The following is a 72,089-nucleotide window of genomic DNA, read 5'->3' on the forward strand; positions in this document are numbered from 1 at the left end:
TGACCACAGCAGCAGAATGAGACCCATAACACAGCCTCACTGTGGTTACATACACTTAAATGTCTGGTGAAACAGCTCATCTCAAAGCACAGCAGTGGAAATGTTCCTTGTAAAGAAGGTGGGACACGATCAGCTCCAATACCAAGCTTAAAGAAGGAGCCTGTAGAGACTGTAATGAAAACTTTCTCAGAGCTTGTCAGTGTTGTGAGTCCTGCTCCTTGCTGCATGGGGAAAATTTTTCTGAACCCCTAATAATGTGATCTCAGCATTATTCGGCAAAACTGGTGTCCTGGTTTTAGCTGGGATAGAATTAATTTTTCTTCTTAGTAGGTAGACTAGTGCTGTGTTTTGTATTCAGTAGGGGATTTGGTATGAGAAGAGTGCTGGTAATACACTGATGGTTTCAGTTGCTCAGAGATCAACATCTCTCCAACTCCCCGTGTCCTGCCCGTGTGCGGGTGCACAAGAAGCTGGGAGGGAGCAAGGCCAGAGCACCGGACCCAAATTAACCAATGGAATATTCCATATCACGTAACGTCATGCTCAGGATATAGAGGAGGGGAAGGAGGGGGTTCTCTCTCACTTCTGTGGGATTGTGGGATCTTGGTATTTTGGGATCAATGGCCGGGAACGGGTTGGGTATTGGTTGGTGGGTGGTGAGCAATTGCATTGTGCATTATCTGTTTGTACTTTCTCTTATTGTTATTGTTTTATTCTATTTCAATTATTAAACTGTTTTAATCTCAACCTACGAGCCTCCTTTCACCCTACCAACTCTCTCCCTCATCCCCTGGGTGCGGGGAGGGCTGTGTGGTGTTTGGGTTTAAACCACGACACCTGGCAAGCTTACAGCTGCTTAGACATAAAGCAGAGTTAGTCCTGCTAGTTGCCATATAACATGTTATGCAAAAAATTTTTTTGCTGTGGAGGTTAAAGTACACTTGGTGTGGGGGAGGAAATGGTAACCTGGAGGAAGAGTTTAGTGATGTGGAATAAAGAGAATGGAGAGGCTGCTGAGACCACATTTAGCAGTCTAGAAATGGTTGGGTATTTTTGGGGAGCCTTGCCCTTTTCTGAAGAATGAAGCATATAAATTCCACTTAACTCAGCCTTGTATTCGGGCAGCGTGGGCAGCAAGGCCGTGTCTGCTCTAACGGGTTTCTTAAAATCTGTCTGCTGTGCCAGACTAGAGGGTTTAGGAGAGTACCAGCTCAGGTGAGACGGTGTTTGTATCAGCAGCACTTAATAATGCATGGGACAATCTCCTTCAGCTTGCTTGCTGCAAAGGTCCTGCTCAGCTTATATAAATAAAAAAAGAAATCCATTTTTGCATAGCAATTACAACTTCAGCCTCCCATTTTTGTGTGAATATTGATTATGCTAAACATCCTTTCAGCAATACTAGAATTAAAATACTAGGGGTCTAAACTCATCCTTGATGGAGTTCAAGCCAACCAATACATAACTCTTGTTTCAGCTAATCAAACAGCTCTGCTTGTTATAAATTTTGACTGCCCATTTTTCATATTATGGCACCAAATTCTTATCAGCAATGAAATCTCATGCCAAAGAGTTCCACAGGTAAGTTATGAATTTCCTTTAAAAGACACACGCTTTTAAAACTTTTACATTCAGAAGTGTTAAATGCGTCTCAAACTGGTTGCTTTCCAAATGCAGCTAATCTGTTACTATTTCTACACTCACAACATGATTAGTGCTTTTCAGTTGTAACTTTGCTTTTTTAAGAACTGGTTTTCATTCGTATATCCTCCATGTGCCAGGAACACGATTAATGGTGTGAACAGAGCGCCTTCAGAATTTGCTATTTTCTTGACAGCGCTCTTCTCTATGCTACATTTGCCACAAACATCAGCAAATTAGCATTTATAAACTGGGAGGCCCAGGACTTGTTGACTAAAATGAAATAGTTTGAATAGGTCAAAACTGTCTAGTCTTTGTCCTTGATACTATAATCTCTGGTATCTGAGAGGATTTCCTTTGAGGTCTGTTTGCTCTATTATCATTGCGATGTCGAGGGGGTTTTGTTGGGTTTTTCTTTTAGCTGTTACATATTTCAAAGGTACAATTAAAAATGTCAGAATGTCAGAGTTTATAAGTCTCCATTACAGTTGTTATGCTGTTACTATATTATTTTTTCCTAGGTAATTGTGTGTGGAGTGAGATTTAGATTCACTGTGAATCCCCCTCTTGGGATTCTCTGAGAGGCAGGCTAAGTTTGTCAAAATACCAACAAGATGTAGGTATTTCCCACATAAATACGGTTTATCCAGTCGAGTCGAACACTTGCGCTTCAGTTTCCAGTTCACGCATGACGGACCGCGGCAGTAAATTTAAAGCAGCAGGATTTACAAGAAATCTGTTTTCTTATTTCGGCTAAGAGATAGGACGACTTGCCATCGCTCTTTGGAGACAGGCGGGGCTATGACGGCGCGTCCTCTTACCACAGGAACTACGCGGTAAGCAGACCAGAAATCAAAGGGCGAATACTGTTTTGCCTTGAAGAGCCGCGGGCAGGCAGACACACGGGACATTTTCCTCCGGTCGAAGGGCTCCGCGCTGATTTCCCGCCTCCGCAACACCTCAGCGGGCCCGTGAGGCGGCAGTTGGGCCCCACTCCCCTCAGAGCCGATGGCGGGTCCCTCCAGGCGGGGAGGGCTTTTCGGAAGGCCTCGCTACGCCCTCGCGCCCCTCAGGGATCACCGTTCAACGGCCCCTCTCTCCCAGGGCAGCGCCGCCATCGCCGGGGAGGGCGGTAGCGGACCCCTTTCCCCCCTCCCCCCACAGTACTTCCGGCTTCATTCTCCAGCTCTGCGCATGCGCCACGGCGCCGCTGGACCGGAGGGGGCGCGGCCACTATGGCGCATGCGCAGATGTGCCGCCGTGCCGTTACCTCCCCCCCCCCGTTACCGTACCGCACTGCCTCGCCGCTGAATTCCGCCCCCCCACCCCCCGTTTCTCTCCTGGTGCACACCGACTCCGCCGCCCCGCTGGGTCGAGAAGCCAGCGTTCAAGGCGACATCCCGCGTCACGTGTCCGAGGTCGCGCCGGTGCCCTGCCCAGGACCGGCTGCCCACGCGGCGCCTGACGGGGCTCCCTTTAAGGGACCGGCGGGCGGTGTAGCCCCGGCGGGCGCTTCCCCTCGCCGCTTTTCCTTCCGCCCTCCAAGGTGGAGCGGTAGGCGCGGGCGTGTCCGTCGAGGCGCTGCCTCGGCGCGCCGCGGGCCCGTCTGCGCAGGCAATTGGTTAGACAGCTCAGGCGGGCCTCGGCCGGAGGGGTCCTGGCGTGACCTCCGCGGCGAGGCGTGCGCCGGGGGGAGCCGGTGCGGCGGGGCCTGGCGGGGCGGCGGGAGCGGCGCGGCGGATTTATGTGCTGGGAGCGGGGCTGGGCCGGGCGGCTGGAGCGGCGGCGGCGGCGGGTGGGGCCGGCTGGAGCAACATGGTGAGCGGGGCAGCGCGGGGGGGGGGGGGGGGCGGTGGTCGGGCGGCGTGGGGCTGTGGGGTGAGGCCGACCGTGCGGAGGCTGGGAGCGGGGGGCTCGCAGCGCGCCGCTGGTGCCTGGTGGCGGGGGGCTGAGGTGCGGCAGCCCCCGGCCTGGCTTGGCTGCAGGGACAGCTGCTGGGTGTGAGGCCGTCTGGAGCAGGGGGGTAGCGGGGGGGAGACCCTTGATGTTTCTTATTAGTGCTCATTAAGAAAATACCGCCCCGTTTGCTTCCTCACTGCGGCTTCACACCGGCGCGTTTTTACTTCCTGGTGGTCACGTCCCTCTTTACTGCTTTTCCACCGAGAAGCAGAGTGAGCCACCAGACTTCATATTAGGTTTAAGATACGTTTTTATAAATATATCGAACTGTCCATTCACATTTCCTGTAAATAGGTCATTTAATTAGCTGTGGTCTTGAATGTATCTAGAAACCTTTTGCCAAACACTGTGGTTTTCATTACTGCTAGCTCATTTTCAATGCACTGGGTTACACCACAGCTGTAGTATATGCTGTGGTAGCACGTGAATGCACTGGGTTCATGAAAAACTCCTGCCCCAGATTACTTTTCTCGACAGGCGATTTAGCACAGACACAACTTACCGCACTCGGCTTAATGCACAGCAAATGAACTTATAATATAGATAGTAGCAGAAGAGCAAAGTTTGGTGCAATTGCTGCTAAAGCTTGTTGGCTAATGTGTAGCTTAAATAGTAGAGGCAGAATATTTCATGAATGTCCTTCTTCACTATGAAGTTATGCTGAATTTTGTATTTAGGTCTTAGTTACCATTTAAAACATCAGAGTTGATTGGTTCTACTTTTAACATACTTATTTTACAGATATGAGATAATGAGCACCACAGAGATACATGAGTGCAAGTATAAAAGCTTATTTTGTATGTGCCATTTATATATTTCTTTTCCATATGGATGTAAATGTCAATGTGTCATTTGAACTATGGTGACATAGTGTTTGTTCAAAGGATGGAAGTCTTACTTAGGGAATATGCTTTAGAGTTACACTTTGAGTAAAATCCAACTTTTAACTGTTCTAATACTTAAATATTCAATCACCGGATTCTACTAACGTATTTTTTGATTACGTATGTTTTGAAATCTGAAAGGAACTGGGTAGTTTTTTTCCTCATTATGTCTTCTCCTATATTCTTTTTTTTAAAAATTTTCTTCTCTGTAGACCTTAATCAAAAGATCTCGAGAGGTTTCTGTCATTTGTTGGAGTGCACACGTGCTGTTGTCTAGCTCTGTATGTGAAGCTACTTCTGGAAGGTTGCAAGCAAATACAGCTTTTCCTCTCAGTGTAGGTCCTTATTTAAATAAACTAAGTGCTTGTTTCTGTTGCCTGATGGCATTGAAAAATCAGGTCCAGTTTTCTTTGCTAGTTGCTGGCAGTGTGGACAAATAATCTTTGTGCGAGATTCCATGACGTAAGCAAAGTGAAAGGATGATAGTCTTACTTTTATGCTGTTTGGGTGCTGTGTTCTCCAGTTCCAAAGCAACAGGAGAATGAAATGTTCATTAGTTTCTTTTGCATCAAGAGGCTTATAAATCAAGTCATCAAAACAATTTACTGGGACTGTCAAGACTCATCAGTGTAGTTGCAGTGCCAGTTATGTTCACAACTTTAAACTCCGCACAAATGTCTTAATACTACGTACAGTCATGGTGTTTTAGACTGTTCAGCAGAGACATTAAAGACTTTTCACTTTTTATACTTGGAATGATTCCTGTAATGGCAAAGCCTGCTATTTAAAAAGCAAATGTTCTTGGAGAGTGAGAGCTTCCATAGTTTCTATTTGTGTTAATTGGGGAAGTATGGGTAAACTAGATTTTAAAAATCTTTGAATAGTAACAGTAAACTCTAACCTTGTTTCTTCCCTTGTAGTAGATCAGTTCTCTGAACTAGTTGTAACTTAATAATACGTTGGGTATGCATTGGTGTTCTGCACAGCAGACATTCTGTATTGACTTATTCAGTAATAATGATAATTCTGCAATTTGATAAATGCCCTTCTTCTGGTCATGAGATTTTTCTGGCAATAACTTGATTTGCCTAGAGATCACTAGTTCTGTATTCTTTGTACTTAGAGAGCGTCAGTGGAAAAAGAAACAAGGCTGTCAGGTAAAATGGAGTTGGCTGTCTGGAATGGTTTTAAACAAAACCATTTGTTTCAAAGGGAGTCGTGCTGCTGGTGAGTGCCTCCATCCAGCACTTTATGGCTGTCCTTTGAATGTGTGGAAAGACACTGGTCAAATGAGAAGTGACCTCTGGGTGGGAAAGACCTGTGAAGGTGAGCAGTTTGGTGGTAGTCCTGAATTCCTTGTGTGTTCTTCATGCATCTTTTGTTCATCTCTGCTGTGTTGTGAACGTTGGTAGGCGTAGGAAAATACAAATTCAAGGAAAACCTGGCCATGAAAAGCAAAACAAAAAAATCTGAATTTTGGAGAGGTTTCTTGGCATAGATTTCTTTCACAAAATTAGCTGTATGAGTGTCTGATTTTTACAAATCGTAAGATTTGAACTGCCTCAGATTGTTGACTATATGGTATCATTCTGTCTATAGGTATTTTGTGAAAGTAGTCTTTTTCACAGGAAGCATTTATTTTAAGGCTTTGCACAGTGAGCTCACTTTTCTTTGACCATCCCATATAATGTTTTCCACTGTATAGCAAACAATTTTGAATTGCATTTATGTTTCAGGAGAGCACCGTCTTGGTTTTTTTTGCAAGCTGCAGCTTGAGCATGGACATACACATATTGAGAAAATTTTGCATATGGACAATTCTCATCTAATAGTAAGAGCAATAATGTGTCACCAATTAAATGGCATTTCAAATAGGTTGTATTGATTTAGCTTCTAGGCTTTGCAAGTACCATTACACTTTTGGAATTGCAGAAGATAAGAGTATTTGTTACGTTCTCCTACAGATCTTGCTGGTTGCTACTAATATGAAAGCTTTTCCATTTCTTCCTTAAAAATTCACAACCTTGTTAGTATGTTTGTATGCTAGCATTGAAAGAGATTGATGTGTCCTGAATTGACACCTATAGAATACTCCAGTGCACTTGTGTAGAAATCTTGTTTTTAGAAGAGTTGCAAGTTCAGAAAGTAAGTAGCTGGGATTGCATTTCTGAAGGTGAAGTTGTAAATTGGATTCTACTAGCTGCTTTTTCAGGCATGCAGCTGTATTGCTACTGCAATCCTGGCTCGTGGAGCAGTTGGCTTCAGCTCAAGGCCCTCGTTTTGCAGTGGAGGAGAAGATTATTGTTAGAGAACGAGTAGTTTCAAAGTCCTGTGTAAAGCTAGGTGTTTGAATTATTTCTAATATCTAGGTATGTGGTGAGGGAAAAACCTGACCTGTTACTACAAGGTGTGAGAGAATAACCTTGGGCAAGGTCAAAATGAGGAGACTGAAGCGGTGTCTTGGCATAAAACTATTACCCTTGTTTATCTTTGCTCTGTGTGTTCTGTAAATCAATTCATGATGAAAAGCAAAACGTCCTTTAGGCACAAGTACTTTTAAAAATTTGTTTGTTTTTTTCAGGTTACTGTTCTGATAGATGTCGGTGTATTATAAGTAACACTTAACTTGTAGATAAGGGTATTGTAACTTTATCTTAATTACTTATTCTTACTTTTTGTTCTCTGAATTATCAGCAACAGTGTCTCCAGGTATGCAAGTATAAAAGGTATAGACTGTGGAACCAAAGTCTAGGTTATACTTTATTCAGCATTATACTGTTGCCTTTTGGACCTGCCATCTCTTTTTCACGATTTTAAGAAAGCTGGCAATCTTCCCTTCAATGTAGCTGCTAACACTTCTCTTGTAGACCACTTACGCATTCTCTGCTGTGTTTTATTAAAAGCTTTCTTGTAAAAGATGTGCTGTGTTATACAAGGAAAAGGAAGAACGCCATACTTACAGAAGGATCTGGAACTGAGCACAGTGCTCAAGACTTTTAAGTCATCTCTCACTGAAGACCTTGATGACAGTGTAGTCCCTATGTGGTTGTACTATTTCAGTCTCATCTTTGACCACGAGGTTGCTTGCCAACCTCTGTTTTGCAGAGAAACTGACTTAACTGTCTTGCGTAGTCATCTTTTCTTTGGGCTGAGTGCTTCTTGGCATTATACGGTTTGACAGAAATGTCTCTGACCAGCGAGACAGTGACTTCTCTCTCCAGTGTCTTGATTTTGGATTTCAACTTCCAGGCTGCGAAGCTGAAGTGTGATAGGGTCATGGATATATGTGGAATCGGAGAGTGCTTGAAGGTCTTATGAGATGGATTCAAATAATGTCATTTTCTAACAACTGTTCTGTAACTGCAGATACTGTATTTGATCTGTGCAGCAGTTCCTCATCTCTAAGAGGCGATTAATGCTTCTGTTACTTTTGAGTTGAGCCTGTCTATGATTGTGTGCTCAATTACTTTTAGCACGGATCACATGGGTTGTTGGATTCCAGGTTTTGTTCACTAGAGGCCCCCAAAACCCCCATGTAATTGTGGATTGCCCTTGAGCATCTTGTTCCTCAAACACATATACACTATTAAGCTGGGATAGATTTTTTTAAGTTGTGGATTTCTGGCTAAATTCTAAAGTCTGTGTCCTCTAATTCTGAATATGGCAAGTAGAGAATACAAGATACTGGTGGGAACCAACACCCGATCTTCATTCATATTCATGAAATGAGTGATTTTTGAATTTAAACTGGTATTAGTGGTAATGGGAAGACTTAAAAGTACGTGGGAGACTTGATCTAGACAGAGCCTGAATTGGAATGAACCCTGTATTTTGTGGTTTTAAGTGTGTGTGTTGGGGGAGGGAGGGGGAGGTTGTGTTCAGTGTTGTAATATGAGATAGTTTAGGATGTAGATTTTTCCAGAGCGCATTAGACAACGTGTAAGTAGTCTATAACCATGTACAGGCAAAAGAGTAGGGCTCACAAAATGTTGAGCTTTTCACACAGCATGTTATTTTGAGTGGGCATATCACTGTATTCCTCTGCCATGTGTTCTTGGCTGATTGCAAGAAGATTAATGCAGTGGAATTTTTTTAATTTCATGTGACAGCTTTACTTTGTTAACATATTGCTCATGGTTGATTACTAACCTTCAGGAGTCAAGAGAAAAATGCCCTGATCAAGTGAGTGGGTATATCCATTTTTTAGTTGCTTGAAGTGTAGAAAAATACCAGAAGGATTTTTTCACCACAAAATCAGATTTAAAATTAAGATTAGAGACACCATTGTTGCTTTTTAAAATATTTTTAATGGCTTAAAATTTGCTAGGTTGCTTTCAGTTGTAAGCCGAAATATTTTTGTAGGCATTTCTGTTTTTAAGAAATACAGCAGTAACCTTTATGGGAGTGAGTATAGTGAATTTCTGCTGAAAGGGGACAGGGAGGATGCAGAGAGACATTCAGTGGCTGAAGATAAAATGACCCTAATGGCTTCAGTTTCAACTTGCAGCCTTCACTTGAGTAAGGAGAGGGGTTTCTGTAGGTGCACTTTTAAATAGTGTGTTGAATTTTAAGTATTTTAGCTCAGCTAGTGGACCTGCTACCCTGTATAAAAAAAACTGTCTTGATTTGCATAATTTTCCTTCCTGTTATCTTGAGTTGAAAAGGCATTTTCTTTCCCTTACAAAGAGAAAGTTCTAGGAGTAATTGAAGAGACACTGACACCTGATTAGGCAGTCCTCCTAATAAAAACGTTATTCTAGAGAAGGATTAATGTAACTTTACTCTTCGATAGTTAATTCTGAGGATTGTGGCTTAGTAGGCAGGCCAGATGGAGGGACAGTGGTTTCTCTCTCACACTGAGTGGAAGTGGTTAGGCTTATTGCAAGGTGGTCAGAATAAACATTTGATTTTAAAATGCATGGTTTGTTTTGTAAACAAATTAAAGATTATATGCTTCCTGAGCAATTTAGTAATTTAAATATATCAAATATATTATGCAGGCAGCTTGTTTTAATAACACTTCATTTTAAGTACACTTTCCCTTAGATAGGAAATTGCTTTGAGTAATCTTATATACAGGACTCCAAGATGTGAAGAATCCCTAATAAAGGTAGAGTGTTTAAAATAATACATATAGCCTTCAATCCTGATCTTGGTCCCTGGTCTTGGTGACATGGAGCATAAGCGACGTGTTACTCTTTGAGGTACCTCAAACAGTTGATGGCACCAATGTAAAGGAGCAGTAGAAATTTCAAGGAGAGTGGATGCAAAGAGAGGCTTGAGTACTAGAGAAACATAATGCTATCTGAAAAAAAAACTCAAAGGTGTTATTTCAAATAATGAAGTAACAAGTACTTCTAAGTGATATTCAACACTTTATTATGAGATGTTTAGTAACATATTGAAAGTGTTTACAAATACTGGAAGATAACTTATGCTATCTTAATCTCCCTCAAGCATGTTTTATCGAGGATGACACTGGACATAGAATCATAGAATGGTTTGGGTTGGAAGGGACCTTAAAGGTCATCTAGCTCCAACCCTGCTGCCATGGGCAGGAACACCTTCCACATCACCTATAACATTTCATCTGCTGTATTGACAGAATTTTTGATTTAAATGAAAAAAAAACCAAAGTGTTGAAGGAAGAAGAGAGAAGAACTTTCCTTAGTACAATATTTAAGACCAAAGGAGATGATGTTGGTGAGGAGGGGGAAGGTTGACGAAGAGTGGTGGATGCTGTAGGTTAACAGCTGGTTGCATTGCAGGTGTTGACAGCAGGGACTTGCTTTGTATGACCATAGGACCCCCTCTGAGGTTCAAGGACTGCTAGGAAGGGACAGCATCCACCTGACCAAGTGGGGCAAAAGCATCTTTGCCAACAGGTTGGCCAAGCTGGTATGGAGAGCTTTAGACTAGGACTGAGAGAGGAGGGAGGTGATGACTCACGAATCGAGAGGAAAAAGTGGTGGACTGGGTTGTTAAGCAAAGGATGCAGGGTGATGTGGAGAGGAGTCCTTGAAAACGGCTAAACAGGGCAGAACGAGGCCCACACAAGTATGTGAATACAAGAAAATACCCGTACAAAGATAATGAGGCCAGCATTGGTGGGGAGGAGGTCTTACACCTCTTGTGGGAAAGTGGCACACTTGGGTGCATCTCTGACCTGCCTGTACACTAATGCATGCAGCATGGGGAGAAAATGGGAAAGTAGGGGCCTGTATGAAGTTGCAGAGCTATGATTTCATTGGGATAACAAAAGATGTGATGAAATAGCTCATACAAATTGTGTTGCATTAAAGGGTAATTTGGCAGAAAATAAACCCCCTTGCATTCCAGCTTATCCTCAGATGTCAGAGGGGCTGGGGGCAGCTAGGTTTACATTGAGTGATATCCAATTTGTCACTATTAGTCCGGTCACGTTCAATTTATTGAGCTATCATGATTATGGATGCACTCACAGCGCACTGCACTTTCAGCTTAGTCATGCTCCATGGACTCATGCTCCATGGACTCACACGGCCAGACTTAGAGAGTCTGGCAGCGCCCAATGAGAAACTTTTATGGCTAGCTTACCGAATACTGCAGTTTATTGAAGCAGCAGAAGTACAGGTTCTTATGGATTGCCGGTAATAAATATACTGTCTGCAAAAGCATGTGCAAATACCAGTATTATAAATAATCAGTGCAAGAAATTAAAAAGCGACTCTATATGTAGAGATTTCTAAGTTTTCCTAGCAAGCACTTGGAATAGTCCAGATCTTATCCAAAGACATCCTTATGAGTGGGGAAAGAGAGGTTCAGCCCATTGACTGATCGCAGGAATCAGAGGCAGTATCTCCCCTGACTTGTTCACGATGATATCTTCCCCCAACATTCCCCCTTTCTCAGGCCGTTTTTATATAATTCTTTCTCTTCAAGGTGGAGTTTGAGTGACTCTAGTCATGCATACCTTTTTTATGGTATTCTCTCGCTTCCCTTTTAAAGGTATAGGTTAACAAAAATTCAGAGTGCAAGCTCAGTGAGGGGGTGGTCACACTTTGGAGGCAGGTAGCCTTTGGGATGGAGGTGTGTTTTGCTATTATAATGAGAGTATAATGAGCAAACTTGGCACGAAGGACAGCATTTTGTCAGAATGTGACAGACTGTTGGCCCAGGGTGGCAAATATGCAGCTTATCAGTACTGTAGTACCATGAAGTTCCCATCTCTCCAGCAATTCACAGAGCCTGACCACGGAGCTTTCACTCTGCTCCTCCCTCGGTGCTATTTTGCAGGCAGCTTTGTCCAGGGAACCACTGTGGAATAGATTCCTTGCATACCAGTTGTGCTTCACCCTGGAAGCTTCTTTGATGTTGTACTTTTCCTTAATGTGTGAACAATGCTGTGGCTTTAACATAGGTTTGATTTCTAAGTCACCTCCAGTAATTATTCCACAGACTGGAGTGGTGCCATGGGTGGATGGGTTGATGCAGGCCCTCTGGAAGGACTGGCTGGGGTAGTGAGGAGGGGGACTTGCTCTTAAGTGAGAGAGCAGTGGGAGTGCTTGGAGGTCTGCCATGGGATCAATAATGAACCATCTGAGAGCTTATGGGTAAGGACTAGAGGACAGAGCAACACGGGTGATGTTGTTGTAGATGTCTGTTGTAGATCACCTTAATCATGAAGAGGTAAAAGAGAAGGCCTTCTTCAGCCAATGGGAAGAATTATTCAGTTTCTAGGTGCTGGTCCTATGGGGTATTTTAGCTACCTTAGTATCTTTGGTACAGTAGGGCACAAGCAATCCAGGAGATTTTTTGTGTGCTTTGATGGCAGTTTCCTAACACAGATGATTGAGCAGCTGATGAGGAGAGGTGTTCTGCTGGACCTCAGACTTGCAAACAAGGAAGAACTGGTTGGTCATGTGAAAGACGTGCAGCTTTTGCTGCAGTGGCAGTTGGATAGTAGAGTTCAGGATTCTGAGAGAAGGAAAGAAGGCAAGTAGCAAGTTTACAATCCTAGACTTCAAGAGAGCAGACTGATCAGTCTCAACTTGAAGAGTGTTATAGAGTCTGGGAAAGCTGCTGGACTTTCAAGGACTCCAAGCTCAAGAACAATCCATCCTGATGTATGTGGATGAACACAGAGCTCATGACAAAGCTCAGACATAGAAAAGAAGTATGCAAGAGGTGGAAGCAGGGTCAGGTCACCCAGGAGAAATGTGGAAAACTGTCTGAGCATGCAGGTGTGGGGTTAGGAAAGCCAAAGCCCACCTGGAATTGAGTTTGATGTGGAACCTGAATAGCAACAAGAACACCTTCTACAAGTATATCAACAGCAAATGCATTATGATGGAAAACACAGGCCTGCTGCTGACTGGGGCGGGAGACCTGATGGCAAAGGACGTGGGAAAGACCAAGATACTAATGTTGCCTTTGCCTTGGTCTTCACTGGTACAGTTTGTCTTCAGAAATCCCAGGCTCCTGGGACTGGTAGGAGAATCTGGAGCAATGAAGGCTTATCCTCCACGTAAGACTATTGTGTTAGGGAACATTTAAATAGATCGTAGATAGACAAGTCTGTGGGTCCTGATGAGATGCACCCACCAGTGCTGAGGGAGTGGCCAGTGTTGTTGCAAGGTCACTCTTGTTGGCCACCATCACTCTATCTTTGAAAGATCATGACAATTAGGGGAGGTTGCTGAGGACTTCAGAAGTCAAATGTTACTTTTGTCTTCAGGAAGTGAGAATATGAGAACTAAAGGCTGGTCAGCCTCCCCTTGATCCCTAAGGAGGTAATAAAGCAAATAACCCTGGAAACTAAATTCAAACGTATTAAAGACAAGATGGATTTGGGAGTAGTCAGCTTGGATTTATGAAGGGGAAATCATGCTTGGTCCAACTTGGTAGCATTCTACGATGAAATGACTAGCTTGGGCAAGGGGAAGAGTGAATAATGTTTATTTTCACTTTAGCAAGGCTTTCAGCACTGTTTGCAAGTAACATCTTTGTAGACAAACTGATGAAGTATGGGCAAGATAAGTGGTCAACGAGGTGGACTAAAAACTGGCTGAGGTGCTGAGCTCCAAGTGTTGTGATTAGTGGCACAAAGTCCGACTGGAGGCCAGTCACTAGTGATGTGCCCCAGCAGTTGATACTGCTGCCAGTGTTACTTAACATCTTCATTAATGACCTGGAAGATGTAAGAGAGTGCACCCTCAGCAAGTTTGAAGATGGTATAAAACTTGGAGTGGCTGCTACGTCAGGTAGTTGTGTTGCCATTCAGAGGGACTTCTACAGGCTGGAGAAACAGGTCAACAGAAATCTCATGCAGCTCAGCAAAGGGAAACACTAAGAAGGAATAAGTCCAGGCAGCAGTACATGCTGGGGGCTGTCCACCTGGAAAATGGTTTGGCAGAAAAGTACATTGGGGTCCTGGAGATCATTAAGTTGGCCATAAGCCCTTGTGGCAAAGGTGGCTGCCTTGTGCTGAGAATCACCAGCAGGTTGACAAAGGTGCTCACCTCTGCTCAGCACTGGTGAGAGACTGGAGTGCTGTGTCTGGTTTTGGGTTCCCCAGTACAAGAGAGACATGGGCTTACTGGAGAGTGTCCAGCACAGGGCCACGAAGATGTTAAGAGGCTGTACCATCTGTCATACAAGGAGAGATTGAGAGAGCTGGGACTGTTGAGCCTGGAGAAGGTTCAGGAGGCATCTTGTTCATGTGTATAAATACGTGATGGGGAGGAATAAAGAAGGTGGAGCAAGACTCTTCTCAGTGGTGCCCAGTGAAAGAAGAAGAGGCAGTGGGCACAACACAGAATATTCCATTTAAACATAAGAAAGAAGAAAACTGCTTAAGGTGAGGATGGTCAGACGCTGGCACAGGTTGCCCAGGAAGGTTGTGGAGTCTCCGTCCTTGGAGACATTCAAAACCTGACTGAATACATGGCTCTGAGCAACCAGCTCTAGTTGACCATCTTAGCAGCAGAGGTGTTGGAGGCTCTCGAAATAAACAGGACATAATTAAAATAAAGTTTATTTTAGGTACAATCAACTGACACTCCAACAATTAATAAATGACAGATCCAAATGTCTATGAGAGGAAAAACTATTACTGCATAATCAATTCAGGGAACTCCTAGACTTTAATGGCAATCCAAAACAATCACTCACCTGAAAAGTGAGGGCTCTCAGCCTCAAGGAGTTTCCTTGGGCGATGTCCCGAGCCAAGGGATGAGTCCTCGACTGCAGCCGTGTGTGGTGCTCCAGAGGGGACTGGCTCAAAATGGCTCCCCCAGGGGACTCCATTTGTACCCGAGCTGGATGTGATCTGTGGTCAGCATCAGCCTTGTTGGCTGAGGGCCCCAATTACTGTTAAACCCTGAGAACAAGGATGCAAAAGAAAGAATCAGCAGCTGCTGTGTCTCAACAGCCAGGAAGCCCCATCTCTGTCAGGGTGGGTGCATCTGCCACAGGAGGTCGGACTAGTTTATCTCCAGAGGTCCCTTCCGACTTCATCTTTTCACCGTTGTGTAAGAATTGCTCTTTTCTTTTCGAGGTTACCTTTACATTGAGAGAAACTTGGGGTAAAAATAACGTGTTGTTAATTTTCCTCCAAGAGAACAGGTATGCTAGGTGGGAGAGGATGTGTTTGAACAATGGCGGTACCGTATGCTGGGCGGCTAGTGAGGTGTTCTTGAGGGACGAATCTTATTCCTCTGGGGAATACTGGAGAAAATGTTTCTCAAGTGTATGAGCTAATCTGTGTTTTATTTGTCAATGGTTAATTGCGTACTGCTTCTATATGTGGAAATACTTTTGCCTCCTGACCTTCTATAGCACATTGCATTAGTGCAAAGCTAGTGAAATTCTCAACTTGTACAACTATAGAGGGAAATATTTTTATCATCAAAATATTGTTAGTAACTACCAGTATCCAAAACTTGGTAGCCAACAGCGAAAGTGAATATGAACTTTTATATGCCACCATTTAAATGTGGCAGTTTGTGTGCTGATTGAAAAGTGCCTGTACTCCTTTCCATGAGAAAGTATTCTGAAAAACAGTTGAGAAGAGTGGAGATAGCTTAGTTGGTTGATTCTTAGTGTCTTTTCAGTTGCATGTGTTTGTAAATTCTTGCATATTTGTGTTTGATACTATTTTACTATTGCTTGCGATGTTTTAAGCATGAAAATCTTGCATGTAAATGGAGGAAATGTGCACATACTTCATGCTGGTTTTTAACATGGTGTTAGCTGATAGAATTTCATGTGCAGGATCAAAGTAATACGATGCAACATTTCACTCATTGTTATTTAGCTTTAGAAGTTTTAAGTTGCTTTATTTAGAAACAACATCCGATAGACAGAATTAAAGCTTGCTGACTGGGAATGACATTGCTGCTGGCTCTGCTGAAGTGCCAACTCCTGATCAAGGGTTGGAGGTTGAAGTGAAGCTGTGCTGATTCCTGCCTGCCCTCCCCTCCCTTCCCCACCTGTGCCTGCAGTTCAGCGAGGAGCACATGCTCTGCACTAATCAAAGGCTGAAATTTTATGATGTGGAAGTTGTAAATTATTGTTAATTCCAGGGGGCTTGTGCGTTGTCAGCTGTTAAATCATGTCAGAACTGAAGAGACCACAAAAGCCGAGATTGTAATCAGTGATGTAATTTTAAGGCATGATGTCTTGTGAAATGCCACGTCCACCATGGGGTCTTACAGTCCGTGAAGCAGGGGACATATGTTACCGACCTCATGACCTGGCAATGCCTTTTCCCTTCCATGAATTATGTAACTGATAATAGCAAGTTCCAGGGGATTTCTTGAAAACTGATACAGTATTTTTTTTTTCCCCCCTCTAGTTTAAAAAGAAACAAAAAGTGTTATCCCTACCATACAAGGTGGTTTTAATTTTTTTTAAAAGTACTTCAGCACTTTTCTAAACCACATATTGACTTGTTATTAACTTATTCCTTTACAGGGTGTGATAGGTGTACAGTTGGTGGTTACCATGGTAATGGCTAGTGTCATACAGAAGATCATACCTCACTATTCTCTTGCTCGTTGGCTTCTCTGTAGTGGCAGGTAAGATAAGAAACAGTTGCTACAGGGTGTGTGAATATGGTAATGCAATTATGCATTAGAGTAGTAACAGTAAAACATAATAATTTAGGTTGTTTTCTTGAAAAATAATTACTCTGCTGTTCTTAAATGTATTACCATAGCATTGTGACACCTGACTTACAGGCTCAAGGTATAAAGACAGTGTTGCTGTAAAAGAACAGACTTGTTTGTTGCTGCTAATTGTATCAGTCATGAAGTTAGCTGTTGTCCAGCTCTGATGTTATTAAAGGCACGAGGTACATACTTTAATGTTAAAAAGTTAAGCTGAATAAAAGACACTGAAGAATGGATTTTTTCCTCTACACTGCCTCGGTGTTCTTGATACTCCACCTGCTGATTAGCCTTGCATACAAAGAGTGCTTAGGTGTTTATTAGAAATTCTATTTTTTTTTTTTTAATACTTCATAGGACAGGATTAGTATAAATTTCAGTACACTACTTCCTCATAACAATAGATCAAGCAGACATAATGAGTTGCAAGGGGAGCATTCCCTGTGTGTCTGTATCTATAATAACAACGAAAACCAGCAGCTGTTTTGAATACAAATCAGTATCTTAAATATTAAAAGAATCATAGACAATATGTTTTTTCGTTTCGGAAGAAAAACACTTTGTATGATTAGAAGGTAGTGTGCTGTCTTTTGTAATTGTTAAAAATTTGAGAATATCAAATCTCTATTCACTGATTTCTGAAGGAGTATCCTTGAATAACAATGTGCTCCATAGGAGTCTTAACCAGTCTTGTATAATTTTTCCATTGCCTTTTTTCTGCTGCATCTCAGAATTACCAACTTTTTTCTTTTTAATTTTCTCCATTTCATCACCTGAAGAGTTGCTAATGGAAAATGACTAAATGTTGTTTAGATGCATGTTAGGTATAATGGAAAACAGTGATTGTCAGGTGAATAATATGAACAGGAATCATACTCTCAATTGTTGTGTGAAGTTTCACTGTTGACCACATCTGCAGGGTATTGATCACCCTTTTTGTGCTCTAAAAAGAGTATTACATTAACGAATATGAAATTGCATACTGTTTATTTTTAAGGTGTGTTACTACCATAGTGTTTTTTATCAGCAATTACTCAAATGACATTTTTTACTTCTTATGTCCTCTTTAAAAGATTTATTTAAATTTTTGTTTCAAAATTTAAATATTTAAGTGCTCTTTTTAAAGAATTGCTTGATACTATGCCCATGTTCTTCATTCTTGTGAAGTTTTCACTCTCTGTATCCTTGTTCTAAAGCATGTCTTGTGACGGTGATAGGGAGAGGTTTGCTGTTCAAATATTTTTCATAATCCTTTTCTTCTTTTATCTTTGCACACCTGCAGATTGATAAATAGATAAAGCAGGATTTCTGCACTTGTGCCTATGGAATTTTGCTCTGACTGAAGTCAATGGGAGTCTTATTATTGCCTTTCATGTCAGTAGTCTTGACAATCTCATTGTTGCTTTTCAGTGTTCTATTTATCTGGTAACTATTTTAGTGCATTGTAATTTCAGTCATTGTGAATAACCTCCCAAATACAAGAATTATGTAAAGAGCCAGAAATATTTCTGCATTCCAGAAATAAAAACAAGTCAGAAGCTTCACTGCAACAAGAATCTGAATTTAAACGGCCAAAAGAAAAACAGATCTCTTCTTAGTTCAGCTGAGAAACTATCTTCTATGTTAACCCATTTTCTTTAGTGCTGTCTTTTTTTGCCTTCAGCGTTTTCTTTGACAGACCTGTGTGGGTGGGGTGGTGGAGGGTTTTATAGACATGTAAGGCACAGGCAGACACACTCCTAAGTAGTCCAGCTTTCCTAGGAAAAGTTACTGCCTGCTCCTCCTTTCCTTTGTCAATATACTTCAACTAGTCTTTGGTTCCTGGAACTGGTTATTGGCTTAAGTGTCTTCCAAAGGGTTGGGAGGCTTTTCTAAGCAAGATAGTCTGAAATGTCTGCAGATAGCCCTTGCCAAATGGAAGGGAGGATAAACATATTACCAGACACTCTTAAAGCCAGAAACTCTTAAGTGACCAGTTGGTTTCAAGATGCCTGTATGTGTACATTCAAAGTTGATGAAAAGGAAACACAGACACTTCAAAATTTAGAAGATCTGTTAGAATAGGTTGACACAATTATTAAGTTACAGAATGAACAGCTCTCATTGACTGCTAAAAAATTATTTACTTAATGTCGTAAAGAAATAAAAACTTTTCCAATCAAGGCTATGTTCAGAACTTGAACAGAATTTGAATATTTGTATTTATTGAAGTCAGTGAATTTGCAGCCTAAATATCTGTATAGGCTTTTTCATTTTTAACTAATAAAACATTCTCTACCAAAATGTTGCTTGTAAATTGCTCAGCTACATTCTGTTTTCAGGCCGCTTCAGGAGGACAGGAGAAAATGAATGTTTTGTTGTGCATTCATTAATGACCTTCATTCAAATTAACTGGGGCATATTTGTGCTGCTATTGCTATTCAGACTAACTTGGGTATGTCAAAGCTACAGAGGAATCAGTTGTGGGATCTCGTTTTAAACATATATAAGCTAAAGCAGATATGAACTACTTTTTTTTTTTTTTTAGCTCTACCTTTATGACAATGTTTGTTCAGATCTCTTGGTTTGTAGATTTTAAATGCAAGGTGTGTAGCATTTATGAACTAGAAAATCCCCAAACTCTTGTATCCTGTTAGTTGTAATTAGGAATCACTTGCAACATGTGTAGTGTAATTAAGAGCAAATTGTGATTTAAGTGTTTGATTTGTGTTAGTATGTTACACATGGCAAGGATTTTGTCTGTTCTGCTGTATTAGGTACTATTTCTGTGCAGGAGATATTTTGAAAAATTTGCTTTCCAACACAGGTAATTTTTGTCATTACAGAACTTGTGGTACTTTCAGTATGCAAAGTTCAGATCTGGGAAATGGTGAATGACAAAACAGAAGACTATTTCTTTGCTTTCCCTCACCTTCTCTAGGTCATGTGAAAGATAGGAAGAAGTTAGTATCTCCAGTGTAGGTTGTCTTCTTGGATGAAGAGGTAGTTGCTCTGGTTTCTGTGTGATTCTCAGTCTTAACAAAGGCTGTTTTGCAGCAGAGTTTGCAAACAGCAAGTTTTCTAGCTGGGACCACACATGTTAAAAATAAATGAGTGCAATAACTTGCACTCTTACTGAAGCCTCAGAAAAAAACCGCCAGAAATTCAGACCCTCTTCTCCCCACCAAAACTCCTTGTACATGCAAAGTCTGTAGTATTGGCCATTTTCAATTTTTGAACTGGCAGTGAATTCCTTCAAGAGAAATTTGCAGCGTGCAATGGTGTGGATCATGCTGATGTGTTATTAGCTGTTACTGAACTTCTTTTCTCTTGAAGAAGTCCCAGCATCAGCTGATTCTTTAGCCCAGCAGTACCTACTGACACAGGCTTGTGGAACCCCCTATTAACCAGATTGTATTCTTTGTAATATTGCTGGCTTGAACTCTTATCCATTATGCCAGCTTTTAAGTTATTTTAAAATGATGTCCATGATCTCTGTGCAACTGCCTGTTCAGTGCTTCATTATACCAACAATTAAACTGCTGAAATCGGGAGCTTTTCCTGAAACGTGTTGTATTTTTGTCACACCATTTTTCTTCATTCCCGATTCCCTATCCTCAGCCAAGTTTAGTGTAGTGTCAAGGACAGTATCAGAGGGGCCATGTCTCCTGTTTAATATCTGCCAGGCAGGCATGTGCTCAGTGATACACATTTCATTATAATTGTACCTCTTCTTTATCATAGTCTTTGTCCAGTGTCTCTTGCAGCACATGTGCACACATGAAGTGTCTGTGCCATCGCATGGAAGGTAGATGGTGTATAATACTGCTTCTTGTGGCTGCTCGTATTTAGGACTGTTTCTGCTTTTAGCGTGAGTCCTGTAGCAGTGGACCTCCTTCAGCAGACAAGTGTTCCTTAAAGAACGACAAAATTTTTTATATTTACTTGAAAGTCCATATTCTGCAAATATAAAGATGGGTGGACTAGACTTCCACTTGGGACAGGAAGCCTTTCCAAAGCAGAGCTGGGAATCCAAGTGGCTTGAGGTTGTTTGTATTTCATGTTTAATTTTCCAAATTTGCCTTGCTCTCTTTTTGAAATTGGATGTAATATAATCTCTCATTCACCAGTATGCATTTGAATGGTCCTACTTGATGAGAATTTCTTAAAGTGAGAAGTACTGGTTGTGCATTCCATTATCATCACTATTACCCCATGATAACCTGTGTCACCTGTTAGTGGCCGCCTCCTCCAGAAAAGTACTTCCACATAAATTTCCCAAGTCTGTTCCTGTCAATACTTGGGCTCTTTTGCCTCAGTGTTTCAGAATGGAGATCAGAGTGACGTCCTTGCTGCATCTGGACAGAACTCTCCCCTGTTGAGCGTGGAAAAGGCCTTGTTTCAGCTACTAACGTTTTTGACACACTTACAGATTAAGGTAGAGAGTAAGGTAAAATGTACCATTTTAGAGACTTAACTGTCTCTGCTTTTCTTCTACAGAATTTCCTTGCCACTACTTTTCTTTTAAATAAATGTGCAATGGCTGGTGCATTGGCTTGTGAAAGTGGAAAAACTTGCAGCTCAGCTACATGTAAATAAGTGACTTTTTAATAGCACTTTTTCTAGTAGGAGTTGAAGATACACTGACGAGGTGTTTAGGAAAGGAATGTTTATGTTATCATCTGCTCTGCCTAAGAAAAAAGACTGGTAATGGTTATTTGATAATAGCTGTTCCAGATTCTGGAAAATTACTGTTTTTTTGAGAGGCATAATTATACTTTACAAAATCGTTGAGAATACTGTTCTGCTGGGTAATTATAATTATTCTAGTGAACTATGGTATATGAATTATGGTATAATTATTCTAGTGAACTTTTTTCAATATCAGTACAACCTTGTTTGCTGTATTTGATGATAACTTGAAAATTTGGTGTTTTGAGAAGTGAAGGGCTTTCACTTGAATGACAAAGTAGCAGAGCTTTCTAATTATGAGTAAGCATCTTGTATACTGAAGAGAACTGAAGTTTAGCTGTGGTTATTCAGTTCAGGCAGGGTTGGTACTTACACACTAGGGTATTTTGGTTAGGTGTTGCGAATGGCCATTGTCTTAATATACATGTAGGTTTGTGTTGATATATAGTTTTTTTTTTTTTGAAAAACACTCTAAATTGCTAATACTGATATTGTTTTACTTGAGATTTTCTTTTTCTTTAGTTTACGGTGGTATCAGCATCCTACTGAAGAAGAACTACGGATTCTTGCAGGGAAACAAAGAGGGAAGAGCAAAAAAGATAGGTAAATACTTGTTTTAAGCTTTTTTCTTTTTTTACCTCTCTTTTTTTTTTTTTGTCAGCATGATCCTTGTAATAACTTTGCCAGCCAACTTTTGTCTTTGTGTAAGTTGAAAACGGTTAGTTGCATATGACAACCCTGCTTACATTATCACAGCTCTGTACTGAACTGTGTTCTTTCAGCTTAACAAAGAGTTGAACGTGCCCAAATTGTGCAGAACTGGATGATTTCCAGTCCACAAAATTGGTCTGTGAAATTGCTAATTTGGTGGCAGAGATTTTTTTTTTTAGAGATATATAGTCATTTGGATGAAAACTGAGGAAAGCAAATCTTCCGTAGGATTGAAGCTCTTCATCTTGAAGGAAGAGAAGAAAGATTTGAGTATATTAGTTCAACATAGGATTAGTATGAGCCACCACTCTTACACAGCTGTGAAAAAGGTAAATGTGCTCCTAGGATGTATTAGGTGAGGTATTTCTAGTAGAAGAGATAGGGAAGTATTAATCCTCTTGGACAAGGCACCAGTGCAGAACTTTATCTGGATTACTGTGTACAGTTCTGATCACTCATGTTCAAGAAAAATGAATTTGTACATGAACAGGTGAACAGAGGGCTACGAGGATCATCCAGGAAACAGAGTGTCTGTCTTACAAGGAGGCTAAAATTGCTTGGCTTGTTTAACCTAGCAAAAAGATGACTGAGAGGGATGAGATAGCTCTCTGTCAGCTTAAGCTGGAAACAGATTTCTGACATTCAGGCATGAAGTTGTGGAACGGCCTTTCCAGAAGTACAACTGTGACAAGAACAGAGACATCTTGAGGTGGTGGAGATGGCTGTGTTTAAAACAAACCAACCCACCTCTCTGGCTTTCTTTTTGGTGACATAGGAGGTTTCCTTTAGTCCTTTTTCTTTTATTCCAGTATGAACTCTTATAATTCTTAATACCTGTGTTAATCCACAAACTGCACATCTAATTTGTTCGTTGTAATGGGATTTTTCTTTTTTCTGTTTCCTAGTTCTTGAGCTACATGGTTAGCAACCTTATTGCCACGCTGTTCCTGTAGTATTAAATAACTTTAATTTTACATGTTTGCTACAATATTCTTTCAAATTTAGAAACTCATTTTACCTAACAGTTTTCTCTAACAAGTTGAGGCAAAATAAATGTGAATAGCATTATGATATAGAACTGTTCATTTAACCAGTGATACTTATTCATATGTGAAATAAATTATGCAACGATGTCCACCCATAGGAGCCTTGAAGAGAAAAACACAATCGCATGGCCAAATAATAATTGTACATTGCTCTTCCTGCCTTTCCTCAGCCAAAACATGTGTGTTCTCACCTTCACCAGAGCAATTCCATGCTCTCAGCTGAGTGGAGGCATGGAGTGTTAACATGTACTGACATATAAGCTTAAATTTTGTAATCTTTGGAAAATTTACTGTGAAACTTAGTAGGAACCCGTATCATAAGTCACCTATATATGCATTAAGTCCTTTTTCAGTTACTAAACTTCTGTGTTTAATGTTTCAAATGTGATGCTATGTTTTCATGTCTGTGCAGTCAAGTTTTGTTGGTGTGATTTAGTTATTATATGGTTGATATAATTATCTTACTATATTAACCAAGAGAATACAGTTGTAATAGTTTAGGTAGTTGCTTATACTAGAGTAAATGTTAATCACAGGTGGATATGAAACTTCAAGGACACCAAGATGGTAGAGTGGAGGCTTAAATGATGCTTTCTTTGCTTTGCTGTTCTAACAACAGAATGAGTAATACACTTACTTTTTAGTCAATAATACCTCTGTGTCCTCTAAAGCAGTGGCTGTTGTTGGAGGAGGACTGTAGTTTAAAGTAGGAATTGTTCCTATTGAGTTGGTTTGGATGTACTGTTTTAGGTTGCAAAAAATGGAATGCAGTGCTTCTCTGAGCCAAGGAGACGTGAAACGGATGTAGGAGAAATAAGAATGTGTCTATTCGATTTTCCCCATGTCTTTTCAAGATAAAGGATTTGCTTTCTCAAGCCCATAGTCTTGCAGAATTTAGTACCTGCTCCTTACTTAACTTTTCCAATTTGAACTAATTAAGAGAAATGACGAAAGGAGATCCAAGGAACTTGCTTGAAATTTAACCTTAGAAACAGCTGTAGTGTGAACTTGTAGTCCATTTTATTCAATGCATATTACGTTTTAGTATATTATGCTGTAGGTTATAATAGCACATGAATATTAGGCAGATTTTCTATTTCAGAATTGTTTGTGTTATATTAAATTGTTAGGCTAATGAAAAGGTCCATAGCCACTGTGAATTACTTTGAATTAAAGCTGTCTGATCCAGGGTATGTTCTGACTGTGTCTCTTTGATTATGGGTCCCCTGGGATAATTAGAGTGTAGGAACACCAAATTTTGTTTAGCTGAAATGGCTTCAGTTCTGAAAATGCTCGTCTCACTCAAGATGATGGTGCTCCTGGGTGCATGCAGTATGAAAACATCAGAGTACAGCTCTGGGCAGGGAGACATGTGGAAGTTTGCAGATAGTCAAGTGGCTCGGCAGTGTTTAGACTTGAGCACCTGAAGTTTTGGAGTAATGCTTTAGATTCCTATCCTCAGTTTTCAGTGTGTCCATTAAAATTCTTGTACTAAGAATTAATGTCACCTGAAAAAAAAAAAAAAGAAAATTCTTCTGCTTGTGTTCTCATCTCACACATTAGCTGAGAGGACATCATTCCTTAAAAATAAGTTCACAATTGATGATTGAATTTTTTTTTATGCTTATGTCCCAATAACTTGTCTTTCTACAGAAAATCCACCTCTCCTTTTCTAATTTCAGAGGTGCTATTCTAAAATGTGGCAGTTTACTGTTTTCTTCCCCATTTAGGAGTTTTAAGTTTGATTTTGATTTTTTTTAACCTAACAAACATTTTCTGATCTGCTTTAATGATTTTTTTTTTTTAATAGTGATGAAAGTTGTTTTACCCTAGTTAGTAACGGTAATTTCTCAACCCAATTTCCCATAACTTGGCTTGTTCAGGTTCTTTTAAGAGCATCCCGTCTTCTCTGATTTGAAGTCTGGTAGTGTGCCTTATTTTCAGGAAAGTGAAGATCATGATTTTTGTATGGTTTCAGAGCTCCAGATGAAAATGCTCCTTTTGCTCTAGATATGTCATCTTTTATTGTCTTTACATGTATCTCTGCTGTGAAAAATGATGCCTTAAAGATGTGTTATTCTAACCAACAATTTGGAAATCATAGTCTAACTTCATATTACACGTAAAAGACATGCTTTTGTTTATGCTGTATTTCAAAGATGATTCAGTAGAACTGGAAAAGGGAAGTGATGGTGGCTAGAGGAAAGGCTTCCACGCAAGGAGGAGAAGCGTAAGGTTTACTAGTCTGGGAACTGGCTGAGGGAGGGTTTTGCAGCAGGTATGTATCTGGTGTGCACAGAGGGTGGATAGGGACTAGTAAGCTTACTACTATGTTATACAGGGAGGCACCAAATGATGTTAGTAGAGTAGATTTAAGGACTTCTCAGTTTGGGGCACACACTGTGGAACTTTGTACTACAGCACGCTATGCAGCTCAACAAATTTCATCCTGGTTCAGAAAAGGGATTAGGCAAATTCATGTAAGTTTTGAAGAATGATGGTTTCAGGAGATGCAATCTCTGGCTGAGTTTATCCCTAAATTGCTCTATGCTGGAGGCCAGGAAGGGTTTAGCAGTGTGAGGATCAACCTTTGGTTGCCTTATTCCATTTGTATAAGCCAGTAGCCACCTGTATGATAGGAGCAAATGAATCTGTGTTACTCTTTATGAAGCCTCTGCATATCGCCATCATGCTCTGCAGCGAGGGCTAAAACCTGGAACACAGCTCTGAAGCCTGGTGCTGTATTGTGATGTACTTGGCCTTGTGTGCCTCCCCAAAGACAGCACGGTGGATTATTTTCAAGATGTACTGGATCTCTAGGATTGCTAGTAATACTGTGATAATTTTTTTTTTTGCTTCTTTACATAAGCAGGGTATGAATTGGAACAAGTCTATAGTACTTCTACATATACTCTTAGATTAGAAAACTATATAGTCTTTTAGATTAGAAAACTATCTTTAAATTGTCTTTGCTTGATGGCTAGTAGGATGGGTCTTTCAGGGATCTAGGTTAGTCTTGCTCATGTGATGTACTTGCTAAGCACCCTGTTGTGACAAAAAGTCCTAATGCTTTTTTGGGAAATCTGTTTTTTATTTTTTTCCTTAGAAGCTATCTTTTGAGATAGATTGCTGCACGTTGTTCTTTCCAGTGAACGTTCAATAAATTAACACTGCTGAGTCTGTCTGTCTGTCTGTCTTACTTATTTTCAATCCAGAGACTTCAATGTTCCTGTCTTTCAGCATCCTGGTCTAGACCTCAGTTAAAAAGCCTCAGTTTAGCTTTGATTTTCTCCAGGGTATCTGTATGGCAGGGTGGATATATTCTGCTCTGTAGCTGTACTCGTATCACTAACCTTTTGAAACTGTGGAGAACTTACTAAACACCCTGTAGCTCCCCGAACAGAGAAAATTGGTGGGCTGAAGTAAATGCTGGCTACTGGATCTTGCCCTAATACGGGCTCAGGATGCAGTATACAGAAGCCATTTAAATCTGTACTGCAGTGGTATGTCAGAACCTTGCAAGATAAATCTAGGAATCATTGATGTACCTGGTTGTTTCTTGAGATTTGAACTTGAATTAATGCTTTTAGCTAGCTAGATAAAAATTGTGTGCGTTTGGCGAAAAAGTGGTCTGCACTTTTCTTAAATTTGAAATGCTATTATATATTGAAAAAGTTTATTTTGTCCTATCTGTGGGTGTATTATTTATTTTTACAGAAAATATAATGGTCATATTGAAAACAAACCCCTAACCATTCCAAAAGACATCGACCTTCACCTGGAAACAAAATCTGTGACTGAAAGGGACACTATCGGTAAGAATAAGTGGATTCAGACAATAATGTTTCAAATATATCCTGATTCTTTCTGTCTAGTGTTTATTTGTGATGAGTGCTGGAATAACATTTTTCATAGACAATGAATGAATAGAAGTACAACTGATAATAAAGTTAAACAAGAAGGCAAGAATTAGGGCTAAGTCTCCTTTGTTGTTCAATGGGTGACATCTTAATAGCAGTGTTACGGAAAAGGATGAGTAGGTGAAATCCAGCATAAAGCACATCCATCGTTGTATCAGACATCCATATCAATATGAGACAATACCAAAAGGATCAAATCATAGTCTGTTTGAAATAGACATCATAGCTTTGTACAAGAAAATGACAATTGCCAGGTGTCGAAACATATACTTTCTGTTTGTCTGAAATAAGAAATGTGCCACAGCATTGAAACCTAGACCTTTCAACCACACATCTGAAACATTGAGGTAAAATGCTTAGAAACGGAAAATGACAGTACAGAAATAAGCAGCATTAACTGTTTTGGCAGTTGCTATTTTTTTAAATGGTAGTTTTTGATTCCTTAATCATAACCAGTCATTCTGTTACAGAAAACTTATATATGGGTATGTATGTATGTGTGATAAGTACTTTCTTCCTATCTACATTTTTATATCCATATGTATAATATCCATATATGTATAAGTATAGAAAGAAAGGAAGCATAGTCCTATGCAGGAGATTTCTCAGTTTAACTTATTGGAGACAGTGTAGAAAATACCTTTAACAGCAATGCAGAGTTTTTTGAAGCTAACACATAAATAAACAAACCATTCACAAGTTTCAATTGGTGTTATTTGCCTGAAATTACACATTTAGCTGTGTCCCTGAGTATTTATAGATACTGATACAGTGTAGGGTTTAACTGTCTTTAAAAAGTTATGTATACAAACTTCTGTTGAATCAAACCAGATAGTTATTTCAAAATAAGTATAGGACTTGGAAATACCTGAGTTTGTCCAATTTCATGTGTTTGACATCAGGTAGGTAGCTTGTAATCAACAGACAAATGCTCAGTAATGTTTTGTGACTTTTTAACCCTGTAGATGTAAGGAAGGTGTTTGCGAGGGACAGGCTGCACTTTGTTGTCTCAAATTGTTCCTTGCAGTTCCCAGCACCTATGGGAGCTCTCTCTTTGTAAATCACCCAGCCTGTATGCAACACAGTATGATCCCCAGAATTTTTACAGTGGAATTTACACAATGATTTATTGCTGTACGGGAGGTACTAACAAAACCTGGAAGAACAAACCATCAGTATCTTAGAGGTTGTTTATTTTAAAGAAAAAGTGATTATATGTAGTATTTTAAATGACTGCCAATGAGCTTTTAATCTTTAACAGAGTCAAAAAAACTCTTAACCTGGAATTGCTGCTAGACTCAACTGGAAAACCATTTTCTGTTGTGATGTTGAGATCTAAATTAAGTATGCTTTTCGAACTTAGGTTGTTAATGAATAAAAGCTGACATGATAGAATAGTAAAATCTTGTAGCCTTATAAATTTAAGTAGTAATTAAGTATCGAATAACAGAAGTGAAGAGTGAAGTTGTTGTTGAATGGAAAAAATGCGGCTTTTTTGCTGCTGTTGCTCTTTGCTTGGATGATCTGTGTCTACCTAGACATCAAGTAATGGAAAACATTTTTAAATTGTCACTGCATTCTATATATGTCAGTAACTGCCTGAAAATATCACACCTTTAACATCTGCAAACTTGTGTTTTTCAGCATTGCATTATTTTCCGGAATATCAGTGGTTGGTGGATTTCACTGTTGCAGCTACAGTTGTGTATGTGGTGACAGAAGCCTATTACAGTGTTGTGAAGCCCTCACAAGAAATGAATATCAGTGTAGTGTGGTGTCTGCTTGTCTTGGCTTTTGCAGTGTATCCTTTTCTGTTTTGTTAAATCAATATATCTGTTCCAATAGTTTACATCATTCTGCAATTCATATAAAGCTCTGTATTGTTGATTGGGAAGATACACAAATACTTAGCAATCGGAGAAAGGACTGTGTAAGCTAGTGTCATTGTTGGGTAATGTGTGTGCTGTACATGCCGATATCAAGAGCTTGTTAACATTAATACCAAATGTATGGAAGAAATACATGTGTGTGAACATATAGTTAGTGCTCATCTGTAGTATGTAGTGGTTCTAAACCACTTCGTTTTGCCCAGTTTGGCAATCAGAAATAGATTTCTGTACGGAAGGTTGTCACAGTTTCAGCTCAGAGGGTGACTGGGCACCATGCAGCCGCTCACTCAGCCCTTTCCCCCATAGTGCTGGGAAGGAGGAAATAAAGCCAAAACCTTGGGAATCGAGATACGGACAGAGACGGATGACTCATCTGTTACGGTCCCAGGCAAAAGACAGACTCATTAGGGAAAGAAAAAAACATCAATTCAGAGACTAACAACAATAACACTTAACAGAGTGGGACAGTGTTTCCACTGAGTGGAACAGTATTACTGAGTGGGACAGTATTTCCACAACTTAAAAACACCTTCCCCCCACCCCTCCCTTCTTCTTGGGCTCAGCTTTGCTCCCCATCTCTCTACCTCCTGCCCCTGCCAAGTGGTGCAGGGGATGGGGGCTGCAGTTAGTCCCACCACTTCTTCCTCCTCAGTGGGAGGACTCCTCACATTCTCCCCTGCTCCAGTGTGATTCCCCTCTCACAGCAGACAGTCCTCCATGAACCTTCTCTGACCTGAGTCCTTCCCACAGGCTGCAGCTCTCCCAGCGCTGAACTACAACAGTGGGGGCTGCTTCTCCCCTCACAGTCCCGGCCTCCTTCGGGCGCAGCCCCCTGCTCCGGTGTGGGCTCCTCCACGGGCTGCAGGGCGGCATCTGCTCCACCGGTGACCTCCATGGGGGCAGGGGGGTCCAGCCCTCTCACCACGGGATACAGGGGGGTCTCTGCTCTGGAAAACCTCCCCCCTTTCCTCCTGTTCCTTTCTTCCACTGACCTCGGTGTTCACAGAGGTGTCTCCCTCACAGCTCCAACCCCTCCTCCCAGGTCCCCCTTCTTAAATACGTTATCCTGGAGGTGCAGCCACCATCATTAATTGGCTCGGCCTTGGCCAGAGGCGGCTCCGACTCGGAGCTGGGGGAGCTTCCAGAAGCTTCTCAGAGGGGCCACCGCTGTAGCCCCCTCCTCTGCTACCAAAAACCCCGCCACACACACAGACCCAAAACATTCCACCCCTCACCTCTGCAAATCATGTATTTAAGAACTGTCATTAAAATCCACATTACCCCTCATCTTCTCCATGTGGCTCCTTGTAAGAAGAGAGTCTCCATCTCCTTTGTAGCCACCCTTTAAGTACTGGAACATGGTGACAAGGTCTCCCCTAAGCCTTCTCTCCTCCAGGCTGAACAAACCCAGTTCTCTCAGCCTTTCCTCACAGGACAGGCTGCCCAGTCCCTTGATCAGCTTTGTGGCCCTTCTCTGCACCCTCTCCAGCCTGGCCACATCTTTTTGGTATAGCTGGGACCAAGACTGAACACAGTATTCCAGGTGTGGCCTGCCAAGTGCTGAGTAGAGGGGGATAATGACTTCTTTATTTCTGCTGGTGATGCCTTTGTTGATGCAGCCCAGCATCCCGTTGGCCACAGCAGCACACTGGTCACTCATGTTGAGCTTGTTGTCCACCAGGACCCCCAGGTCCCTTTCCACAGAGCTGCTCCCCAGCTGAGTAGGTCCCAGCCTGTGCTGCACTCCTGGATGATGTTTTCCCAGGTGCAACACCTTACACTTGTCCTCCTTGAACTTCATAAGGTCCTTGTTAGCCCACTCTTCCAGCCTGTCCAGGTCTTCCTGCAGGGTGACTCTCCCTTCCCAAGTGCCCACTTCCCCACTCAGTTTGGTATCCCAGAAAACTTCATCAGGTAACACTTGGTCCCATCATCCACGTCACTTATAGAGATATTAAACAGTGTTGGGCCCAGTATTAATCCCTGGGGGACCCCACTTGTGACAGGTTGCCAGTTTGAAAAGGAGCCATTTCCCACCACCCTCTGGGTGCAGCCTGTCAGCCAGTTCCGCCCCCACTGCACAGATCACTTGTCCAGACTGTAACACATCAGTTTCTCTAGGAGAAGGCTGTGGGGAACTGTATCAAAAGCCTTGGAGAAATCCAGGTAGACAGTGTCCATCTCTCACCCCACATCACCCAAGCAGGTCAGTTGTCATTGAAGGTGATCAAGTTTGTCAAGCATGATCTGTCCTTGGTGAATCCGTGCTGATTTTTCCCAATCACTTGCTTCATTTGACTTGGGATGGCCCCTAGGAAGATTCATTCCATAATTTTCCCAGGGACTGAAGTAACACTGATGGGCCTATAATTTCCTGGATCCTCCTTTAAGCTCTTCTTGTAGATGAGGGTGACATTAGGCTTTTTCCAGTCTTCTGGGATGTCCTCCAATCTTCACAACTTCTCAAACATTATGGAGAATGGCCTCACAATGACGTCAGCCAGCTCTCTCAACACCCTCGGGTGGATAACGTCAGGGCGCATCGATTTGTAGGGGTCAGGCTCCTGTAATAGTTCACATACCAACTCCTCCTTCACTGACGGTGCATCTGTGTTTGCATTGACCTGGATTTTTGTTCCCAAGGTTGGGCCCAACAGTGCTGCTAAAGACGGAGGTGAAGAAGGTGTTGAGAACCTCTGCCTTTTCAGTATCGTTGGTGACTAACGCACCTCTCTTGTTTAACAGTGGACCAATATTTTCCTACTGTTTCTGTAGGCAAGTTGCCTTTTAAACATGTGATAGGTGATAAAGCAGTGGAATTGAGTAAGGGCATGCAACAGTGCAGGTTATGGAAAGGTGAGTTAGAAAATTAATTTCTGCAACTCTTCTGCTCCCTCAACAGCTGACAACCAGATGAAGTGCTAGGTTAGGGTTGATATAGCACTTGAATATTCAAAATTGATTCCTCTGTATAAATGCTAGTTCTTCAGCAGAGATTCTTACTGTGTTGTGGGTTTCTTTTGGAGGGGGGTTGGTGTTAGCAATAGCTGATGTTGTTATGTAAAACCCTTGAACGCTAATGTTTGGTTATATTTGGCTAACATTCTGGATGTACTTAATCCTTGTGTGTACTTGATAATTATTAAAATGTGTGCTGCCTTTACGAGAAAGACAGGCATTCTTTTCCTAAAATGATACCCAGAATTTTCCTTGTAATGAGTGAGAACTTGCTAGAAGAGGGAGTTGAGTCACATTATGAAAAAAGACTGTCAGTACCTTGCTTCCAGACCAGGTGTTTCTCATTTAACTTGTCAATGGACAGATCCACAGTTCAAAAGTTGGTGTCTGGCTCTTGTGCACCTTGTAGTGATGTTATAGCTATATTTTAGTTATTGTATAGCTGTTACTCCACAGCCTTTGTTTTATTTGTTTGGTGAAGTCAGGAATTCTAGTTTAATCTTGGCAGAGGGAAGGAGAGAGGCAGCTACTGCTTAAGAAATCAGAAATGAAAGCCAACACCTTTCACTCCAGTTTTGAGGCTGAGGGGGACATTAATAGAACTAATGGAAAAACAAGCTTCAAATACTAAAGCCACAATGTGCTCTTAAATTTATTAGTGGCAACAGCCCATTTGCTTCATCTTGCAAATCTCGGGTGTAGCCAATTTAAGTAATACTACAGTGATTGCAACTCTAGGTGAAACAGAGTTGTGAATTATATATTGTAGGAAAATCCACTCCAGTAATTCTTTATTACAGTGGTATTTGAATAGAGTCCTAATTACTGCTTTCATTTGGTCATCAATTCAGAGCAAAACCAAATGCAGAAATTAAAAAAGATTAAGTTGCCTGGCAGCGCAAGCTTTCTGTCTCAGTATGTGAACATGCAAGTAGCTATTAGGGTCTTTTTTTGATTGTTTCTTTCTCACCTGCCATTTTTTTAATATAAATTGAGCCTAAACAAATGTTCCCAGTTTTATTATAATCTGGCTGAAGCACTTGAGATCTAATTGCACATTTGGACCTGGAAGAGAATGAAACAGATCTAGTATTCCCTGCATGTTAGAAGCACATTAGCTGTATTTTCTCACTAGCCTTCATGCATGACTGAAAGGGAAGTAAGATCACATAGATAGTATTAAAAGCAAGAGATGATGTGCTAAAAGCTAAATTTTATCTAGCAAGCTGTGAACATTTAGCATTTTTGTACCTAGTTATGTATTATCTAAGGGACCAGTATTATTTTGAGGTTTTGGTAAGAGGCAGTATACTTTAGAGAGAAAATTCTTAAGGACTTTATCAGTTTGTTGAGATAAGAGAAAGGTTAGAGAAGTTAAAGTTTAAAATCCATTTGGCACTTCTGAAATCACACGCAAATTTAGGAAAGCCTAGGAGAGAATGGCCTGATATATAGGACCAAGTCTTCAGAAATAAATAAATTCTGGGAAATAAGAAATATGTATACAAGTGTAATCTTGTATAATTACTTATCTAGTACTAGGTAGTTGAACAGTCATTTATTAGTTATACAAAGGAAACAAATAGTCAGAACTAGTTTTCTGCCACTTTGTACAACTGTTTTTTTTTTTTTTTTTCCCTGTGGCATTAATTAGACTTTGTTTTTATTGGAGGATTCTGCTCAGAGTAGGCGATTTTGTAGAAATCCTTGTGAAGTCACTACTTCCTAATATTGAATAGGGCTTTGCTTAATTACCTGTATGGTTCCTGGAATGAAGCAGTGTGATCCTGTGAAGTCTGAGGGGATAGCAGCAGTACAGAAGGCTGCAGTACCAGGAAGTACAGTCTAAACTTTATGTTAGAGTTAACATCTCTATAAATATGTTAACATAACTTACTCTGGGCATTATAGCTTTTTGGGTGAAGGAGGATGGTGCAAAGAGTGATACACAGAGGTATTGATAACAATCCTTGTGATCACTGGAACCTAGCCAGGTGAAAAGAGATTTCAGAAGAAAACTGGCCCATGTATTATGACGTCAGACCTCTAGGATGCTGAGAATACTTTAAAACTTACACAACAATTTACTAATTCAGTATGTTAAGACCAGAAATGATTCATCATCATTTAAGTGTTAGGAAAATTTGGTTGCCTCCATATTTTCAATTGTAAGCAGTCAACGTGATATGTCAAGAATTAATTCTGTAACCATTTTGTGTTTTGATGACAGGTGTTTCTTCTGTTTCATGGCTGTGTGTTAAGAGGTTGTAGTGAAGGTTTGGCTGACAGAATGACAAAAAAAACCTTAGAGAATTTGGAAGTCGTGGTTGGAAATTTTTTCAGCTGCGTCTTCCTGAAATAGATGTTTTGATTCAGTGCAATGACCCACTATTAGCATTTTGGAATGTTCATAGCGTATTCAGAAAAATGCCAGAAACTAATCTAGTCTACACATCTGTGTCTTAACAGAAATTTAGTCTAAGAAGGAGTAGTACATAAATTTAGTGTTTGAGTTCCAGTGTTAGAGTGTGTTGGCATTACATTGATGGTAGTTGCACTAGGCACAACTAAGCTAGCTTTAAGCATGTTTCATGTGCTGAAACGTTTGTGCAGCTGCATTAGCAGGTACCTCAGCGAAAGATGCAGGATTCCTCTTCCAGACAGAGTAGATGCTCAAGTGGCAGCTCATGGTCAGCCTACCCACTGTAAGGCCAGGGCAGGAATCTCTGCGTGTCTCCCTTGTTCCGTGGGACTGGGGTGTGAACAGCCTCATGATACAGTGGATAAATAGTTGCAGGATAGGGAACTCTCTTATTTTTAGCAGGACAGAAAAATTAAATGGCTAGATACTTTCAGGAAGACTCAAAGATGTTTCTTGGAGGCAGAATTTAGAAGACCTGCTGTACCACCTGCTTGAGGTTTAATATTTTTGAAAGGCTGCAGGATACTATGTTGGTTGATCACTTTCCATGCTGATAGCCTGCAGTCACTGAACGGTTTCTTGTACCTGAAGAGGAGTAACAAAAGATCTTACAAAACAAAGATCTTGAGGTTTTTTTAAAACACATTATTGGTCATGGCCTTCTGATTGTGAATTTTGGCTCAAAAATGAGTTTTGCAATGTTTCTTTCAAAAGTGACATTAATGTTTGTGAAAACTCATTGTGGTGTAGGCCAGAATGTTTGAATTACTATTTTTTTAATTATCCTATATTTACAATTTGTTGCAGATAGTAACTATTTACAGATTGATGGTTGCTATTACTTTGAAATTTGGAAAGGTGGTTTCTGTCAGAACAAATATTCAAAATTAGCAAACTGAGTTACTGATTGCAATTCTAAATGCAGCAGTTGCAGCCAGCTTCCTTGCAAAGGATTGGGATTGTAAAATAACAAAATGGTTTATTGGTGGGAGGAAGAATGCATGAGGATAGAGTAAGATGGACAACACTGAGAGACAATCCATCTTAACAGTAAGCTGTGCCTAATTTAAATTACTATATTTACACAGCTATTTAGAGTTCATCGCTGAGAACAACTGAATAAGTCAGGTTACATTTTTTGTCTGTAAACTTTTAAACAGTGTTCTATGCAATCGTTTTTGTTGCAAAGGCAAGGTATTTAGGAAAATTAATGCGGTTAGGAAAAGTAAGGTATTTCTCAGCTGTGAAGCTGTTTTATCTGAAAAGGTTTAAAAAACCTAATTTCATAGGTAGGTTAGTAAATTTCACTGTCTACTTTGGGAAACATATGGATGGCATAGCAAAGGAACATGACGGTCTTTTCTTGACTGAATGTTGATCTAGGGAAAGTCAGTCATCAAATACCTTAAAATAACCACTGAGCCTTAGACTATATTTTTTCTACATATATGCAATTAGAAATAACATAGAGGAGATTACTTGGTTTTCAATTGTGTATCCAAAAATTTTGTGTATTTTAATAGAAGCAGAAGACGGATCTTCTTCTCTTCAACCATGTGCATAAATACCAGTGGACTATATAATTCCAAAAGTCCATAATTGCAATAATTTAAAAGATAAAATTATTTTTGTAAAAGTGTATGCTCTGAATTCTACAGGCATATCACCTTTTGTGACCAAAAACCAGAAAGGTAGGAATCTATTTACTTAGCACTGTATAATCCTGAATTATTTGTTTCAGGTCCTGAAACATAGGTCAGACAGTGAAAGGAAGTGATGAAGTGAGCCATAATGCTTTGATTTTCTCCATCCCTAAAATAGGTAGCAGTGGTGATTATTCAACTAACAGAGGATTTCAGTCACATATAGTTTGCATAGTCATTAAATTATATATGGAGTTCTGAATCTGCACTATAATGGGAATTTACTGTCAGTATGCTTTCTTTTTCCCAGTTGCATTTTCCACATCCTTTAGGCATAATCCATAGCTGAAAACATGAAGGACCTAGTGGGTTATAAATCTGTTTGTAGGTTAGGACTATTGATCACAAACTGTTATGAAGTCCTTTGTATAACTTCAGGATTTGAAATTAATGTGTCTTCAATTTGTGATTGATGTCCCTAGCTGTAAGAAGACACTTGGTTTAAGAATGTATTATTAGAGAAACAGAGCTTTCCAGCACACAGTTACTATGACCCATTGTGTACCTTTTTTAGGATGATTTAAGTCTTCCTTTAGATAAATCAGTTCTTTCTGTGAAGCATGAAGGGAGCTTAAGTTGATTACTGTGAACTTAGAGTCATTAAATGCTGTGCTTAGGCCACATTATTGTGTGCATATGAGTACCTCTCTGCACATACATGAAATAAAGCAATGTTTATGTTAAACATGTGCTGCTGACTGAACTGCTGTATTGCATAATTGCATAGTTTCTTGAGAGATTAACTGATGACTGTTCAAATGTTTCACTGAATAGATACTCTAAAACATGTTTTCATGTAATCTACATGTAAAAATACTTCCAATTAAAAAGTGAAAATATGAATGAATATGTTATTGCATAGTGGAAAAAACAGGTACAGTTTACACTTAAAATCTTTTCCCTTTTTCTCTTTGTTTTTTCAAAGCAGGTAATGTCTGGAGTGACGTCCAAGTACTTTATTTAAATATGGACTGGATATTGCCTGCCATTTGAAAAAAAAAAAATTATAGTGGACTGCAACTCATAGTAACGAGTTGACATTATATCATGAAAAATTTATCCTAATCTACTGTTCAACTTTGAAGCTAATTATGTTTAGAAATGTGTTAAAAAGGAAAAGAGTCAATAAACATTTTAAAAACAGCTTGATAACAGAGCAGGTCATGTCTTAGATGTTCGTATTTGTGGCACTGGAGTTACATGAAAGGACTTAATATATCATACCAGACTATGTAGGGTTTTTTAAGTTTTTTGTTTTTGTTTTTTTTTTCCCAAGATGAGCATGGGATAGATTTTTCTTTCCTAGATAGTACTAAGCATGCTGTTGTTTTACTATCTTTGATAGGTGAGAAATCTCAAACACATGCATGTGAAAGTGAAGAAATACAAATTTAATCTTTTCCTATGTTTTCTATTTAGTAAACAGTCACATTTTCTGTTTAGTAAACAGTCACAATCTAAGCAACAATCCCATGACATTTGTCACAGTTTATTGTAAGTCAGATCTACACTCCCTGTGAGCAAAAACTCTCATAGTTGAGAAATTTTATCCCATTAATGATAGAAGAGCTTGCTGGATCATCCCGTTCTTGTTGTTTGTATGTATACCTTAGGGTTGTGCATCCAGGAAGAACGCATATAGCTCCTCTGTGGTTAAAAATGTGTTTATTCACTTCCCTGCCATCACTGTTGCATTCAAAGGTGGTATTTTGGAATTGAAATATTAAATCTTGAGTTATGTAGTTTGATTAAATATTTTTCATCGAGCTTGATAGTTTGCATTGAAGACACAATTGTCTTACTTTTGGTTTGTTGTAACTTATGATTGTGTAATCCTTTACATTTAAACTGTGGTTTAATTCTCCTGGCTTGAAAGTGAATATTGCTGCAATTGTCTATAAGTAAGCCTAAATCAAAACTATAGAGTAGTGTGTTCCTGGCTACCCATTATGTGATTATTATGCTTTACAGTATTCTGTAATTTTAACCTAAAATTGGCTGAACACATAATACTTTTTTAAAAAAATAGCTCATCATAAAACAGGTCTAGTATAGATGACCAAAATACAGCTTTATAGTTCTTAAATATAGTTATTTTACAAACTTAATTTTCCTTGACCTTTTTCTTGTGTAGTAAGGTACTGTTTTCATTGACTACCCATTATTTCAAAGTAGAGGATGGAGGTGAAAGATCAGTCTGTGTCACCTTTGGTTTTTTCTTCTTCGTGAAAGCAATGGCAATTCTCATTGTGACAGAAAAGTATCTAGAGTTTGGACTGGAATCAGGTAACTCCTTTCTTTAGTGTTTCCAACAGCTCCAGTGATTGCATGACCTGAAAAATTTATTTCAAGTCTTTTAGGTGTTTTTGAGCATATCTGTGTTAAAGTGAACTCTGTATGTCATACAATTCTAAGAATTTTTCTTTGGAATGCAGATTCTGAAGGATATCCTGTATATTTTCCCTGTTTTCTTTTACATGGTGTACTCTGCCTAGGTCGTTTACTTTGTCAGTGATATTTGCCTTTCAGTTTTACATTTAACCCATTTTGCCTTTCATAGTAAAGTGAAGCTCCTTTACTGAAAAAAAAATACTTATATTTGTAAAAAATATTAATTTTATTCATGTGCTTGAAGTGTACAAATATCAGAGATGTTAATAATCAAGTTTTATTGCATCTTGGCATACTAATTAGCACATGAAAGAGCTACGCTAGACATACGAAAATTTGTTTAAAAGATTACTTGTTACCTAGCATTTTATGTCAAAAAAGGGGTTCTGCATTTGTACCGTAATAAAATACATATAATATATGTGTCTCTGCAGGATTCTCGAATTTCTCAGAAAGTGCTATGCAGTTTCTTGAAAAGCAGGGTTTGGAATCCCAGTAAGTTTCTGGAAATACATTTGTCAGTTTTATGTGTGCATTTGTAACTGAACCACTTAGATTTTCTTAGCAACCATTTGTCTTGCATGTTTTGCTCTTGTACGTGCTTATAGTCTATAATAGTGTGAAGAGGTGGGTTAATGAAAACAATTACTCACAAGTAACTTAAGTTGCATTTGTGTTTTCTGTTTTTAATTTGGTGGTAGTTTCTACTCTGACATTTTGGTTGTAGTTTATAAAATACAGTTCAAAAGTATAAACATTTTTTCATGGTAATTGCCCTCAGCTTTGCAAGAATTGCTTAAAACAGGTGATGGGTATTTTTTGCCATTCCTGTGGTATATAAGAGGATGAGTGTGCAAAAGCCACAGATGGAGCTTGCGATAAAGTTGGTATTAGGAGTAAATTTTGTCTTTCAGTCCCATTTTCAGGTTGTAATAGTGTTTTCCTATTATGCAAAAACATCTGCTTGCCACAGGACATCCAAGTTTTGTATAGACTGTCAAAGGAACATGCCATAGCTTGTGATGTTACATATATATACAAGCGCTGTTGTAAAATGGATTTCTGTTACAATTCTTTCCTTATACATATGCTCTAAAATGCATTTATGGGGTATGTCATCACTGTGGGAGCGCAACTTTGAACTTCTTGCTTGATAGTTCTCAAGTATCATCCAGAAGCTATGGAATGTCTTTATTTCTGAGGAACAGAAGTTTCCTCAAACTAGATTAATGTGTCATTTACGAATAAACTCATGGGAAACCCTTAGCTGAATCCCATGTGTTTCTTAGCCTTTCTTCACTCTGCTTTTCCTAAACTGTTGCAAGTTATTAACTTCTGTATAAATTTTCTGGTTAAGTGTTTGTTTATTTTTGAACTTTTGGAGTGCTTTGGCTGTTTACAGCAGCAATTGAGTTGATGATAGTGTCTCCTGGTGGTTTATATGATGGAGATTAAGAAAGAATCTGAAATTCATGTGGATCACTAGATTTGGTTTTGCTTCCCTTTAATCTGTTTTCGTTACACATCACTTGGGTTTTTTTGTGTAATCCCACGTGTGTTAATTCTGTAATTCAGTTGATCCTGGATATTTTTTTCTGTAATTTTTTTATATACCCCATAGTTCATTGAACCAACCTATAATAAACACTTGGCGGAGACATATTAATTGGCCACATGTATGTTTTAGATAAATCAGTGAAAAACTGCAGTTACAACAGTTTGATAGAGCTTTTTAGTGGATAAAGGTAGAATGTAAGTAGTATAACTTAAATATCCATTTTGTCTTTGACCAGTTAAACTTACGATGCATCTGTTCCTCTCTTAAAAACATAATTATTAAATTCATTCTATTAGCTATTTCTGTTACATAATTTGTTGTTAATTACAATACAAAATTATTCTTTTTTGTTCTTCTCTACTAACAAATTTAACATAGGCAGTAGCTTAGGTTTTCTGTTTTTCTAGGAAATAAATAGGTGACTTGTTTTTTTTATTTTAACTCCTGATTGGTTTGTAATAATGCTGGTATTCCAGAATAAAACTATAGAATACTGTTTGCTTTTTTTATTAAATGTTAGATACTGTTGAGTTGAAAGTAGTCTCTGATACCACACTCCCACAACTTTCTCCCCAAGAAAATGCTTATTTCCTTTCTTTTCTTTTAGGGGTCCTGTGTCTAAACTAACCTTCAAATTGTTCCTGGCTGTTCTGTGTTCACTTATTGGTGCTTTTTTGACATTCCCTGGCTTGCGACTGGCTCAAATGCATCTGGATGCTCTGAATTTAGCAACAGAAAAAATAACACAGTAAGAGAAAATATATGCACATAGGTATATGCTACTCAGTCTTAAATCTTTAATGTCTGAAAACAAACAAAGCAAACTATTCCAACAAGAAGGTAGTGACTAAGATTTCTGTTGCTGCCTGCTTTTTGTATCTTGAGCAGACTTGCCACCTGCCTCCTCCAGCTCAACCTGTGCTCTGCCAGTCTGTTACATTCTTTGTCTTGTAATTAGAGCCCCGATTAAAGGAGCTTTCCTCTCCTCCTGCAAGAGCTCCACCATGAATGTTTCTGCTTACTGCTTCCTTTCCTCCATCATATCTTTTTGGAAGTTAAGATAACTTACAGGAAGTAGAGGTGCAACCACAGACTTTGTTTTTCTCCAGCCTCACCTCCAGGTGGGCATTGTGCCTTTAATAAATTTAGGATAAAATACAAAAAAAAAAGATGGCCCAGAATACTTGATAAGGGTCAGGTGTTAATACCAATTTAAGGGAATATTTTCATTTTCAGCCATCCTTGAGTTTGGTAGTAAATTGTTGTCTCCAATTTAACTATTTCTCTTCAGCATTCTCTGGTTGAGGGAGCAACTCCAAATGTCTTTCATAGATCTTGAGCTTTGATGTTTAATACATGTTAATGACAGATTCTGCAGCATAGGCCATTGTGATCATTTATTTAGTCTGGTCACTTTCTTAAGAGAACCATTGTATTTTCTGATATGACAATTATTTCTGTTCAGACTGCATTTTTTTTTTTTTAATTTCGCCCCCAAAGTGCTCAGCTTTAAAATTAATCTGTGTTTAAGGGGGGTCCTTCACTCTTGGTAAATTTATAAGCAAGTACTCTGTGTTATTCTTGCACTTATTGTAGTTGAATGCATCCAGGTACAGCTGCAAGCTGTTGACTTGTATCTGCTGTTAAGTTTCTATCTATGTGTAGACTGTGACTGAGTCACTTCCTAATCTGTTCTTTTCAGCTAAATAAACTGCTTAGTTTTTTTCTTTTTATGGTTCTCAATATTTTAAAATTTCTTTTGCCTTTTCTGTAAATATCCTGTAATTTTCCAGCATCTTCCTTGATTTGTGGACATGAGATTCTAGGCAGAAATATAAAATCTCTGAAACAGAAGTTCATTAATCAAGAACTAAAAGAGTAATTAATATCCAGTAGAATGGGGTTATGAAAAATAAATCTTCTCTAACTTCTCTAATGTTTAGAGGATATTGGAACTGGTTGTTGAACATTGTGCAACACCAAACAAATTCTTTTCAAAAGTCTGCCAATACTTTGACTATTCAACTGAAACAATATAAAAATTATGTTAAATGTATTAAAACTTGGTCAGATATCAATGTAATTAGGTAAGGCAATTATAAACAAAGAATCATTGTCGAGTGATAGGTTCTAATTGGCCTGTAGAGATCGGTATTTGCCCTTAGTGATGGTTTTTTATCAATGAGTGAATCATTATTGACTGTTTGCAGTTTTTTGTCAGTGCCTAAAGGGAAGTAGTAAATGAGGATGACGTGTCACTGATACAGAGCTCTCTAATTTGGGTGTAGGAAAACAATGCCATTCTCTGCAGTCAAATACATGCTCTACTTTTGAAACCAAACCAAACCAAACCAAACCAAACCAAACCAAACCAAACCAAACCAAACCAAACCAAACCAAAACCTTCCAAATCCCCAAAGCTTCCCAAAAAAACCACCAGCCCCTAAACTCCCCCCAAAAAACAACCCCAAAAAAAGAAAAAAAAAGAACAAACCACATTCTGTTACAGAATGGGAGACTTAACTTACAGGGAACACTGACCAAAAAAAAAAGGAAAGGTTAATGATTAACTACCACTTCATTAATACGTTCAAAATTATTAATATGGTTCTTTTATGTATATAGACTGTAATTTTTGGGGGGATAAAGAGAATAAAAATTGTATTCCTTTTGGTTTTGATAGCTGCTTTGATTTTTTTCTTTAGCAGCAGTATCCTCCTATGCATATATTTTGAAGTCGTCTTAATCAATTTGTACCATTTTTGTACACATTCCCTCATTTTCCAGAGCCTGCTTCAAGAGTCTTTCAGCCTTTCTCTCTGTACTCAAAAAACCAGAAAGGGATTCTTGCCACCCTTTGGCACATTCCAGTCCATTAACTCTGTAGGATGTCTTAAATAAGTAGAAGTTCAGGTAAAATGCTTTCACAAGTTACTGAAATGTTTTGGACTGTTCTTTGATGCTGTCATGTTCCCTAGCAACGCTGAATAACTAGCAGTGCTTATTTCTTCATCAGAAACCAATGATTTAACTGTGTGTGTGATGAAACATGCAAACATTTTAATGGTTATAGGAAGCTTGGTAGTTTGAAATCAGTAAGGTCTTGTGTTCTTTAGAATAACTTCTGATTACCTCATTTTTTCTATAGTGTAGAAGCACTCTGGTCGGAAATGGAAGTATAGACAAGCTGATTCTGTTAGCAAGGAAGCATTGCACTAGCAAAACCACCAGGTCTACAGCACTGAAGTCTTCAATGTTTTTTGTTTCTTTTTAGTAATGACAAATGATTGGTATATGGGGTTCAAAAGTGAAGAAGGATCTTAATTTCAGGAAAAACTCCAGAAAACTATCTCCTCTTTTTAAATTCTGCTGTTTGTTTTGTACTCAAAGATTACAAAAGAGTACTACTTTTACATTAACTGTGCAGTTTTGTGCAATGCTTTTAAAATTGAATAGCTGTGCTGGCTTCCCCCCCCCCCCCCCCCGAGTATCTTTAATTGAATGTAAGTACCAAGTTTCATTTAGTTAAGGTTCCTAAGTAAAAATCTTCATTAAACTGGGAAATTTGAACTCTGGGAACTGTTTCCCCTGGTCTGTATAGATAATGTAAATTAACCTGAGTACATCTTTAATAAAGCAAAAATGTACTAACATGGCAGCATATTCCCCATAATTATGCGAGATGCTGACTCTAGATTAAAACTTTAATAGCTAGTGCAATAGCTTGGTGTTAATGCCATTGTATGGAAATTTTCAACAACTATCTTTTACTATAGTGTGGCATAATGCAGGTAGCTCCTTTGGTTAGATTGTTTGGAATAAATCAAGTTTTCAGATATTCTAAGAGCACTTTTTTAAAGCCACAAGCAGTGTGATTTCACAGTATGTAATATTTCTGTTAGGGAAGTAATTTTTAGTTACCGATCTCCCAACTATTTTAAAATTTGGATTTCTCCTTTTGAATCTATACCCCCAGTTTCAACAGTATGGTAATTGTATTTAATAATGTCCCCCCTCTTTTTTTTTCTTTCAGAACACTGCTGCATATAAACTTCTTGGCACCTTTATTTATGGTTCTACTGTGGGTAAAACCAATCACTAAGGACTACATTATGAACCCACCTTTGGGCAAAGAGAGCGTCCCTTTGTAAGATTCCCTTTAAAGATTTTTTCTGGGGTTTTGAAACAAAACCGTAAGTCTAAGTAGTGCCCTATGAAAGTCACAGAAACGTGAAAGACTTAAAATTTCATAGCATCTGCTGTCAAAGGTATTGGGGAAGTTACAGCTGAGCTCTGAAGAGCTTCTGTTATTTCATAAGAACGAGAATTAGTTGCAGAGTGTTGAATGTTAAGGTGGTGGTGTCCAAAAAGCTGCTATCTTCTGGCATCTCTTTGGCAGTGATGGGTTGTTCTTCCTCGGGGTGGAATACCACCTCACTGGTACCGTCTGGAACTTTCTCTCTTACATAGTGGTGTAGGAGAGGAGTGGTTTTGCTGAAGACAGTTGAGATACACTGGCATGAGAACTGACCTAAGCAATTTGTCTTGAGATCTATGTGTAGATGAAGTGCATGTGGAATTGATAGCTAAAATATTTAAAACATAAAAACGGAAAGAATTTTCAAGAAGAGTGGTATCTGAAATAAATATTGTATAAGTAGCATAGGTGATTGTCAGTATTAGTGTAGATAATTCACAATAGTGGTACTCAAATAGACTTGAAACAGATACGATTGGCTGATGCATTTATTGCTTTCTAAGTCTAAGATACACTTCTAAGGTGATTCTGTGACCACTGAACTATTACATAAAACATTGCAAATATACATATTTTGTGGTTCCATTTTGTTCCTCAGTTTATCTTAAAATGAAGGTTGTGCTTTAACAGAGTATCTAAGGCAACTGAAGTACACATCTGCTATCTAGAACTGTGTGTCTTGAAACCTGTAATTATTTGAGTGAGCTTGTTTTTTAGTGTCCTATCTTCAGTATTCAGAATTTAAGCATTTAAGAGCTATTCTTATTTACAGACAAATGGATACCAATTTGGATCTAATAGGGGTACTAAGAAGTAGCAGTAGAGGGAGAAGCGAAGGGCAAAAGTGAATATTACTTGCACATGAACTTCATAACTGTAGATTGTGCATTGTTTTTGACAATATGCTTCAAGATTTCTTTACAGGTGATACGAACAAGTAACTCTGTAGCAATAGATGACCTTTGGGAAACATCATTACCCTTTTTTTTATCCACAGAATGTCAGAAGACACATTTGACACCCTGAGGTTGTGGATTATAATCCTGCTGTGTGCTTTACGATTGGCTATGATGCGTCATCATTTACAGGCCTATCTGAATCTAGCCCAGAAAAGTGTGGATCAAATGAAAAAGGAAGCTGGCAGAATAAGTGTGGTTGATTTACAGAAAATGGTAAGTATGGTGGCACTGAGGTTACATCTTTGGAGCGCTCTGTCAGTAAAAAGGCTTTTCTTCCAGTTTATGTATTCTGTGGCACCAGAGCTGAAATCCGAATGAACTTTCCTAAACTGTATCTCCTATAAAAATAGCATAATTACAGAGAAACTCTGCAAACTAAAATATGCAGAGATGTATCATCCATATTATGTAGATTGCTTGTCTTAAATTATTTGGAAGTTGTTATAAAAGATCCCTTCATGACTTGTTCTTTACAAATAAGTACAAATATGGTGTGTTTCTTTTCAGCATGGATAGGCCTTGGGGAGTGCACAGGGTTAGTGGTGATCTGTAGCTACAACATGGAAAAAAAAGAAGTTGAATTTAGAGAGGAGGGTAAAATACTGTTACCTAATCACAACTTTGATTTTTAAATTGAGGCAAAATTTAAGGTAAGGTGGTTATATTTTGGGATGAATGAGACACGTCTAATTCTGTCAGAATTCTCAATTGCACATTCTCAAGTGCATGAGCCTAGTTACAAAACTGTCTGCCCACCTTGTTACTGTGGCAAAGGAAAAATTTGATTTTTTTTTTTTAAAGAAAAGTAATAAAACATCCCATCAACAAACTAAGGAGGTAGAAATTCATAAGCTTGTTGTAGAATGGTGTTGTGTGTTTGAAAAATAAGCTTACATTTCTAGTGTTGCATGATGGTGCTGCCTGATGATCCTGCTGAGTTGTGGAGTACTGCAGGAAGAATATTGAAAGTATACCATAAGACAAAGATTCCCCTCATGGGATTGTCACTATTACTTACAATCTTGTCCTTGGCTTCACTGAGTATCTGGAGGTTGTAAGTGGACTATGCAATAGTTATTTACAAACAAAGTGGCTAGCAATTTGCTTCAGAAAAAAGGTTAGGAAATACATGTAGCAGCAACTGGTTAAGACAGAACTGTGCTGATTGCTGTGAAAGCATAATTTTAGCTCTGGGAGCTTTCATCCTATCTGTAAAACAGTAATGTCTTCTCTGTGTGGTGTTTCCTAAATCTGTTTATCCAGTATCTCCATATCTTCTCTTTGAGAAGGCCGTAGCCACTAAATGAAGTCCTGTCTTGTTTTACTAGCCATGTCTGCTTTATCTTTTTCTGGAACTTCTGCCAGTAAAGTCTTTGCTATCTGTCATCCTACAGTGATCATTACTTTTTATTTTGTTCTTTTTATCAGATTCCATCAATTACCTTACAATATTTTTTGTCTCATGCTTTTTCTTCTGTCAGTGTCTTACTGCTTTTTCTTCTCATCTTAGTTTGTTGATGCTTGCTCATCACAAAGCCCTTTGAGGTTTTAGAGGTATTTCCAAAAATGTCATGTCTGCCTTCATCTCTTCTGCCTTCCTGTATTCTGTTCTTCTTTAAAATCCAGATAGCTTTATTTCATTGCTTGCTTGCTATTGATTTTATGACTTTTTTCCTTCTTTATTTGGTCACGTCTTTTAGGTCAGTAGCTTATATCAAATACATAATGTAACAATCTTGAGAAAGATGGAACAGATTGGGAGCGAGGGAAGGGATAAATCTGAGTGGATTTCAATGAACCATAATGTATACCTGAAATAAAGACCATTTAAATGCTGTTATTGATCAACTTCTAATGAAAAATCATCTTGTCATTGTTTTTAAAATACTGGTGTTTCATGGTTGGAAATTTAAAAATATCTTGCTTTTGAAAAGAAACTGCAATATTAACCAAACTTTCATTTACTTTTTATGAGGCTTTGGACTGTGACCACTACTTCATTTCTGAAATGGGATTTAGTTTGTAAATCACTGGGGACTTTAAAAATTAAACATATATTTAGCTTTGATTCTGGTCTTGTTACCATAAAAGCCATCAGAGGGACTCTCTAAGAGTCGTTCTGGAGCTGTAGAAAGCAGGCATTCTTTACTGCAGCGCTGGGCGCACACGCAAAAAGCTTCGCAGAGGTGAGCGCACCTCAGGTCTAGAAGCGGCAGCTAATAGACAGAGAGATCATACATATTCATAATTTTCCTGAGAAATGAGTTACATATGCATTAGATTTCCCGGAACTGATTACAATATCTGCATCCTAATTACGCATGCGCTTTCTCACTGGGTAGGGGTCTCCGGTGTCTGCTGGTTGACCTCCGTGCTCACGCAGGAGGTGTTGTGCAGCTGTGTTGTGTCTTGAGCTGGTTTGTTTTAATTTGTCCTGACCTTGTTCCTGTTATCTTCAAGAATAGGCCCTGACTGTCTTATTACTGTCTTATCTTCAAACCCCTTTCTTCTTCACAAAAGCACCAACCTTCAGCTGTGTCTGCACATACGAGAAGCTACATTGACATTGACCTACTTCATTCTCAAAAAAAATGTTTAGCAAGATGAAGAGGAAAAAAAAATTGTTAGCAAGACGTTTTGGCTTATGTTTCATTGAAATAGGAATCTTTCAATGATGACATGCAGTTTGCAGAAGCAAAATTGATTCTGTTCATTTTAACAAAACTGATGCTTTTAATTATTTCCTTTCAGCACTTCCTCTCAGATTTGTAAATGGCCTGAAACTAGAGTTCATTATAGGGATTTCTTCATTGGGTCATTTGAAGACAATATGTCACATGCCAAGATGTGCTAGAAAACTTTTAAAACAGCTTTAATGCATAAATGCTGTTTTTTTAATAAATTGCTTGTTTTTCCTAGACATGTTCATAAAGGTTTGCTTTGATCAGCCAGAACTCATGAATTACTCTCTTCTGTTTTCCCAGGTGGCTCGGGTATTCTATTATCTTTGTGTAATTGCACTGCAGTATGTTGCACCATTGGTAATGCTCCTTCACACAACTCTGCTCTTGAAAACACTAGGTAGGCAAAATTGGATCAACAAAAATGTGTTCTGTTCTACACAGGCCTTTTATATTTTCACCTTACTAAAGGAAATTAGAATGTACGGGTACTTGCAGTACAGAAATACATCGTAGTTTCCAGCAATTTAAAACATACTGATGTGTGGCTTTTAAGCAGTCCTCTTGCTGATTTTGATATCTTTCAATTATTTGCTAATTTATTTGATTTATTTGTGAGAAACTGTGTAATACAACCAATTAAGCTGTTTACTTTTGTTGAAATACTTGTCCTTCAAAAAATATTTGTAAAGTGAGCTATATAAAAATTTGTTGATTTAACCTTATGAGCATGTTAAAGGACTTTTTTTCAGCTTTTTGATCTTAAGTAGGAGTTTTGAACTGAAATTGTGAGATATGGGGGTTCATTTCATTATTGGGACATCTGATGTCACTCTGGGTTGTTTGGGTTTTTTTTTTCTTTCTGGTGAGGGATGTCTTTCACAGCCTGCTGTGCAGTCGTGGCATTCTTTTTGCAAAATGTCAACTGAAAGAGCTTTATTAAGCTGTGATTCATCCCGTTCTGGAGTAGACATTTACATCTGGTGAGATGAATCGTACCCAACACTGACAGGGGTCCCACAGCAACTATATCACATGTAGATTTTAGGAGGTCAAAAAGTAAGATGAATCCTACCCTAATAGCTTACTAGTGTGCTCAGGAAGCCATGCAGATGAATACAGTTAGTATTTACAAATTTATAAAAAATTAATATTTTTTTTGGTGTGTGGAAAAATATGTATAAGGTGATCTATAGAGTGATAGAAATAACAGAACTTGAATTTAATTGTACAAAAATCTGTTACTCGTTTCTTTTTAACAGGTAATTATTCTTGGGGCATCTACCCGGAATTGAATTCTGACAGTCCAATAGAAAACAGTCTGCTTCCCAGTTCAGTTCATTCTGAGTCTCCACCTGCTGATGGAAAGATGAAAGTAACTGTAGTACAAATAACAATGGCTTTGGGAAGCCTAAAGAATATTTTCACTCCTCTGCTGTTCCGGGGACTCCTGTCTTTCCTCACCTGGTGGATTGCTGCTTGCCTCTTTTCTACAAGCCTTTTTGGGCTTTTCTATCACCAGTACCTGACTGTGGCATGAACAGGTCAACTGACAAAGCAAGTGTGAGGTCAAATATTAGATACAAACCCAGGTACCCAAGAGGAGATGAAGAGAAAAGAAGAAAACTATATATGAAGAGAAAACATATCAGAATTTTTTTTAAACACTTCCTCTGTGTTCTCAGGGTGAATATTCTTATAATGTTTAAAATCCCAACTGGGTTTGTTACTTTTGTTACCCAAATGGTAGGTAACTAATTGGATTATAGTATCAGGACTGACTGACGTTATTGTGTGGCAGGTGGTGGTGAGCATGCTGAAAAGATACGACCTCTGAGTATCTTCGTTTTCATAAACAGCAAGCCAACCTCAAAACTTTGTGTTTTAAGCATCAACAGTCAGTGACTGAACTGTGTTAGAAGGGTACTGGTTATAGTGGTGGTGGCTGCCTATCGATTAAATCTTGAAACTGAGCCATAGGAAGGAGAGAGGGGATGTAAAAAAAATTCTGTTGGATAGCTATCAATCACTTTTCTCCATGAAAAATGAAATAATCCAACAGGACAAAAGAGATACTGTATATTACAGTAAAGAAAGTTGTATAAAATTTAAATTTAACAGGAATAGATGTATGGACCTGACAGGTATTGCTGCCTAAATATTTTGCAGGAATGCTTGTACAGTAAGAGGAGAGTTTTAAAAAATAAATTATTTCAGTCCCTGCAGTCATTTTGAAGTAATGGCCATCTGTATTGGTGCTAATATTGATCCACAGATTCCATTTGGATCTTTTAAATTTCTTCTTTTTAGGTAATAGATAAATTCCATTGAATTCACAAAATAAGAGAAGATTAGTGACACCAATCAAACATTTCAAAACAAAACAGTTTAATCCTGCTGACTGAGAGTGTATGTATCTGTGTAATGTACATATAAATATATATTATATATTAAATATATAATATATATGAAGTTATAAAATATGGAATCTTTATTTTAAATTACTGAATGTATCTTACAGGGCCGTGGGAGAGGGATGTATGTGTATCTAGTAATTTCAAGATCCCTTTTGAAATGAAAATTAAATTTTTTTTGAAAGTTCAGTTGAAAGGGCTATTTGTTTTTGGTGCCTCTTCAAAGGTACTTAGCTATACTACAGAACTTATGCTGTGTTGGAAAAAAAGATCTGCTTAAACTGTTAATCTTGAAATTTCTGCTTTGTCAGATCATCATCGTTTGCCACTCTAATCTGTGTTAATTTGGCCATGTAGTAATAACTAATATCTCTTGGCTTCAGAAATAGATTTTCTGTATAATAAAACAGCTATAGTAAGGAGGAGCAAAGCATTAACTACAAGTTTTGCTTAACTGGAGGGATAGATTCCAAGTATAAAACCATTGCAAAACAAAGTAGAATGACAGTTTTTCAGATGTTTTGTGTAATTGCAAAACAGAAATGGGAATTTATATGCAGTAGCTTTTTTAAAAAGTTAATATTACACTTTGCAGAGGTCAGTGGGTTTTTTAAATTAATACTAGCTGTTTTTATGTTACTGTTCTTTTGAATTTGTGTACAGCTTTGGCATATAATAAGCATTTATAAATGGAAAAGCTTAACTAAATATTTAATATGTAGCAAACCTACCATATGGGAAAACAAAGTGTCAATGAATGCAGAAAATCAAGAATTAAGCTGGTGATAAATTGTCTTACTATGTTGAATGCCTTTTAAGTTATTTATTAGTTTATTAAATTGCATTTACTGCTACTAGGGAAAGATCTGTGTACACCAGCTTGTACCTACCGCATGCGTTTGGGATGTCTGAACACCTTGCATGATTCTACCAGTTTCACTGCAGTATCGTATTTCAGTGCTGCTGGTGCTGCAAGCTTTGTTTTTTCACACCAGCTTTTCATAACTAACAGGGACAAAGGCATATCTGTGTGAATTGGCCTGAAGAAAAATATTTGACGTCATAGATTCAGATCTCAAAACATTCATAGGAAACGTCTTTCAGATGAATAGAATGACAAAATATGACAGGTCCAGCAATACTGGAACCACTTTCTATTAGTTTGAGATGTAACATTAATAGTAGTATTAACAGGGCCAGCTTTTAAGTTTTGGTTAAGTATCCAGTGTAAATGTTTTATTCTGGAAAATAAAACAGTATAGTGCAGTTTGATTCTGATAGTGAACTTGGCTGAAGAAACTCACTATATAGGAGATTTAACCTGTTGTTGCAATCTGAAGGATAGGAATAAACTTTGGCTGAGAAATAAGACTTCAAAATAATATTAAGTAACAGAGTTTCTGTTGGCATAGGTATTTATTCTGAAAGCTTACAAGTAAAACTGAACTGTAGCTATATAATATTGCATTCAGCAAAGGTAATTGGTTGTGTGTGTAGCTGAGCTTCACAGAACTTTTGTAAGAGCTCATGCTGTCTAATTCTTCAGACGTCACACTGATCACAGTGAAAAGTAGGCACCTGGATGTTGCTAACGTTCAGATCAACGCTTCTGGCCACTGGTGTTTCACTGTTCCGCAGAACTGAATGGCTGACCTTCTGGTCATCTGAGTGGGAGATGGTCTTTCTTTGGCTCCATTTAATCCTTACGTGAGTCTAGGAGGCTTATTAAAAACTAAAATATAGCAATAAATGCCTTTGAAATGTGAGGTGACAGTGAAACTAGAGGGAGCGTATTGCTATGGTTGTGAGCAGTGCTTCCTACAACTACGTGATAGGCTCAAAAGTGACTTTTAAAGTAAAATAGCAACCCTGATAGTCCTGAATTCGGTGTATATTATGTAATCTTCAAAGAAGTATCTGCTCACTTCTTTAGTAAGTTCCTTTAAAACAGCAGCTGGCAGATGCTTTTATTTTTTTTTTTTTCCATGGAGACCTTTATCAGCTCCTGGGGGGAAAAAAAGGCATCTTGCAGAAATGGAAAAGTAGGTAAAACATGACTGAAGGGTTAGTAGTTTTTATTCAGGATTCTTGAACATTTTGTCTTGCTTTTTGCCCAGTACCTACTTAATTTCGGAGAGATTTTTAGAGGGAAGGGTGCCTTTGACAAAGAATTGATGTTTCTTTTTCTTTCTTTCTTTCTTTCTTTCTTCCTCAATTCAGATCTCCCTTTCTCACTCCAGTAATGTGACTTGGTAGTTTGACTGCTTTTTCCTATCCACAGCTTTTTCCCTGCGTTCCCTACACAGGACTGACTGGGCTAAATTAGTTCAGGATTATATTTTGATTTTTATTGTTTTGGTTTAACTTAATCTATTTTTGAAGGATAAATTCCTTTAAATAGTTAACTAACTTTGAATTCCAGCTGAAATGTGAACAAACTTGTTAATGATTGCTTAAACACTGCACTTTTGTTATGGAAGTCCCTTTAGACAAAGTGTTAAGATAGTGAAAAATCCAAGTCTTCCAGCAGTTCAGAGAAGTCCAAACATAACAATTGGACTATTTCTGAGCTTAGAGAAGTTGATTAGGAAAAGAAGAATGATTATAACAAGACTACTCTTCCACTGTGTAGATTATGTTCTTGGGCAGCACTTGTCTTCTTTTGATACCTTCTCAAGCTATAGGATTTGCCAAGTTTTGAGGTATTTTTAGCTGCAGTTTTCCTCTTCCACACTTCTCTTGCATAAGAATCAACAGATAAAGTAATGGGGGAAAACAGGTAGTATCAGTAAAAGAGAACATCCTTGTACAGAAGGACAAGATTTAGAAAATCCATTTATATGGCACTTGTTCTTCACCTTCTTTGAGTCACAAGTACTGGAGGATGTATGAATAGAGATATGTGCTTACTTGGGTTGTAACATCAAACTCGCCTATGAACAAAATGCCACCAAGGTACTTGAACACAGCAATTAGGTATCATAACCTCAGCGTATAAAATGGTTAGTGAGTACGGAAATTTCAACTAACCACAAAGGAACAATTAAAAGTTTTATATTTTGTCACAGTAACTACAGCTAAATAGGAATAGAGGTCTTGGATTTACCGCACAGAAAATTTAAAGTATCCGATCTTAAAGCTGTTGGAAGGCTCTGCAAGGTAAAAGGCTTTATGCCTCTTTATTTTAAAAGGCCCCTGTTTTCCTTTTGAACATTAGCTTGTTTCTCCAGAGGAGGTTTTGAAGTTTTTAAATACTATGCTTCATGTTTTGTCATAGGACACAAGTTGCACATTCATTTGTTAGCCACAAAAATTCCAGACTTAACCCCACAGTTCATTTTGTCACTACGAAGTTACTAGAATGTTTTAGTTAAGATTGAAGAATTAAGTGCATGGTGAAAATGGAAACACCGAGTGAATATGAGTCCAAAGAACATTGTGTTTTCTCTTGGAGAAATACTTCTATTACAGCTGAGCAAAATCTTGACAGAGGAAGGCAACAGCAGGTCACTTGTATCCTAAAGCAAATATTAAACATGAATGTTTACCATTATGAGTAAATAAGACTGTTATTTTCAGCATCTGCAGCCTAAGTCCTAAATCCCAAATGGTAAATTAAGAGCAATATTTTGACCTCACTGATATTACTCAAAAGAGCACCTAGGCAACAAGTATTGAAGCCAAATGTCTGATCTTAAGCAAGCTGATGCAGAGTAGTCAGTCTGTGCTTTGGAGTGATTTTTGTGCCACAGCAGCTTTCGGAAGGTCTGCCATGCTTTGTGGCTGTGGCAGTGCAGGCACTGGAATGGATGGCATGTCTAAGCTCCACTCCTAATACTAGACTAGACTAGAAGGGTCTTTCTCCTCTGTGGGAGAGATCGTGAGGCCAAGATGTTATTTCAAGGCTGCTTTTACTGACATCTGTTTATGCTGCACTTAACTTTTTCAAGTCTCTCACTGTGGACTGCCAGGGGAGTAATGCTGCACTGGACATTGTTTTGCATGCCAGTGTATATGTATTTTTATAGCTTTGATTTAAATGGCGTTTTTAATGGAAATTATTTTTAATTCTGATACCATGGACCATCTTTTCATTTTTTTAATTAATATCAGTGCCTGCAACTAGAAGTCAAATACTTCTACACTGAATTTTTTTTAAAACTTGATGTCCAGACTGAAGTATTAACAAGTATGCAGTTTTCTATTGAAGTGTGAAATCCACCTGTAAATACCAAACGTTCCATATGTGATCACACATCAGTCAAGAATCCTTATCTGGATTTGCAGCATTTCTCTCAACAACAGTGCTATCTGTATGACTCTGCTATTTATAAAACAAACCAACACCTCAGTAGAGTTTTGAGAGTAGCTTTTTACAAAGTCCTTAGTAGTAGGCCACTTCTGTTTGTTATGATGCTGCTAAGTATTTTTTAAAACCTGGCTTAAAATATCTTGTGCTTAAAGTCAACCTTGCTCTCTTTTCCTCTGTTCCTTGTAACTCTGCTTGCTGTATATGTTCTAAGCTTCAAGAATGCATATTTGTAGTATTTTTGATAAAAACCTAGGACGAAGAAAAACGCACAAAAAATTTTATTTCGTAATTACAGTTCATACCCATGTCATGACGTGCCAACAAGCAGTTTTTATTTTTCCCGTCTTCAATCATTCCTTTGTCCCGTTGTTAACAATCTTGCATGTTTTCAGTATGTAAGGTTTCCTAGGAAGAATACATGTGGGGAAATACTCTGTAATAGCAATCACAGGAAACTTTGTCTAATGTGTCAGTCTTTCCATTTATGTGAGCAAATATTAATGTAAAGATGCTATTAAATAATTTAAACATAAAATTTCTCATAAGGTAGACTTGTTACAAATTGCACAGGGAACATCCTCCAAGTTGTAAATATTTTACTTTAAATATGTCTCTGCTGGGAACACATGTAAGTTCAGTGTTGTTGTTCTGTTGATAGTCTTTTTTTGTCTTTTTAAGTGAAAAGCACGTAGTACTTCCTACTCTAGAACAAACTGAAGAACAAAAGACTCCTCTCCCTTCATTTCAGTATTTGCCAAATGGGAAAGACTCTGATGTTACTTATGTAAATTCTAGCTTCCTCTTATTGCTAAAATCACTGTTAAAACGCGATTTTTATAGTTAACAGCTTTACAAGTATTAAGACCGTCATGCTTTGCAGTGAAGATGGTGTCAGATGGTTGTTGCATTATATTGACCTGTCCTGACTGGTGTTGCATTACCTGCTGTTTCAAAAAAAAATTTGTCTTGTTTGCTTTATGCTTTAGATGTTCATCGGGATCTGTGAACAGGGGAGCGCAGCACATGTTGGAAAAGCTGGGGAGTTGCTCTGTTTTGGGTCGGGGTTTTGTGGGTACTTGTTGGTTGGTGGGTTTTTTTTAGTCAGTGTGGATAATATTGAGGTACAATTACTACAAATAATAAACAATCTACAGTAACACTGCATTCTTTTTGTACACTGTAGACTAAAGTGCCTAAACATGGGTGGTCTCTAGCAGACATGCTTTCAATTTCTTGCGTGTACCTTTGTAGTTATTTTGCTACATAATAGAAGGTTAACTTTTGGAAAGAAAATTCAAGGCCTCCTAGCCCTTAAAATGCATTTTGCTATAGAATTATTGTTTCCTTAGAGTTTTTGGTATATAGAATGTCCGTGTGTTTTTATGGGTTATTACACACTGGAGGCAAATAATATTTTTAAGAAATCTTTTCCATTCATGTTACTTTAATGATAATCTAACAGCTTTGTCCACTACCTGACTGGTAATATAACACCCCGCTGCCACCTGTGCATTTAGTTTTCTTTTTTCGTGACTGAGGGAGAGGACTTGCACAATTCTGAAAGGGTTGACTTCAACAAAGTGTTGTAGTGACACCCAGGGTGCTGTTTATGCCCCCGTTGCACAGGCACATGGGTGATTTCAGCCGGGTGAGTGTAGTTCCGCTTGAGCTCCGAAAGGCTGCACTGAAGTTCACCACATCCATATGGATTTGGGGCACAAAGAGCACAAAAGAGCTGGATTGTAACATGGGCTGGCTGGCACCCAGCAAAGCAGCTCCAAAAGAAGGCACAAGTAACGCCTTGTACTGATTTTGTAGCTGTTAGGGTATTGAATATTGAAACCACCCTTACCTTTCAGCCGCTTCCCCACCTCGGAGAATGGCAAGAGCTGAAAGCGAAACCTGCCTGGTCTGGTTCAGGAGGGAAGTTTAAAAAAAAGTGAGGAAACAGCAGGTGCCTAATCTTGAGTTAATTATCCATTCTAAATGTGAAGTGCTTGTAAATTGAGACGGTGTTGCTGATTCAAATCTACCAAAGTAAGCCTTCCTCCGAGGAAGGCTTATAAAAACATTTTGAGCTTTTAGCTCTAAAAAGTGGCTGTAGTAATCTGTACTGTATATAGTACACCGTTGGGGAAAACTTGCTCCAGTAAGCTTACTAAACATTTCCTTACACTATGTGTAAGAAATTACATTGCTTTTTTTACTGTAGAGCATTTAATAAGCTGGTTTTGTCTTGCTTAATGTTACCATGTATCAGGCAGCATTTTATTAATGTGAAAATAATAAGAATTGGTTTGTCGTCTAAATGCCTAAATTCCTTTAACATCAGCAAATTTTGCAAAGTGAAGCAAGATTACACCTTCTTATTCCACATTAATTCTGTTGAAATGTTATAATTTAACTTTGTTTTTATAATGCACACATTATTCAAATTAAATTTATACCTATTAGTTGCTAATGGTAACACCACAGCAAAACTAAGAGAAACTGTGATATCTGCTGTATATCAACTGCCCCATCAACTTGCTTGCCTTTGTAAAGCGTTGATCCGTGTTAGACATCTGATGTCTACTGCAGTGATGCTCATATAGTATTTTAGCATCCCTACATGTACTCTGCATGCCTTGCGTTTGTGCACTGTAAAAGGATAGACTGTTTTACAGTACTCACTCTAGGTTTAAAAAAACTTGCATTGTTTTATATAGTATTTCCCATATCCAAAATAGGACAATTTCTAAAGCCAAAGATCAATAAATGTTTATTGTCTATCAGTGTGATTTTTTTTTTTTCCTATTTTGTATGATACATCCCACTTGTGATAAACTTGTGCAAAATCTCCAGGTTTGTGAAAGAATGTGTGGTAACCATACTTTTTCTCAGTTTCTATGCTAGCCTAAATTGTTTGTCTTTTTTAGAAATATTTGAGTAGGCCGTTTATCCCCACCTTGTTTGGGGGTGCAGCAGAATAAACAATTATCTAGTATAAATGCAGATAATGTCTTATTCAGGTGGATAACAGTTTACCCACAAAGAACCACTTACAGATTTGATATAAATGTTTTCATTTCTGAGTGTTTCCCAATTAAAATTTGGGAACAATTTAACTTCCTTTGAAAAAGATTGGCTGTACACCATGGTGAGTAGAGGAAATTCCGAGTTTCCCAGTACACTCACAGGATTTTTTCTTGACTGTCACCCTTCCTGATAGGAAACCACTTAAAAAGAGGTTGTATTTGCTGTCTTAAAAAAACCCAAGTAATGTGTTTAAAAACACATTGCATGGACTCTTCCATTTGTTTTCATCCTAACAGCACTAAGAAGGGATATACGTAATATCTTGTAACTTGTGTGGGTTTTTTGATTTGATTTTTGGAATATCAGGTTTGGTTACGCGTGGATTTTCTTTCCGTGTGTGCAACACGTGCAGATGAGTGATGCTCAAAACTGCTTGGATAGTTCTGCAGCAGTAAAACAGTTGTTGAGAAAGCAGCCTCCTTCAACCTACAACCAAAGTGGTACCAAAGACCCCTTCAGTTGTAAAGGACAGTCCTGTTGCAGAGAGGAAAACCACCCCACAGTTCCTATGAAGAGCCAGACTTGAATTTTGGGTGGTGATTTGACAGTGTACAAGGCATGTGAGGTGTGGGACCCCCTCCTGAAAGTGATCTAGGGTAATGGGGTGAGTTTAAAGTCATGCTTAGGAAGAAGGTAACACATTATGATGGGAGATTTGTTTGTATCTCAGGAACCATCTCAGCCTTCTGCTTTCTCCATCCAACCTGAAGCTTGAGGCTGCCTCAAGACTCTACAGTCCCCAAGACTTGGCAGTAGAATGGGTGTTTAGCTTCGCATGTGCTTCTCAACAGTTTTACAGTCCATGCTTCTACTTTGGATAATGTGTTGATGCTAGTTTGCTACTTCAAGTTAATCGGTGGGTGCTGATACAGTGTAGGTGCTTCTCAAGATTTTTTCCTAGGCTGGGTTCCTGTGCCCTACGAAGTTTGTTTGGTTAACCTTCTAAAGGACTTCTACTGGAGCCATATGAAGACAACCAGGTTACTTGGGCTGTTGACTCTATAGCATCTTTTCTACCTGTAAAGTGTTCGAGTGCTGCAGAGCTCAGACAATTGAGCAGTTGCCTGGAGAAAAGCACCCATCCGTCTGCTAGCTGCAGCCCTGGTTGCCATAAAGGTGTGTGCTCTGCTCTTCCAGCTCCTCACATTCATCTGCTCTGCAGCGAGAAGCTGCTGTGAAAGCCTTGGCAGCGTGCTCCTGGAATGGAAGTGAGCCTTTGATTTCAAGGGTTATATGAAGTCTTGCTTTTGAATCCATCAGGTTCACACTCAAGCCCCACTGATTTAAAGGGTCTTTAGTGAAGAGAACTAGCAAAGCTGACCTCTGCTGTCAAGGGCAAACATGCGTGGTTCAGTGTAACAGCCCAGGGACTATCTGACTTTCTCAAATGTTAATTTTAGCAGAGTATGTTCTGTGGTAGAGGAAGGCCTGGAAGTGTAATCCAGCCAAGAGAGCAAGCATCTGGCACCTGTCCCATGCTAGCTGGTCTGGACAGGGCTGAGAAAATAATGAAGATGTTGCTGTGTTGGTTCATCTTTTATGAAGAATTTTCAGAGAAGATGTAACACAATTATTGTTGCTTGCCTACTGAATAGACCGTCTCTTAACTGGTGGACTGCAAAAGGGATGCAGCATTGACTGGGAGATCACTCTTCTGGAGGAATATTCAGTTTCCCTCTAAATCTACATTAAAAAGTAGAAAGGAATTTGTTATACGTGTTCTGGAGTTAATCCTGCAATATTTTCTGCTTCTCATAATATCTGAGTGTTTAAAGACCTCTCTGAAACACTGTTTGTTTGTTGAGGGTTAGCATTTTGCTTTCCCAGGGGTGCAGCCCTGATGGGTCTCGGGGAAAGGCGGCTTCTCCGTTTGTGAAGTGTGGAGCCACTTTGTAATTCTGTCTCTCTTGAAAGCTGAAAGGCAAATAAAGGATCCTTCTCTCCAAGTTATGAGATTTGCAAGCTGCTGTCAGTGTTTCTGGATAACCAATGCGTGCCCATGTTCCTCCCACCTGTCAGAGTTGAAAGCATTTTTTTTTCAATGAGTATAGAACTTGGTGCGATTTCCTGAAATGCTCATTTTTATAAATGTATAGTGGGAAGCAGTTGTGCACGTCAGAAACTAAATACAGTTAGATGTATCTGATCTTTTAGGATCACAGATGTCCAGTTGCTTCCCATTCATTCGGGTTATATTGCGAATAGGCCATAACTGCAAGTTTTGGTCCTGAAATGCAGTTTTCTTTGTGTGAGCACATGCTATTCAACTCCTACTGTGTTTTTGGTATCAGCCTGAAGAGTAAAATATAAAAGTCTTCAGCCCAAACATCTGTATCTTGTCCAGATTGCCAGTTCCCCTGTCCTCTTGTTCACAGGGTGGGATTACACAACAGCTCACAGAAGCGGGGAAGGGGGTGAGGAGGGTCACAGCAGAGTCATATATCAAGGAATCTGGGCTGCAATTTACAGAAGGTAACAGAAATCAGCTATTGTGGACAGGGATTTGTTAGCCACAGGGATGCACAACATGGTGATTCAGCAGTTTCATAGATGCTGCTAAAAACCATCTGGGAGGTGGGGAGTGAGTGTGACTCATTAAAAAGAAAAGGGGCGAGTTGGTGATTGTGTCGTGTCCCGCAGGATAAGTGGGACCAATGCCATAAAACTGCAGGGGGTGGTGGTGTGTGTTGTTTCTCATGTGAAAATCTGGGAAAGCTGTGGAGGATTGAAGGACTAGTAAAATGATTTTAGTAAAAAATTTAAAAAGAACTCTGCAGAGTATCAAGGAAGTTTTCAGAGGTTAAAATACCTTAATGTGGAATAAACTGCATAGAGAAGAACTCTGATCTTAGAGGAAGATAGAACAGGAACCAGAGACTGGAACCTGACACTAGATAAATTGCAATAGTAGAAGATGCGATTTTAACAAACGGAGTCACTAATTGCATTACAACCTGAAGTGGTGAATTCTCCACTGGGTTGTCTTCAGACATCCACTGTAAACTGATACGGGTGAGCAAGTTACTGCTCTCCATACAAGGATAATCAACAAAAAGTAAAGTAACTAGGGGGTAAACAATTAAACCACCATTTAATTCAGTTTTATTCTAAAGATTGGAATTTTGGAACTTTTGTGTTGGCACTGCTGTGGCTGGATTGCCACATGACTAGGAGAAAATGTGCAAACATAATTTCTTTAACCCAGATTATGTGTAGCCATTTTTTTATATTGCACAGGTTTTCATGCCTTTAAAAAGTTGTAAGTGGTGAAAAATTTTAAATACAGTTTTGCTGATATCTAGAGAAAGTTAATGTAAATTTGAAAATAAAGAAATACAAAGTAAAAAAATAAAAATGTTACATTCTGAACAAAGGCATAATGTTAGAAAAGGAAACTTTCTCTGGAAATTCTTTTTCTGAAAGATGCTGAATTGAACTCCATGTCGAGTGGAGTCAGAACATTATTCTTGCAAAGTTAGAAGTCTTCAGCACTTGAACTTTTTGTTCTGATGCTATCATTTTATGATTCTCCTCAGCTAAAAATAGAGCAGATGAGTTCCTTAGGTAAGCAGCTAGATGAGAAATCATGAACTGGCACTTAGATTTCAGTTCAAGTTTTGGCTTTCCAAGCAGCAGAAGTTGTTAGCAGGAGGAGGCTTGCTGCTGCACTCACTGGCTTCAAGTCTGAGCTGGCAATTTAAGGTTCCACTTCTCTTAAATGCCTGGAGGTAAGAACCATTTTGTTCTTTATGTGTTATTATCATTACTATTATTATTAACCTTTTGGTGGCTGTATTATTGAGACTCCTGTGCTACTCTCAAGAAACCCTACTTCGGAGATGTATCCTCCTCCCTGCCCCTGCAACTCCATCTTTTCATTGTAACCTTGCTTGAGAAACAGATGTCTGATAGTTCAAGCAAGCTTTTGCGGTTGGTTTAGGCTATTTCAGTAGGAATTCACAGGTTCCTTGCCTGTTATCAAAGTCTTCATAAACTGGATTGGTGATTTCCTCCCTTAGTAGCATCTATATTCTGCTAATTATTTTTTTTTTTTACTCATATATGTCGTTTCTTTCATATCTTAGTTTTCACTGTGGACTCTGCTCTCGAGAGCAGTTTTTATCTGAGGTGTGTTGTTTTCAGCGGTGCTGTGTCCCCAGCGGGGGCTTTGACCTTCGCCCAGCCCAGCACACTCTTACCACCTCTTTCTGCACCCCGTACTCGTGTCTCCTCCTCACCCACACAGAGGGACACCAGACGTGCACTCCCCCACGTATCTGTAATTACAGCTTTAGCCAATTATTACTCACCCTTTATATACTCGTACAGGCTACTACTGTGTTCCTGGTCTTTTTTCCTCCTGCCCTTGACTGCAAGCCCAGTTCTTTCAGCCCTCCCAGACGATCACCTCCCAAGTGTTAATAAGACAGCCCTATTAATGTATCGCACAATCAAACGTGCTTCTCGTTCTGCAACACTCGTTCTTATCTGGATATTTGATAATTCCCAGATCCTTTTATGCAGTACTGTTACAAGGCAATTATTTCTTATTTTTGTATATATGCTTTTTTCTTTTTTATTAAGTGAAGTATATATGCTTTTTTCTTTTTTATTAAATGTAGTACTTGACACTTTGTTGGGTTCCTTTTTTAAAAAATATCAATTTTACACCATTTCTCCGATGTATCAAAATTACTTAAAATTCAAAGTAGTTGTAACTTCAGTTCATTAGATTTATTATGTGTTTTCTATGCAAACATACTAAGATCATACAATCATAGAATCATAGAATAGTTTGGGTTGGAAGGGACCTTTAAAGGTCATCTAACCCAACCCTCAAGTTGCTAAGGAAAATATAGAAGTGCATTGTCCTCGCAGGAGTGTGCACACACACGTGTTATACAAATGATTACATGTATGTGTTTTTATGCATAAGCACCACCCCTATTATACACTCCCTATCTAACAGTGAAATGCTCATAGTAATTATTCTGTGTCGTGTCCTAACTGGCTTGTACGTGCTTCATACTCCTAATCCCTACATTCTAGTCTGTTTATGAAAATTTCCTGCTGGATTGCCTCAAAGACCTTAATAAAGGCAAGACAGATAGCATCTCTTACTTTCCCCTTCCCCATCAGGCCAGTTGTGTGAAAGAAGGAAATTAGATTGGTTTGACATGATCTGTCCTTGGCAGATCTGTGTTAGCTTTCATTATCGCTTCACCCTTTCAGAGTTTACAAATTGATTAGGAATCTGTTTGGGGGTTTTGTCTGGGTATTGAAGTTAGGTTGGGTGGTTAAATAACCTCAATTACCCCACACTTTCTATAGGTGGTGGTTGTATTTCCCTGTCTTCAGCCCCATGAAACTTCTTGTCCTCCATGACCTTTTCGGGACTGGTCATTAATTGTGTGGTGACACTTTTGGCCAGTGCCGTAAGTACTCCAGTGACCTTCCTCAAGCCCTCCTGATTAAATGCGTCGAACTCTTCTTAATATTCTGTAGTCTTTTCTTTCTGTATCCTGGCCTGCCATTGTGAAAAATAAACAAAAAAAGTTAAAGAGCATTCCAGCAGCTTATTTGTTTAATTTCCCTATTAAGTAATAGGCAGCTATTAGTTTTCCTTCTTATTTCCGTTGTCCCTTAGATATTCTTAGCTTTCTTGGTTTTGTCCCTGTCTGCCTGTTGTAGATTTTTTATGCTTCCTCTTATTTGTATGCTGTTGTTCAGCTCTTTTTGTTCCGAGTTTGGTTATGAAGGAAACCCAGCTTTCTTCTTGCTCTGGTTCCTTTTCTCCTTCCATGGTACCATTATTTGTCATCTCTCTTTACTCCCACTAGAGAAGTCACTTTTTGTATATGTTTTAGAGAACGAGCTGTTCCAAGAGTTGAAACATACTTAAGTCACCCTGAAGCATAAATTTATCCTTTTGGGAAAGTGTGTAAAGTCTAGCTTTGCTGCCATTGGTAAAAACCTCCAATCTCTGTCAGCTCCACGAAACAAAGTTATTCTCAACTCACAGAAAAAAGATTCTTATTACAGAATTAATAGCTGCTTTCAGTGGGATGATCTTTATTTTTACCAGATATTGATAAATACGGTGCTTTCCATCTGTGTTCTCTTCCCAATCAACACAAAAAAACTTGTAGATATTTTCGCTCCATTGCACAGCTGTAGCAAAGAAGTAAGTAGCCTTCTGTGGAAGGTATTAAATAGGAATAAATATGCCCAAAGTCAGCTGTTGATGTCTCTGATGCAGACCTATGTTAAACAGAGCAGCTCTTCAGCAGGGCAGGAAGAAGTGCCCTGACAGTTGGCTTATTTGCTTAAGTGGATTTAGTAGTATTTCTGTTTTTTAACAAACAAATTAGGTTATGTTAACATCACTCCGAAATACTGAGAAATAAATTTTGAAGTCGTCAGGGCACATGCTGCTTATATAAAATATCTTTTTTCGAATACTGTTTTGTCTCTACAGTCTTGTTTTTGCTTCCATCTTCTGTTTCTTTTGATTCAACTGCATAACAGTGTAAAGGGTTTATTTTTTGTGATCCCTTTGCTGGGAGAGAGATATTACATCTGAGAAAATGACTATGCTAAACCTTTCACGTACATATGTTTCCTATACTTAATAAAACAATAAAATTGTCAAAACATTGAAAGAAATTTTGTCTGCTGGTGCTTATGTGTGTAAAAGAATGTTCTGTTGTAGATGAAAGTGCAACTGGTAGAGACTGAACATATTTATTTACTGATCGGTCTGTACTCAAAAATGCCAGGTGGCAGCATCGGTGTGAAAATACTGGATTTTAGAAGCAGCATCAAGGAAGCATATTTTGGTTACAAGAAAATCAGAGACTGAAGAATACACATGCATTGAGGGTAAGTTACTGGTCAAGTGAAGAGGGTGAGGACAGTGGGTTTAAACTCACCTGCTGAAGTATCTTCAACCACTACCTTAGTGTCCTGTTTTTCTGCAAAGACTTTGGCACAAGAAAAGTCCTTAGGACATGAGAAAATCTTGCCCAGACCCTTGGCTTGGGCCAATATGCTTTCCAGTTTCTGTGTGGGACTTGCCTCCCTGTCCTCCATAAGGCTTTTCATAGACTTTCTCCCCAAAAGTTCCCCCACCTTTCTGTGGCATACTCAGTTTTGAGGCCCTTATGTGGTTTCATGCAAGTTCAGTGAAGGCAAGAAAAAATAAGGCAAAGCTGTGTAATTATCTAGTTTTATCTTTTAAACTCTGTTTTAAACAATTTTATAATTACTTGACTAGATTTCACGGTTTCAGTGTCCCTTTAGCCTGTCTGCTATCTGGTGTAAAATTAAATGCAAGGGAGGAAGGGACAGGTAGTAACTGAAAAATGGCTACTGCTGGTGTATGTGAAAAATGATCACTATGCAAATGACCTTTCCTTTAGGAAATTTTAAAATAATGAAATCACTTTAATATATTTCTAGCAGGTCATTCAATTAAAAGGGTTTTAAAATTAAGTTTCCGCTGCTGAACAAACAAAATTGCAATGAATCTGAATTAGCAATGTAAATAGTTTGTTTAGTGGGTAAATATGAGACCACTGTGTAGTTAGAAACATGGAGAGGGAGTTACACAGGGCAAAGTGTTCAAGCCTGTCTACCTCAAGGTGAGCTCTTAAATCTGTACAGAGGCCCTGGTCTTGTTTTGCGCTGCTGGTGACTTTTATACGTGAGCATTTATCTAAGTGGCTACACAGAAGCAAAATGATACTGGATTTAAATGTAGCAGTGTTGGGCCCAGAGCAACTTACAACTGAATTCTCCTGTATTTTTCCCATTGAAAAGTCACCCCTTAGGTGGAGGGCTGGACATTGCCCTGAGGATGAGGAGCAATCCAGGATGCAGCAGGTTCCCCTCCAACGTCCTGGTCTGAGATGGAGTTGTGGTAGAAGATCCACCACATTTGCGTGAGAGTTATTTCAGTTTTCCTAATTCCTGCAGCACGTGTTGTTCCCTTTCACGTGGACAGTTTTGAACTCTTGAGATACCTGAGGAATTTTATTTTCTTACTTTTGCCTGTATTTTCTTTTTTTTTTTTTCTTTTGCAGTGTTCCTGTTCTGGTCCTACTTCATCCTGTGCTTTTTCTTGTACTTTGAGTGAATTGGCATGTTCTAACAGCAGTTTCCTTTTAACCTGTGTTTCACTGATAAATACATGTATATGTTTTACATGCTATGTATGTGGAAGGTTTGTAAGAGAATCTGAGCACTGATGCTTACTTAGTCCCTGCTGAATAAAAAGGGATTTTAATTAATTTGAAAAGGGAAAAAACTTTAATTGAAGCTTTTGCAATTTAGCGACTATTTTATTGTGTCATTTGATGCAAAATATAGTCCCAAAATTAGTGTGAAATACTGGTTTTAAACTTGCTTGTAAAAACCAAGAGTAAGCACATTTAAAAATTGATTAGAGCTGCATGAAGCTGTTCCCTAGAGATTTGAACTCTGGTGCATATGCCCTCCCAGCTATCTTAGTCATTGCTGCTTTGCCCACTTAGTTTGCAGCTGGCTCACCTTGTTCATTTGTGCTGACCTAGTTTATCTGATTACTTTAGTTGGCCATGGCAGAGAAGGAGAGAGGATGAAAAAAAAAACCCAAACCCACAGTAAAAGAAAAAACAAACATTCCTTTATGCAGTTCTGGAGAGACACTTGTTTTTCTCCCTTGCAGCCATCTCTGTTGTTTCACATCTTTTAAGCGTGAGACTACTTGTACACCTCACTTTGTTGCTGCATGATAACAAGCTTCAACGGGACGTCTCTCTTCAGACCAGTTCTCAGGGACAGAGACTGCAGGATTTTTGCAGTCACAGGCGGTTGCAGAAATGCATATACTTGGCAACATACGTCTATATTTCAACAGTAAGCAGCATGCGAGGAATTGGCATTTTAATAAAAAACGAATGCCAAAAGACCATTGTGTTCAAGGGACTAAAATATTTGTGATAAAACCTGTGTTTTCTTATTATTTTGATTTTCAGTTTTCAGAGGGAAAATTGAATTATCTTGGTCCCATGCTTCTTTAAGTAAGTGTTTTGTATTTTTGTAATTGATTTTTTAATTAAGGTTGAATATATTTTCATGTTCTTCTGAGTTATTCTGAAGTTTCCCCTCCCACACACCAATTTTCTTTTGGTTTAGTGGCTAAACTGATATCCATTATCCACACAACTTCTTAGTTATGAATGCCTGACCTAGACAATTCAATACTGCTCTCTGCTGTGTAGTGTGAGTTATAGGAAAAAAATGTTAAGCTTAATGTATTTGTTAACGTATTTTCAGTACCCAGCACAACATGGTTCAAGTGTGCATCTTCTCCTGACCATAAAACACTTTCACTACTAAAGGAAAATCTCTGGAGATTGTTCCGCCCCTTCATGGCTTATTTTTTTTGTTCGTGGGGTGGCTCTTAAAAAAAAAGTTTGTGATAACTTAGCCAATGTTGCATAAGATAACTGTGAATTTTTTTTATCCGCAAAGTTTTTTGAATTTGATTACATAGGAATCCAGAAAAGGTTGGGGGTTTTTTTCTTGCATCCTTATGGCCACTTTTTTTTTCCCCCCCACTTGGTGAATAACAAAAATGACAAGGGAAAAATACAGAACAATTTCACACCTGAGATTGAAGGAGTTGATTACCGTCATTTTGATGATGTGCCTTTTATATGTCTGCAGTGGTTAAGAAAGACTTTATGGTTTGGAGCATGAACATTTTAGAGCAATTCAAAATTATTGAACAGCTACAAATTTTGTAAAGTGCTTCAATTTGTTAGTGACTCAAGCAGAATTGTAGTGAGTTTTGTAGGGCTTTTAGTACAGTTGTATGCACAACCTATAAATGTTCTTGTAATCTTCCCTCGCTTTTTTTCCCTCCCCTCTGCATGTTGGTGCTGTTGCTCGTAAGGCTCCGTCTGCTAATATCAACGTTTCTGTTCAGCAGCAGCATTGTGCATGCAGTCTCAGCCACCAGTGCAGGTGAAAGGGAGGGGGATCACTGCAATGCTATCGTAATAAAAAATCCCAATGCTGGTGGTGACATCAGTCATCTTAAAGCTGCATCCTCCCTTGCTGTGGAGGAAGAGGATACATTTCACTCTCACATGTTTAAAGTTTGGCAAACTGAGATCAGAAAAGGCTTGCTCTTTAAAAGAACATAATCCTAGCACACTTAAAAGAGAAAACAAAAAAGTACTAGGTTGTCACTTTCTTACTAACTCTTATGGACATGGAATTACTTTCTTAAAGTCAGGTATTGTAGAGAAACTGTCTCCTTACGTGATGATACGGTTTGGTTATTTTGAGTACAAATCACAGCTTTTGTGCATGCCTTCCCTCGATTTTTCTCCTTATTTTGCAAAGCAGCATGAGAACAGTTCAATTTGCTTAGCAATCTCAACTGCCCATCCTAGTTCAGTGCATTTCATACTCAATATTACACAGAGCAAGGTAAAATTTCCTAACAAATTTGTACTAAGTTTTCTGCGAAAACGATTTTTTTTCAGAAGTACATGTTTGGAATGGCCTGTGTCTTCCCTTTTGTGGGTTTCTTTTGTCTTTTGAAATCCAACATCTTCTTAGCTGTGAAACAAATTGCGTTTTGACTTCTGAATGAGTATAATAAGCCCGAGATCATAAACCTCCTGGTCTGAATCCTCACAGTGAGCAAGATTTATGTTTGTCTGTTTGAGGATGTGTACTTGTTTTCTTGGGGATTGACTAGAAGCAAGTGTCAGCGATTTGCTTCACTCAAAGTTGATGGGAACTTTCACCCGAGGGAAAAAATGAATAAAATCACCAGTATTCACATAAAATTTGTATTAGTATTCACCCAGCTCTACCCATAATAATGAGCTTAATGCATTTCCTCTTTGGAGTACTTTTATTAAGAACACATCTGTGAATTAACACATGATTACAGATATGTCATACTCTGTACAGTTATAATTTTGAAATACTGGCAGTAAGGCACTGGCAGTCTGTTTTTTATTTCTAGCCTCTGAGACATCTGACCTTATTAGGGCTAACTAGGAGAGCAGTGTTCAAAGACAAAAGTGGCAGTAAGCCAAACACAGTTATGCACAGTCTTAAGAAAAAAAAAAAAAAAAGGGAAAAAAAAGAAAAAAAGAAGAAAGTCTCAGTCATGAAGTTGCAAATCCCAAGAGGTTTGAGACACTGCAGCTGATTAACTATCAGCTCGGTGAAAGCAGAGCTGAGCGGTGGTGAGTGCCTGCTAAAAGCCCCACTCAAAGCGCACTCAGACCCTCACGTGAAGGCGTGAGAGACTGGGCAGCTGGAAGGGAACAAAGGCTTGGCTTCCTTTATTTTAGTTTTCAAAGTATACCAGCCATTCAGTCAACAGGTGCCCACCCTGCGCTCTGGCTGCACCCCTATCGCTGGGAATTTGCATTCCCACCAACGAAGCGCGACATGACGTAAGGAGGGTGCAAGTCCTGGTGAGAAAAGGAAGAAGTGATGTGAGGCCAGGTGAGAATTTGTGTGACATGGCAACAGGGACAAAGAAATAGAGCTGCATCAGAAGCGGTGGCGGAGCAGAATGCTAAAATATCAGGCACGCTGCAGGTGTTTTTTCCCTGCAAATCTGCCATCTTTGCATTGCAAAGTCCTGCTCCAGCTGTGTCAGGATCTGTCTCAGAGCGTCATCCTTCTTCCAACAAGCCAGAGCAATTCCTCTTTAGGGCCAGTTTGGAGCCTCCAACAATGTGATTTTACAGCTTGTAGAAATTACAACCTCATGGGACCATCTTCCACCACTTTCCCTCTATCGTGTCAAAATTATTTTCCACTGTTTGTCTTCTCTAGGTTGTCTGGGTCGCTCCACATCACAAGAGGTATCCCTTACCCTTTTACACCTGTAACTTTTCATCATATGCTCCTTTTTCAGAATCTAGCAGCATCATTATCATTCGGGATACTTCTGCCTGCTCCAGCGATGTTTCCGTCAAACCTTGTTCCTCCTTTTGCTGCAGTTGCTGGCACCTTCTGGCACTACAGCAAGTCACTCCTTTGCAGGTTATCACTTATTATTGCACCTGCCCTTGGATCATGATCCCTTCCTATACGTACGTATGTGCAGGGTTGCGTATATAAAGAAGAAAGAATTGCAGGGAGGAAAGCACAGTCAGAAAAATGACTCACCTCTTGATGCAGTGCTCTCCCTTCCCATCCTACCACCCGCCTTTTCCTCCCCTCTAAAGGCAGAGACCTGCTGCCACCTCATGTATCTCCCTGCAACTTTGTCCAAGTCAGTTTGATGCCAGATTCCTCTCTGCAGAAGAAACCTCTCCTGGAAGTGGCTGAGCCGTGGTCTCCGCAGCGGGATTTGATTGATAGATGGTTCGTTCCCCCACTGAGTTATTCAGCGATGCTTATGCTCTTAGTGGTGGTGATGCCCAGATGATGTATATGTGTCTCCCTGCAGGAGGATCAAGCCATCAGCTTCTGAGATGAGATAATTTAACTCGCTGTACCTGTTTTTGAGAGATCCTGAATGCACAGCGGGGGATGTGGATGTAGCAGACAGCCACCTCGCTCTTCATTTTAGGTCGTCTTTGCAGCTTGAGCTCTGGCTATTGCCTTAGGGCTCTGCGTTGTTTTGTTAAGAAAGAATGAAAAAAAGAAAAATACAGGTAAGAGGGAAATAAGGTGAGAAGTGCACCTTTGGGGTATTTGTTGCTTCATGTCAGTGCAAACAGGAGAGTCTTCTGGAAACCTTGTGCTGCACCTGAAACATAAAACTGAGTCAATTCTAACAGACAGCTTCTGGTGAGTGGCTTTGGGATGTACTGCTCAGGGAAAGGCTTTTAGGCATAGACAACATCCTAAGCAGGAATAACCTCTACCCACAGCCTGATTTTAAAGACCATTACACAATAATCTGTGAGTTAACACTGAGACAGAGTAGACCTATATGGCCAACTTCTGTACTCCAAAGCAGGGGACTTTTGTTAATCACTGAAATGTAGAATAATTGGCCAACTTTGAATAATTTGCTTGGTGGTTGGTTTTGGTTTTGTTTTTTTTAATTATTGCTATGTCACCCCAAGAAGGAACCAATAATACTTGTGCCTGGAATCAAATTCTCAGCTAGCTAAAGCTGCTGAGATCTTTTTTAGCCACTTCATTATATATGCTTTACACTACCAACTGCTCCACACTCAACAGGTTTTTATTTTGAGAGAAACAGGGCCTTTGACCAGAAAAGTAAGTATATACCAAGAGGCCTCTAGCTGAAGGCAATCCATTTGTGCTGCCAGTTTCTCTTGGAATTGGCTGGGAAATGCAATGGCAACAACTGCCTGTTTCCCTGCAAGTGACTTAAATACACGCATTGATGAAGGCAACAGGATTACTCATATGTTTTATGTTAAGCATAATTAAATATGCTTAATTGAAATATTTTTAATTAAGCATAATTAAGTAAGCTTAATTAATAAACTGAAAATGCCTCTGCATCAGACTAATCAAAGGTATTTTAGGAGAATCAAATAATTAAGATCCTTATATTCCTGTACCTTTAATCAGCTGTTTAACCAAATAATTTCAAACAAGGTCTGACTTACCAAAGCAAAAAGTTTTTTTGAATGTTTTGAATTGCGTTATTTCAGAACTTGGCAGGCTTATAGGCTTACAAATTCACAGAACAATTCCTATAGAGTCTAAGTGAGCTCTGCAACCAGTGAGCTAAGTATCAACTGTTGGAAAAATAAACAGAAGAAGAAGAGGAGGAAGTGAGCCTTTTGTTTCCTGTGGCTGTAGGCTGCTGGCTGCAGGGCTAATACCAGCAACAGGTTGTGGTATTCCTTAGCTGATTTGAATGTTTGACATTATTAATAAGTGGCTTTGATTCTTTCTTTAGGCTGTGTCTCAATCATGGCACATCACATGGGGCTGCCAAGGGGCTGCAGCCAATAAGAGAAGCAGAGGCATGGAGGGTTCCTCTAGTCCTTTCTCTTTCTGGGTTAGGCTCTTGCTGGTGGCATCAACGTCCCTTAAAAGGCTGAAGTGAAAGCTCGGCTTTGCAAACTGCTAGTGGGCAGAAAAAACATTTTAAAGCACAGTGCTGGCACCAACGCAGCAGAGGACATGGTGGTTAGGGCTTGAGGGTGTAAATTCAGCTCTGAAAAGCCCCTCAATCCAAACCCTGCCAGGCTTTACTCATTTTGGTCTGCAGACCATATTCCTGTTTCCCAAGGAGGGACGTAAATTTGTTGTATTGCTGGAGGAAGAGTATGCAGAGAGAGCATCCACAGGAGCCTCTCTGCACCATCACCACACAGATTTTCCCAATTTAGAAAAATTTCTGCAGGCAAATTTTCCAGCTGTTAGGTTATTTATAAGGAGGGCAAATAATCTGGAAAGAAAATAGAAAGGATCTGGTCTTCAGTATTTCCATGAAGTTTTTTGTTTTAATAAAATCGGTTTCTTAGCA

General features: G+C 39.0%; 1 protein-coding gene across 2 annotated transcripts; it reads left to right on the forward strand.

The window, feature by feature from the left end:
* Positions 1 to 3,012: 3,012 nt before the first annotated feature.
* Positions 3,013 to 57,300, forward strand: TMEM161B (transmembrane protein 161B). Of its 2 annotated transcripts, XM_074813692.1 has the most exons (13): positions 3,013 to 3,459; positions 6,221 to 6,315; positions 16,440 to 16,543; positions 21,827 to 21,907; positions 26,779 to 26,876; positions 28,626 to 28,782; positions 38,088 to 38,239; positions 38,779 to 38,839; positions 40,510 to 40,650; positions 43,936 to 44,049; positions 45,158 to 45,332; positions 48,104 to 48,200; positions 49,063 to 57,300. In XM_074813692.1, the coding sequence occupies exons 2-13, from the start codon at positions 6,295 to 6,297 to the stop codon at positions 49,338 to 49,340; spliced, it is 1,479 nt and encodes a 492-aa protein (XP_074669793.1). In that variant the 5' UTR covers positions 3,013 to 3,459; positions 6,221 to 6,294; the 3' UTR covers positions 49,341 to 57,300. The 2 variants fall into 2 exon arrangements, with proteins under 2 accessions (XP_074669793.1, XP_074669794.1); XM_074813693.1 differs by lacking the exon at positions 6,221 to 6,315.
* Positions 57,301 to 72,089: the final 14,789 nt, after the last annotated feature.

Source organism: Strix aluco, chromosome Z (genome assembly GCF_031877795.1).
Source record: "Strix aluco isolate bStrAlu1 chromosome Z, bStrAlu1.hap1, whole genome shotgun sequence".
Taxonomy (NCBI): domain Eukaryota; kingdom Metazoa; phylum Chordata; class Aves; order Strigiformes; family Strigidae; genus Strix; species Strix aluco.

Bases quoted from the DNA above. Each gene is read 5' to 3' on its own strand.
- TMEM161B (XM_074813692.1), top strand. From the start codon at position 6,295: ATGGACAATTCTCATCTAATA. The intron at 6,316-16,439 runs GTAAGAGCAATA...ATTCCTTTACAG, and splicing joins TGGACAATTCTCATCTAATA to GGTGTGATAGGTGTACAGTT. The intron at 45,333-48,103 runs GTAAGTATGGTG...CTGTTTTCCCAG, and splicing joins TGGTTGATTTACAGAAAATG to GTGGCTCGGGTATTCTATTA.